This window comes from Elaeis guineensis, chromosome 11, assembly GCF_000442705.2.
Source record: "Elaeis guineensis isolate ETL-2024a chromosome 11, EG11, whole genome shotgun sequence".
In the NCBI taxonomy this organism is placed as follows: domain Eukaryota; kingdom Viridiplantae; phylum Streptophyta; class Magnoliopsida; order Arecales; family Arecaceae; genus Elaeis; species Elaeis guineensis.
In genome coordinates this window covers 25,589,277-25,652,917 of record NC_026003.2, presented here as the reverse complement: position 1 = coordinate 25,652,917, position 63,641 = coordinate 25,589,277, and the positions used below count along the sequence as shown (strand labels likewise).

Below are 63,641 nucleotides of genomic sequence, written 5' to 3'. Positions count from 1 at the left end.
TTAAGCTGAGATTTTGGTTCAATTATACTTGGACAAATGATGACATTTTGACAAAAGAAATGATCCTCCCTATGATACATTCCCGCAAAAGTGCTACAAAATAAAAGTTTTTAACAAAATTACAAATACAACCTTTCAAATTTAAGATGTTTATATTTACGATTAGTCATCAAAATTTTAAACCCACTGCAACGTTGCTCAGTCATGTATCTACATTTTTATAGGAAGATTATATGTAACTAAACTTTTATAAATTTCAGACTTATCTTTCCTACTGGTATGATAAAAGATTCTTATTTTGGTATGAATTAAAAGAAAAATTTTACTATCTGTACTCGTAGATGAATATAGAAATAAAATGCTTTATAGAATGGGTAGATAGAATGGAGATAAAGGATGAAATGTTTTGTGATTTATATAAGCTAATAGATGATAGAGAATGGAGTACTGTGAGATATATGTAATAAGAACAATGATAGAAGATAGTATGCTTTGAAATCTATGCAAACGGATGAATAATAGAAGATTGAGTGCTTTAAGATTTATACAAGTGATAGATGATTGAAAATAGAGTGCTTTGAGAGATGAGCAAGTGAATATATTAATAAAGGATAAAGTGTTTTGAAATCTATGTAGGTGGATGAATGGTAGAGAGTAGAGTCTTTGAGATCTGTACAAATACATAGATGATAGAAGATAGAGTCTTTGAAGTCTGAGTAGGTGAATTGATGATAGAGGATGGAGTACTTTAAGATTTATGCAGACAGATGAATAATAAAGATTGGAGTACTTTTGAGATCCGAGTAGATGAATGGATGATAGAGGATGAAGTACTTTGAGATTTATGCCAGACAGATGAATAATAAAAATTAGAGTACTTCGAGATCTGTGTAGATGGATGGATGATAAAGGATAAAATCCTTGAAATTTGTGTAGATGGATTGGATGATAGATTATGGAGTGCTTTAAGATATGTATAATTGGATGAATGATAAAGAACAATGTTGCTTTGAGACTTGTGTAGTTGGGTGGATGAGCCAAGATGGGGCACTTTGAAATTTATGCCAGTGGATGAATGATAGAGGACAAAACATTTTAATATCTATGCAGGTTGATGAATGATAGAGGATAGAATGTTTTAAGATCCATGCAATATGGTGCACTCTGAAGTTGTGTAGATAAATGGATGACAAATGGAATGCTCTGACTTATGTAGATGGATGAATCATAAAGAAACACTTTGATATTTATGCAAGAAAATGAATGATAGAAGATGGAGTGCTTTGAGATCTATACAGATGATAGATAATAAAGAACTTGATGCTTTGAGATCTGTGCAAGTAGAAGAATCACAAAGCATAGAGTATTCAAGATCTATGCAAGTGGATGAATTATAAAGGATGAAGTGCTTTGACATCACATGAAAATCATGACTTCTATGAATAAAGGATAATTTGGTCTTTTTTCACTCCATTGACAATGTCAGGATCCAGATAGTTGGCTCGGCTATATTGTAGCAAAAATAAAGTTTTAGGGGTTAATTGAAATTTTTTGAACTTCCGAATTTTAAATGTGACTGACCTAAACTTAAAATGGCTCCTGCAATTTTTTCAAGTTTTTATCTATACAATAAAAAAGGATGGCTATAATCTTATGAATGTTGAGGTTTGGTGGTGGTAGAGAGCACTGATCGATATCTTGTTCTCCTTGAAAATTGTTGATTGAGTTGTCATAAGTTTCTAGCCTACAACTTTATTTCAACTAGGGGTACAAATAAGCTAAGTAGCTCATAGGCTATGCGAGCTTGGTTCGAATTCAAGTTCGACTTGATTTGATTATTATCAAATTCAAGTCAAGCTCAAATAGCTTAAATAATTTTTCAAATTGAACTCAAATGGCAAACATAAAAACTCGTAAGTATAGGTGAAGATATATATTTTTAATAATATTATATTTTATTTACAACATATATTATTATTTTGATAACTTTAAAATATAATATCTATAGTTTTAATCTGATTTAACTACTAACTTTTAATTATATTTTTTAATTATGATCAAGGCTCGAATTCAAGGACGAGCTAGAGCTCAAGTACAACTCTTTTAATATTAAAATAGAGTAGATCTTTAGTATTACTAATTTTTTTAATCAAATCGAATTCAAATTTGAATATTATGACTCAGATGGATGGAGTGTCTTGAACCAAATAAAACTCAAGCCTTTAACAACTCGTTTCGGCTCATCTCAATTGCCGCATTTCTTCGATTGGTATCGCGAGTGGTAAGGCTTTGATGAGATCAAGGCCCTTTCCTTCCCAACACGAGGACTGGGACTACATGCGTTCTCGCCTGTGACGTCGACATTCTTGAAGAGAGACCATCCCGCATGGGGCTATCTTGATCTTGAGATGTGAAGGTTAATTTATCTTGTTTCTAGTGGGCCAAAGGTCACTTAATAAACGTACAGGGTACTATTAAGAGTGCAAGTAAATGATATATGTAAAAAAAAAAATTTATGCACCGTAAGTTGTGTAAAAAATTCGATATAAAGTATATCATCTTGTTCGATTGATTCATATAGTCATCACTTTTCAACACATATTTAATGCCTGCATATCGATTTTTTCGTTTAAAAATTTTATATAATGAAAATACCTCTATATTTTTGAAAAAATTATGACATCCTATGACGTATTATACCTCAGGATGTCATAAATGGCCCATGATATCATAATATAGAAGAGGTATTTTTGTCCAACTATGTTACAATGCGTATTTAATGTCTGCAGATCGACTTTTTCATTTGAAAATTTTGAATGACGAAAATACTTCTATTTTTAAAAAAAAATTATAACATCCTGTGCATATTATGATATTCTGTAGACAAAAAATATGATTTTCTGGATACAGAATGTCATAATATGGATATAGAATGTCATAATTTTATCAAAAAAACAGAAATATTTTCATCATATAAAATTTTTAAACGAAAAAAATCGATCTGTAGACATTAAATATATATTGAAAAGCAATGACTATGTAGATCAATCAAATAAGATAATACGCTCCACATTAAATTTTCTATACCGCTCATGATGCACAAAAAATTTATCTACATGTAAAAAATACGAAAAGCCTAACGCGATGGTTAAGCCTTGCCAAACCCATACACTCCCACCCCACCACAACCTCCCAAAACCACCACCCAACCGCGCCCTGCACACACACCCCCCCCCCCCCCCCCCCCCCCAACCTCAACCTCTTTTTTTTTTCCTTTTTTTTTCTTTATTTTTTTTTATTTTTTTTGGTGCCCCACCGGCCCCGCCCCCCAAACACCCACCAAAAAATAAAAAAATAAAAATAAAGGAAAAAAAAAAGTTGGGGGTGGGGGGGGGGGAGAGGGGAAGAAAAAAAAAAAGAAAAATGGTGTCAACATCAGTTTTCTGGTGTTTGACATGGTGGTGGCAGGCAGTCTTCCGCTAGGCAAGGATCAGCGGGCCTTCAAACTTTTCCAGAGACTTTTAGACACTGCTCAGCTACAGTGCATTTAGACTCCAAAAATTCAGCTAACTGAAGTTAATTTAAAGCTACGGCAAAGAAGATTGATGGATCAGAACATGACCATGCAGTGGAAATAAGCACCCAGGGACAATGATGAAGTAAACTGCAAGGAAAAAAAATGTGTTCTTCAACCGCCACTGCAGTGTTCACATGCAGAAGCTCGAAGCTGTTCAGCTTCCTCTCATTGCACAAAATTAAAAGAAACTCAAAGACAATAATTTCCACAGAAGTTAATCCATCTTCTTGGTTATAAACTCAAAATTAAAAGATGAGCAAGTTGATTAGCACAACCACATATATCTTACACAGGATTATGAACACCAAATGCATTTCTAGCATATGCTCGGATAGTAATTGAAAACGATACATAGTGCTGATTGCCACCTCTACCAGTGTAAGATTGTAGCAGAAACAGCTAAAACAATATACATCATTTTCATCTCAAGCATCATAATACATGCAAGACAATACCATTCCTCATAATGAAGGAAGACATGAAGGAAATAGTTTGTGATCGTGACAAAAACCTTCAGAATATTATGGACAACCGATAGAGGCTGGCTTGCTTGGTTTCTGCAACCCCACAAGTTCATGATTTGTTCCATTCTAAGACATTTATGGTAAATCCAGAACTAACATATAGAGATGCAACAGTGGCCTTTGGCTGATACAACTGCATTATGACAATAGACAACAATCATAACATATCAAAGAACAAAAGATTGCTGTGTCTACTGAAACTGAAGAAAAGAATGAATCTCACTCCATGGAAAAGACATTTAAAATTTTGTTTCCATTCTTAAATTACTTGCAAGAATAATGGATTCTTTTCACTAAATCTAGATTAAATTCTGCAATTAGGGACAGCATAAGTATCGTTTCTGAAAAGCAGGACTTTTGGATCGGACAGGAACGCAATAATAGAATGGTTAACAAAAGGCACAGGAAAATGCTCTGTTGAGTCCCACACTTCATAGTACCTATCTGTAAAAAGAACTTGCAACTGCAGTGGTCCTCACTAATTAGGTAAGCGTCTTAGTCGTGTTTCAGAACATGAGCAAAAGTATCTAGTTTTCTCAGTTAACGATATCATTATTATCATTATAGAGGACAAAAACCAGTATTACGGATGTCTGATCTCACATTCCATAAACTGTCTTCCTGATTCTATGGGTGAACCATAGAATCCAAGGATACAGACAATTGGTCAATAATTCAAGGATTAAAGCTTACATCTGAATTTACAAAAAAAAAAAAAAAGAAACTGCATTTTCCTGATAGTTATCGGACAAAACATGCAACCCCATTCAAGGAGAAAAAAAACAAGCTCACTGAAGTGAATTGCTTGCTGAAAACTCATTCATCAAGAATGGAAAAGGAAACCTCAAGGAACTTCTAGTGAAAAAGTAGCATTAGCATGCCTCAAAACTAAAGTTTTCAGACATCAGTGAGGCAAGAAGTTGATGCTCCAAGTCCACATAAAATAAGTGAGATCACTAACTGACTCAAGGTCCATGCCACCAACTTGAGATCCTTTAAAGGCCACAAGCAACTTGATGCAATAAAAAAGGAACAAGAGAACACTGAAAGAGGAAAAGATGAGGGAAGAAGGGGGGGAGGGGGTGGGGAATATGTGCAGGGCAGAATCAAGCAAGAAAGATGCGACACCATGGTTTCTCACATTTCTAATAGGATTCTGGCTCAGATCCTGGTCCATTAATGAACTTCAGATAACTCCAAAATTTAACTTCCAAAACTATAGTTTTGCTTGATATTATATATCTGAACACCTTCAATGTATAAAACTAAGCATTGGTTTCAAAGAAATAAAAATATGCTATTGTATCTATTGAATTTACAAGGCTTGCATGTACAGATTCTACCTTTTTCTTATAATGCCAAGCAGTTCACACCTCATACAAACTAGTTACCAGCATCATTTCTACAACTCTCACATTAATTTTCTTAACCTGATTCTTTCTATTTAAGAATGAATAAATGATATTTATACAAATACATTGAATGATAGATCTGGTCATTAGACAATTGAGTCTGGATATGATTATGTTCATACTCAAATCCATTTAAGAATCTCATCTTTTCTGACTTTCAATTCCAGATTTAGTTATATTTTAATGAGCCAGTTTAATATTAGTATAATTAGGTAAATATTACAGATCCACTAGCATACCAAGAATTTCAGACATCTGCCTCAATTTCACCTTACAATGCAACAGGGAGTCCAGCTGAAGTGGGCAAATGACTTGTGCATGCATTTCTCTATTAGTTCCTGCAAACTCTCCTCGTTTTGGTGCTTATCATCCACTCTCAGCTTGGCATACAATTTTATGAAGAAAATGTCGAAGATATGTTATGAGCCCACTTGATCAAACCAACAGTCAACTGCTATATGCTTTGCACACAAACCAGTGGATTGTTGTTCAGGTATTACAGTGCATCTTCACTGAACCATCAATCACAAAACCATCTCTTGAATCAAACTCTTGAACCGCATTTCTTCAAAAGCAACATGGGCTATACATGTCTTCTACAGCAGGTCTGGAAATAACCTATTGCGAGTTCATAACTCAGTCATATCTCTCTCATCCAACTTCTTTCAATCAACCATATCTCTCTCATCCAACTTCTTTTTGGGTGATTCGAGCTGTGCTGGAAAGCTTCTCAATGCCGGACATGTTGGAAGTGGTGTCATTTGAAAATCAGAATCATGCTGATACCAATGAAGGTTTCTTTTAGGCCGATGTGCAAAGCTGCTCTTTTCACTATTGCTTGATTAAATCTTCAAAATTTAGCTCCACCGGACACTTGTGAGTCAGGTATTACCTTGCATCTTTCCATAGGACTGCATTAAAAATCTGGTAGCCTGCCAGAAGATGTTTGATCCCACTGATTGATCTTCACGTGAGGCTTGATATATCATCTTTTGGGCCTTCCTCGCATATCTTTCAGTGCAACTATGCATTTGAGTTTTGCCAGTCTTCCATCATATGGATTACTCTGAAGAGATCTCTTTTATGATGCTTGTATCCCTGGTTCAGATAGTTGGTAGACATAAGGTCCTTCAACTACATCAATTATACACAGATTATAATAAAAATCATTATAATAAAATAATAATGAAATAAGTATATTACAATCATAAAAATAATAATTAAGTTTCAGTACAGGATTAGAGTAGAGTTAAACTAGGAAATGTTGTTCATGATTTAAGTTCAATTAAGAGTGTCATAGATTGTATATTTTCATTCAGATTTGCTTGACAAATCTTCTAATGGTTTGAGAGTTCTTTAAGTCGGTTTATGGATTATGAGTTTAATAACATATTTATGGTTTGAGAGTTCTTTAAGTGGGTTCACGCATTATGAGTTTAATAACATATCTAATAGATTTATGAACAAAATTGCTGTCATGGTGCTTTCAATGGAGCCCCTCATGCTCTGTCACTTCCATTAGAACTAATGTAGAAATTGAATGGGGTTTATGAGGAACTATACATTGATGCTAGCATTTCAAAGATCTATCGGTATACTTATTATCTCCAGTTTTAAATATTACTTTTGCAATTAGCGAAATTAACCAGCCTCTCAAACCACATCCTAACACAACATATGAATATTTGAATAGAGCTGGAAATGTTGTGCAGTCACCAGGATGGACAACAAAACAGGTGCAACTGTACAAGCAATTCTTGAAATTAATGTGCTCTTGAGGGAAAGAATAAGTTGAAATCAAGATCAGAAACATCACTTGGCACGGTACATACCCATCAATATGTACTATGTATGTTTCAGAACCCTTAGCAGTACAACAGAGCATAAGTTCAGGAAAACACCACCAGAGTTGCTCAAACTAACCCCAAAGGTAGATCATGGACAACTTGCCCCAAAAATAAGTTCAACTGGACCTAAACTGAGAGATACTACCAATACCATTTGGGATGACTAAAACAACCCCATTTCCAATTGTTCTCCATCATTTGAAGGTAGAAACATACTGAGGGAAAGGGAAGGCTACCTAAGGAAATTGGCTTGCAGGAAAGAAGCTTGATTTTTGATCTTTGAGGCTCAAAAATCATTCTAGCTAGGTAAACCTTCTCCCTCCTACATTCCCTTATTTTTTCAAAAATGCAACTGGAATTTCTTTTTAAAATTGAAAAGATCATGGGGAGATTTTGTCAAATGAGCACTAAACATTGTTTGAACATGGAATTCATGCATTAGAGCACGAATTCAAAATCATAATTGATGAATTTTAGGGTTAAAAACCCCATGTAAAAATTGTGCAAATCCAAAAATAACCCAAACAACATTGTACCAAAGGTACTCCATCCATATCTACTCATATCCATCGAAACTCTTTTTTGGCCCTTCCACAATATGATGGGTATCTCATCCATCCATCCCTCAGCAAGCCCCATACCTCAATATTTCAAACTTCAGTTGTAACTGAGAGAAACTAAAATAAGTTTAAGTGTTAAAACAATAGAACAATGTTCGCCGAATCAGTGTTAGGATCTGGACCAGTCGGCGATCGATTCCATACCATACCAATCCATGGTACGGCTTGGCATGCCAGTTTCAAACCAACACGCCAAATTTACTTTTTTCCACTTTTTTTGTTTTTTAGGATCTCTAATCAAATTGTTTTCGTTTTGTAAATGATTTTAATATTTTTTTTTATGCTATTTAATGTTTCAATCACTCCGATACACCCTTAATTACACGTGACGCTGATCTTTAAAAACAACCTCATAAGGACTAGGTATTGATGAACTCTAATATGCTCATAACTCGAAATGATACAATCAATTGCATGTATTTAAAATATATATATACCAAGGTCTAGAAGTTCGTTGAGCACCGATGTCACTCATAAATATCTCGATCATTTGTATAATTAGGAGGAACATTAGACCATCCCTCCATCCAAGCGGCATTATAGTCCTGTATGCCAATAAGGTATGCAGACTAGTTATAAAATTTACTTTTTTCCACTTTTTTTGTTTTTTAGGATCTCTAATCAAATTGTTTTCGTTTTGTAAATGATTTTAATATTTTCTTTTATGCTATTTAATGTTTCAATCACTCCGATACACCCTTAATTACACGTGACGCTGATCTTTAAAAACAACCTCATAAGGACTAGGTATTGATGAACTCTAATATGCTCATAACTCGAAATGATACAATCAATTGCATGTATTTAAAATATATATATACCAAGGTCTAGAAGTTCGTTGAGCACCGATGTCACTCATAAATATCTCGATCATTTGTATAATTAGGAGGAACATTAGACCATCCCTCCATCCAAGCGGCATTATAGTCCTGTATGCCAATAAGGTATGCAGACTAGATTATAACTAGTCTCAGATCTCTTGCTAAAGCTCTAGCTCTGAAAATTATCCTCGAATTGATAGTACGACTGTGGAGGGGCTTATCCAAATATGCCGATAACAAAATCCGACCCACAAGAAGATGCTCTGGACTGTATAGGATAGTAATCACTAAAAGACGATGCCTCGAACTCATCATACCCATATTCATATAGATCATAAGGTGCTTGTGGTTGTAGACTATAAGATCCAAAATATGATGATGAACTTGATACATCCATGGATCCTACTCTGTGTCAGGTCATCTGCAGCTGCATTGTGTCCTGAACGGCCTCGAAAGTCCCATCACTTATACGCAATCGTATCCTCACGGGCTCTGCAGCTTGTGCATCATGATCCTTATCCTATGTGGCATGCATAAAGTGGGACCCATCAGTGAATCGAAGACCATCTTATGGCTGCGTCTCATGTATGGTGGTTTCTTATTCCCCTTCCTGACCATCGGATCTAGTACCATCAGAAATGCCATCACTACTCTCCTTAGTGTCTGAATCTGAGTGAGCTCCATTCTCCATCGGGGCCGCAACTACCTTTGTTTTTACTGTCTCTATGCTAAACAGCTAACTACCCTCCTCTCTTGCCTCGCTCTAGCTGGCTATTCTAGGAGGATGGATGTTTTCCTGCTCTCTAAGATGACCAGATAGCATGCTGACCTCATCTAAGCATCTCTTGGTCAAATCTCTGCGAAGATATCTCGGATATGGAGTCACGCAATAAATAACTCCCTAGTGACCCCTCGGGCTATGGCTAATCAATTGGAAGCCTGCATAAAATGTTACCAATAGCCCATCGCTCAACATCTACCCTAACCTCACTAGCTACAAAATTAGTTGGTTGCAGAGGCGATCCTGACTCATCAAGCTCCGAATTCTGCTACTGGCCCACAAGCCATTCGATCATCGAGTCTTTGTCATCACAAACAAATGTATCCACAGTAAGATCTAAGTACTTTAGCTTAACTTCCTTCTAAATATATTTTAGCCTCAACCTCAGATTACAATGAACATATATAAGGTCTTTGAGATTCTCTTTGGCAGACGGTTCTTTTACTTACTGTGGATGAGGGCAAAGATCGACCAATTGTACTTACGGCCACTCGAGGAGACCGTCTGAAAGAGTATCTGGATGACAAATTGCTTCAGATTTATTGCTGATATACCAAAACAAATCCACCATTCAGCAGCAAAAGTATTGAATAAAATTACATATAAGAGTGCATCATAATGTATCATATTAATAGTTATGCAACATCAAATAAGAGTTGTCATCATTAATATTTAATCTACCTGAATTCATCTTGTGTTTGATTATGATAGTTGATTTGCCTCCAAAACTTTCAGTGCCCTACCTAAATATTTTTGTCTATGAAAGATATACTTGTTATAGTATGTTATTAATTGAAGATAGAGTTAAGTTAACAAAGACATACTACTTAGCCTAATTTACTTTTTTCAGACACATAATTGCGGTTTCTGGATCAGGCTCCATTTTATATATCACATTATATAGGGCAGTCAGAAGCTCCTCATCTATGTCTATCCTAGGTACGGTGTACTGAAACCTAGGGTTCAAATAGTAAGCGATGGATAAATTTCATAATTATTTAGGTACAAAATAATTTTCAAAGCATTGTTAATTTTTTCTTATTTGCTAAATGCAAATCCCTACCCATCTGATAGTCCTATCATCGCTTAATGATGTTAATGTACTTTTGGGCATGTTTCGAATCTGCCACCCTGATCTGATTCTTTCTGCTCTCTATCATGTGATATAAGAAGCCCATTTGCGAGTATCTCTTACTGTCTATGGCCTAAAGCATCTCATATAAAGGCCTGATAGCCTTCAGTATCCTCTCGACCCTCATCCAAAATGTCTGCCTAGTCACAAAGTTTTCAATATGACACTCTTCAGTGCTGACTCTGATATATATACTCTCCTGCCACTCGACACTAACAAACATCTGATGGAGGCCTATTTTCTTGTCAAGGCGATCAAGTGCTATATAGTTCATAGCGAATCATGTCATACTCATCTTAGGATCTCTCCTCCTATGTATCTCTGCATCAATGATTGGATCCATATGTGGTTGTAGATGAATCTAGTAATATTCTATACTACCTCCACTTTCTGCTGCACTTTACGATGCTTTTCAATATTCATCAATATAAGATCGATACAATATGCAACATAGGATCCAGTAAATCTGCGGTCGATGCTCCATCAGGATCTCTCCTGTGGTCTGGTATTGTGGTCCATTATCGATGACAACCTGCATGACATTTTGCTCTCCTCTCCAATCAATCATCTCCTCCATCAATCATAAAATGTACATGATATCGTGTATCTAATCAGAAGTATCAACTGACTTATGAAAAAATATTTTTCTATCATAATATATGAAAAAATTGATGATGCTCTATTTGATAGGACCAGTCCTACCGTCATATATCATCGTCGCTCAATATGTGGGCCACTTGTTTACATAAGATGCAATCCTTCTTTCTAGCTCCTTGTTGTCATCAAAAAGCTCACCATAGATGTCCTTCGATCCTACAGGATCTATATCTGGACCTGTATGGATGCAATGATAGAGCAATAGTATGTGCTTCCTAACACATTCGCTGAGATATGGTTAAAGTGAAATCAGGATCTAATAGCTCGTTACATATTTTGTCCTATCCTTCTTCAACATATTGTCAATCTTCTATTACTTTGAATCCTTGCTGAAAAAGGCATATGGATCCAAGTCATGGATAGTAGCTTATAGTGGAATATCTCTAGAGGACTTCTTTCTATTGTCAAAAATCTCCAAGATGCAATATAACTACCACCTCTATCGATGCTCTCCCTAACTAAGGAAGTCCTCCTGAACTCTGACATTCTCTCGATGGTTGCAGAGCTCGACCCCAACTTGTAGTGTAACAGCCCAAATCGAACCCTATGCTTTTGCCTACTCAAGCTGCCACCGATCTTTCAAGCTCGCATCAATGACAATCTAGATCTATACTTCCTCATCATCTGAAGCGGAGGTCTCCTCTGACTCCCTAAAGTGATAGGAAGATGCCTCTGCAAATTGACAATCCACCTCCATCTTGCCTTCTTCGAAGTCCCCTACTTCATTGTTTTAAAATTAGCGAAGTAATTCTTTATCAAATGTCGGACCTTTTAAAGATATTTTTGGCATATAACCACATCGAGATAACCACCAGTCAAGTATTACTTCAACCTACTTATCCCTTGAATTCTATGTTGCACTGGTTGCATTTTCAATGGTGTTGATCTGAAAGCATTTGCCTATGGTTCCAATCAATGTCACGCTTTGGATCCTTTTTCTTTGATGGATCTATTCCTACAAGATTAAGATGTTGGATGTATACCCTAGAAGCCAATCTTAGCTGACATATATTATATTTCTAGAATATATTTTTGTACTTTATGGGCATTTATATTACCATTCATGTTTTATGTATTCATGAATCATCCAAGAGATTAACAAAATGATGATACATATTCTCAAAGAGTTGAAAATTTAAGACACATGTCATTGATGGTTAATTCCTAAATTGCTCCTGATCATAGGATCATCATGGAGAATCACCAGATAGACCAGTGCACGGATCGCTTCCTCCAGACAGATGATCTCGAGTCTGCGGTGTAGTGACATTGGAGCGAAAGTGCAGGTAATTCTTAGAGAACAACTAGCACTGAGCGTGACCAACACGAGAAGTCACATGGATGTCTGCTCACTCGTTAGTGACTTTCTCGATGCTGCAGTTGTATGACTGATCTTTTGACCTACGATCTATAGCTGCTCACAGTGAGACTGCTGAAGTTTGACTAATACATAAACATGGATCTCAGTGAGCCCTTTTAGTGGATGTTGGTAACAGTTGGTTCACTATAGAAGTAGGATATACACATAGATGGGATCTATCGATCCTAACAGAAGAGAGTAGTCCTATGAGATTTATGAAGCTAAGTCTTTAAATCTATGGCCATAGCAGTGTGATTAATGAAAGAGTTTCCATAAGAATCACGCATGGACTTGAACTGATTAAATCTATCATATGACCGATGATGAGGTTTGACGATTCATTCATGACCTGCCATCTGATCGGAACTTACGATAGAGAGACTGTATTATACGTTAACTGCACCTAGAGGTTCACTTTTTATTCTGCTGGATTGTGAGACCCACGAGCATCATCTTGATGATCGATGATTCTTGATGGACAGAGTTGGAACGATTCCAATCCATTGAAAAGAGTTTCAATGATATTGTGATAGGGATCACAAATATATCTTACTACCAGATAAAATAAAACCTATGAAATCACACACAAAGAGGCTTTCGACTGATCAGATAGTTGAATTATAAATATGAATCGTGACCGGATTTGATTATCAATTTGATTGATGATTGATCCAATGCAAAAATTGTATTAACTCGCTAAAGAGTTAGTGAGTTATAGGAAGATTAATTAGCAATTGAATTGCTAGTTGGCTCAATTTGATTAAGCTATAGGGCTTGCATCAAGTCTAATTAAATTGAATTTAATTTGACTAGATATGGATTTGATTTGATTAAATCTAATTGGGTTATGAGATAACCAAATTGCAAGGGATAATAATTCCTAATTGAATTAGGATTTGGATTTGACTCAATTCTTAATTAGACTAAGATCTAAACAAGAATGTTTGAGTTCCTATTTGGATTAAAAATTCTCATTTTCATGGATGCATCAAATCTAATTGGATTAGGATTAAATTGAGTTTAACTCAAGCACCAAGAGAGAGTCCAAAAGGACTAGAACTCCTCTAATTAGGTGACATCTAATCTAAATTGTTAGAGCTCCAAACCAGATTTGATTTTCTATCTATTTGGATCTAATCAGTTCCTAATATGATTAGGATTGGTTGGGATTTAAATTGATTTAAATCAGCCATCTAAAAAAAGAGACTCATGAGATTAAAACTCCTTCCTTTCATGCGCCAACAAGATCCCACACCAACCAGATTTTGACACGAAAATACCCCACGCCCCACTCCTCTTTTCAGCGTGTAATAATCCATGAAAACTCTCTTATTCCGTGTGATATGGGGCACACAAAATTTAGGTGGTGGCCAGCATAAAAAATCAAGAATCCAAAGTTGTTTAGACTCTTATCTCCTACTCAAAATCTAACTCCTAATTGCCTATTTAAACGTGGGTCATGTGGGACGTTGGATAGCTGATAGAGATTAGATTTTGGATGCCCAAACCAGAGGAGAGTGCGTGGAGAAAAACAAGGGGAGAGGGCATGGTGAATTGCTCCATGGCATGAGGTAAGGTTGCACTTATCTTTTCTTTATTGCAAACAAGCAAAGGTTGGTTGTTAAGACACCTTCTCTCCCATCTTTTGTCTATGTTTGGATATGGGTTTCTCCTTTTCTCTTTGTCCAAAATTGGACAAAATTCTTACATCTCTAGTATAGAGATTTCGTGCATAGGTTTTAGGAAGAAAAGAGAAGAAATGGTTCTTCTCACGATCTTTAACATAGAGATCAACATCCTCCTACTTCTTCTCTAAGAGTGTCTTGAGAGAAATGAAGATACGATCTTTGCAAGGGAGCTAGCACCCCAGTGAGATTAAAAAGCTTCTGATCAGATCGAAGTCTTGTGTGGATACTCGTAGAGGCCGGACATTTGTGCGGCTTCAAGGGATCTTCGAAAGACATCCATGATCATCAGTTCGTGGTGAAGATCGATCCATGCCAAAGTATGTTCTCTATTTATTTTTCTCTATTTGATTTCTGTATCTGAATCCTATCTCACATATGATGATCCTGTTTATGATTTTAAGATTTGATCTTATGCATGTTTAGATTAAATTAGATTTAATCTGAATTTTTAAATTTTCGCTACATACTTGTTTTGAAAATTTTTACATGCATAAAACCATAAAACTCCAACAGTGATATCAGAACCACATCATATGTATGAGATTAGAATTTAGATCTAAAATCTGTAGAAAAAATTTCAGATCTAAAAATTTTTTATGTCGTTCTGACATAAAGTTGTCCTGGCATAACTTGTTATGCTGAATGATTGTCCTCAAATGATGTTAAAATTTCTAACTAAAATAAAATTTTAGATCTAATTTTTTCAGCATATATGTGATATATATTTTGTTGTTTAGATCTGAAAAGAGTTTCGAGATCTATTTTGATTCGTATATATGATATATGAAAGCATGTTTAAGGCTGAAATTGGTTTCTATGATCTGAACTTATTTATGTATATGATATATGTATGTATGTATGATCTGAAAATTGTTTCGAAACCAAAACATATTTTTTATGCAAAGAATTTAGATCTGAAAATTTTGATTTAAGATCTGAAATTAGTGTTTGTGCACGAAGGATTGATCATGTAATTGGATTACATCTAAGATTTCTGATTTGATCATATTGGGTCTAAATCGATTTAACAGTTGATCAAACCAAGTCAAGTATTGATTAGGATGAGGTCAATAGAGCTTAAGATCATACAATTGTTGTTGATCGAATCGATTGACACTCATATGTAGAATCGATTAACCTAAGGATCTAATTCGACTCTATGGCTTGAATCTGATTCACCTAAGCTAACCTATTTGGATCAATTAACCAATTGGTGTTTAAAACAAGTAATTGAAATGTGATTATTTAATTGGTTCTGTTCACTGACCTGATCAATTTATTGATGTCTAAGAAAAGCAATGGAGGGACCCCCACCAATCTCTACTTACCTGATCGATTTGAAAGATTGAGTCTCAAATATGATTGTTTAACGATTTGATTTAGCCCATGCCAATTAGATTAGTCATATGATGACTGATTGATGAGATCTAAATCCAAATCTCTCCATAAATATTAAGTCCAATGGTCTTCTACCATTGTAGATGTACGGACGTGCCACCGACGTTGATTGTTCTCGATTGGTCACAGTGGTTCAGTTGCATCGGGAACACACAACCACTCTATTAGCAAAAAATTGCTCTAGGGTAAAAGATAGGGTTGGATTCAATAACTGTTAGGTGAGGGACCCAATGATGACTTTGCACCTGCTTGTGAATGATAGGTCTAATTTAACTAAGGAGTGCGAGCAATAACTGTTAGGTGAGCCCACATAATTTAGAGATCAAGTCACTGCAACATGCTTAGAGAAGCATCTGGACAAACAGTTGTCCACGCATCGGTGTTTGTTCGTATTATCAATAACTGTTAGGTAAGGTGCATGACATCGGTGGAACCGTAGCACCCACTAAAAATTCAGTTGTCGCGTTAGGATTTTCGTTTTTCCATCCGAAGAGTGTAGGAGATCTGATAAAATAATGGGAGTCTCTTTTTACATCTAAAAGTCTCTAGAGCAAATTATGAAATAAGTACAAATATCTAAGTAGAATCTCTACTCTCTGCTGTTTATTGTGTCAGCTTCCAACCCGCTAGTTTAAATCCTAGATATCAATTGATTAACCGAAATCAATTACATAGACTGGCTCACAAACCTAAGAATCATTCTTAATTTTAGAAAATTAAGCAATGTTCTCTATCAGATTATTCTGATGTTAACAGCCTGTCCAACCCAAAATCAACGAGCTATACTTGATGAGTGGATAGACAATGTCAATAAAAATAGATGCTATATGTTGAAGTCTATATTAGATGAACTCCAACGTATGCATGAGTATATATATACTGCCAACGACACATTAATTCATTTATAAGTATTGTGAGATGATCAGAGTCACACAGTGCATGTAATGCGTGATGGATACTCAGTCTATGATCATTATCTGATAATGATCAAGGACATTAAGGAGCTTAAAAGGCTCGACATGACCATGCATAAGGAATTGTTTATGGATTTGATCCTGCGATCCCTATTTAGTTTATATGAATAATTTATGGTAAACTACCATATGAAAGACCATCTTAGCATCTTATCTGAATTGGTCAAATTGTTGCTAACAAAGGAACCTTGAAAGAGTTCAGAGACAAATACCTGGAAGCCTAAAGAAACAAAGATACGCCTAGAGTAGACATGTCGAAATTGCTCAATACTATTCTTACGATTTCTTCTCCTTCCAGTTGAGTTATAGACTCTAGTGATTTTATATAGAGTCTATGGGAAGGTAGAGGACTGAAGAAGTAATCTTTGAAATAGGCAATAGGACAAGAGTTATTGCTATAACCATGGGTATCTATTCTTTGCAATCATCGTTTGGATTTAATTCTTAGAGACAGTCTCTATCATTTGCATGGTGATGCATCTGTGAACTTACTTGAGCAAACAGTGAATACCATTGGATCTGAGAGATCCAAAATTGAAATAAACCTTAAGTATATATGAAACCTTAGGCTAAGTCATATTGGAGAAGAAATGATTAACAAATTGGAGAAATATGGGCCTTTGGGCTCATTGACTGTTGAGTCATATCTAGTTTGTGCATCATCTTTTTGAAAAAATATGACCAAGCTACTCTTGTGGGACAAGAGGAAAAGGACCATTAAGATACTTATCCTTATACATATTTGATGTGTAGCCCATGTGATGGGCTAACAAAGGAATTATCTCTACTTTGTTATCTTTACTGATGATCAGTCATGGTATGAATAAGTATATGAGATACAAATCTGAAATTTTTGAAAGATTCAAATAATTCAGATGTAAAGTAGAGAAGCAAATCGAAAAATTTTTAAAGATACTTCGATCGGATCGAAGATGCAATACCAATGAAAAAATTTTTCGATTATCTCATAAAATAATATAGTTACATATTGGACCTCTCTTAGTATATCTCAGCTCAACGAGATAAGAGAGTCATGGGACTATATGAGATATGGTCCAATCCATGATGAACTTCACTGATTTATTTTGTTTGTTTAAGGACATGCTTTATTTCTATGGAATTGGGTTCTCTCTAAACCTGTTCCTACCATACCGTATGAGATATGGCATGGTGAGAACTGAATCTTGGTTATTTCAAGATCCAAGGATATCCAGTCTGTGTCAATGACAGCAGGTAAATATATTAGAGGATAGATCTATAAAGCTCATCCTAAAAGAGTTTGAGATACTACTTTCTAATAGGATCACAATGTGATTGTGACCCGACATGCTATCTTCTTGAAAAATTGTTTAACTAAGATGAAATGGTGGGAGGAAAGTTAAGCTCAAAGAGAGTCTCTGAAAAGCAATGAGCCGTAGGACCTAAAGAACCTATTCTTAATGAGCCAATAGACGTATATTCCTCCTCTACCTCGTACACATAGTACGATCTTCAATCCTCTCGAAAGGTATTTGAGTATGCTTAACAAAGGATGTAGCGAAAATCATTTCTTATGAAAGATTGGGAACATAGAGATGATCCCAAAATCTACAACGAGGCGATGTTTTACATCGACTCCAAGAAAGGATGTGAATTAGCTTTCCTGACAGGATATCTTTTGAAGATTTCTGTATGGAATGGCTTATGGATTTCACTTCTCGTGATCGGAGATCACAAAATCTACAATAATCTTGGAGTTGGAACATTCATTTCGATGATATGATCAAACTGTTTGATTAGAAACGAGAAATTATGTGTTTTTAAAAGGATCAGTGGGAGTGTCTAATACTGACGTCAGTTAAAATATGGTTGAATATAAAATTCTCCATGAAAGACATAAAACAAGCATCCTATATTCTGTGAATATAAAGATCTATAGAGATAGATGCAATTGGATGCTTGTGTTTTCACAAACAAAATATAGAGATTAGATGCTGAAAGGGTTCGCATAGAAATCTTGAAGAGGAGTCTGCTACCCTCTTGGACATATATGTATGCCATATAATATACTTGAACTGATATAGTTAATACTGTGAATGTCATGAGTAGATATCAGTTGTATCCAGACTGAGAGCACTGGATTGCTGTGAAAACATCCTTAAGCTCTTGAAAAGAACTAAGAATTTGTTCTTATTTTTAGAGAAGGATCAAAGCTAGAAGTAGAAGGATACATCAATTCAGATTTTATATCTAATGTTGATAGTAAAATATCTACATCAAAGGTGTAATCATGTCGATATCTTGGAAGGATTCCAAATAATCGATTGATGGAAGCTGAGTACACTGTAGATGTGAAGATGCATTCTGGTTCAAATGTTAGTTGCAGAATTGGATGTCATACCGTCAGATACCATGACACTATACTGTAAAGACAATGACACCATAATCCTTGCTAAGGAGCCTAGGTCTCAGCAGATATCTAAGCACATAGAGCAGCAAAACATGTGACTACCTCAAGTAGAAATAAATAGAGATGCAGAGAGCAAACTCTACATGAGATGTGGATGACCCACTAGTAAGTCACTTGATTAGCCTAAGACTAAAACCTGTCTTGTGAAGATGAAGCCTAATACATGGCAGATTGACTTTAGTGCATGTGAGAGATTGTTGGATGTATGCCCTAGAAGCCAATCTTGACTGACACATTATATTTCTAAAATATGTTTTTATACTTTATGAGCATTTATATTACCATTCATGTTTTATGTGTCCATAAATCATCTGAGAGATTAACAAGATGATGACATGTGTTCTCAAAGAATTGAGAATTTGAGACGTGTCATTGATGGTTAATTTCTAAATTGCTCCTGATCATGGGATTATCATGGAGATGGTGATTGATCTAGATAGACCAGTGCACAGATCGCTTCCTTCGGACAGATGGATCTCGAGTCTGCGATGTAGTGACACTGAAGCGAGAGTGCAGGTAGTTGTTAGAGAATAACTAACATTGAGTGTGACCAATACGAGAAGTCACATGGATGTCTACTCACTCATTAGTGACTTTCTCGATATTGCAGTTGTATGACTGATCTTTTGACCTGCGATGCTACAACGGCTCACAGTAAGGCTGCTAGAGTTTGACTGACACATAAACATAGGTCTCAATGAGTCTTTGTAGTAGATATTGACGACAGTTGGTCCACTATAGGAGTAGGATGTACATCTAAATGAGATCTATCGATCCTAGTAGAAGAGAGTAGTCCTATAAAATTTATGAAGCTAAGTCTTTAAGTCTATGACCATAGCAGTGTGATTAATAGAAAGAGTTTCCATAAGAATCACGCATGGACTCGAACTGATTGAATCTATCATATGACCGATGATGAGGTTTGACGATTCATCCATGACCTGCCATCCGATCGGGACTCATGATAGAGGAACTGTATCATACGTTAACTGCATCTAGAGGTTCATCACTTTTTATTCTGCTAGGTTGCCACTACATACTGCTAGGTGTCACTGATGGATTGAGAGACCCACGAGCATCATCTTGATGATCAATGATCTTTGATGGGCAGAGTTAGAACGGTTCCAACCCATTGAAAAGAGTTTCAATGATATTGTGATAGGGATCACAATATATCTCACTACCAGACATAATAGAACCTATGAGATCACACACAAAGAAGCTTTCGACTGATCAGATAGTTGAATTACGAATATGAATCATGACAAAATTTGATTATCAATTTGATTGATGATTGATCTAATGCGAAAATTACATTAACTCGCTAAAGAGTTAATGAGTTATAGGAGGATTAATTAGCAATTGGATTATTAGTTGACTCAATTTAATTATGGGACTTGCATCAAGTCTAATTAAATTAGATTTAATTTGACTTGATATGGATTTGATTTGATCAAACCTAATTGAGTTATGAGATAATCAAATTGCATGGAAGAATGATTCCTAATTGAATTAGAATTTAGTTTGACTCAATTCCTAATTAGAATAGGATCCAAACAAAAATGTTTGAGTTTTTATTTGGATTAAGAATTCTCATTTTCATGGATGCATCAAATCCTAATTGGATTAGGATTAAATTGAGTTTGACTCAAGCACCAGAAGAGTCCAAAAGGACTAGGACTTCTTCTCTAATTAGATGACATCTAATCTAAATTGTTTGGCTCCAGATCAGATTTGATTTTTTATCTATTTGGGTCTAATCAGTTCATAATATGATTAGGATTGGTTGGATTTAAATTGGTTTAAATCAGCCACCTAAAAAAAGATCCATGAGATTAAAACTCCTTCCTTTCATGCCCAACAAGGTCCCACGCCAATCAAATTTTCACATCAAAATACCTCATGCCCCACTCCTCTTTTTAGAGTGTAATAATCCATGGAAACTCTCTTATTTCCGTGTGATATGGGGCGCACAAAATTCAGGTGGTGGGCAGCATAAAAAATCAAGAGTCCAAAATTGTTTGGACTCTTATCTCCTACTCAAAATCTAACTCCTATTTGCCTATTTAAACATGGTCATGTGGGACGTTGGATAGCTGATAGAGATCAGATTTTGGATGCCCAAACTAGAAGAGTGTGTGGAGAAAAACAAGGGGAGAGGGCTCCATGGCGTGAGGTAAGGTTGCACTTATCTCTTGTTTATTACAAACAACTAAAGGTTGGTTGTTAGGACACCTTCTCTCCCATCTTTTGTCTATGTTTGGACATAGGTTTCTTCTTTTCTCTTTGTCCAAAAGTTGGACAAAATTCTTACATCTCTAGTGTAAAGATTTGGTACATGGATTTTAAGAAGAAAAGAAAAAGTAATCTTCTCACAATCTCTAGTGTAGAGATCAACATCCTCCTACTTCTTCTCTACGAGTGTCTTGAGAGAAATGAAAATTTTCAACCATCAAGATGCGATCTCTGCAAGAGAGCTAGCATCTCGATGAGATCAAAAAATTTCTGATCAGATCGAAGTCTCGTGTGGATATTCGTAGAGATCAGACACTTGTGCGGCTTCAAGAGACCTTCAAAAGACATCCATGATCATCAGTTCGTGATGAAGATCGATCCATGCCAAGGTACGTTCTCTATTTATTTCTTCTCTATTTGATTTCTGTATCCGAATCCTATCTCACATATGATGATCCTATTTATGATTTTAAGATTTGATCTTATGCATGCTTAGATTAAATTAAATTTAATCTGAATTTTTAAATTTTCGCTGCATACTTGTTTTGAAAATTTTTACATACATGAAACCATGAAACTCCAACATAAAAAGCACATTGGTTTAATAATTTTATAAATATAATATAATTTTATAATCATAAAAAAATATATTTTCTACTTCAGAAATGCTTCTAAGTTATGTAATACATAATTATAATTTTCATAATTATTTTTATTTTTATTATTTTTTCAATTAAAAATAATTTTAAATATCATAAATTCTGAAAAATATGTTTTATACTTCATAAAATACTTCTAAATCAGCTAATATGTAGTACTAATTTTACAAAATTTTTTGAGTTAATTTCATATTTTTAATAATTATTTAAATTAAAAATATTTTTAAAAAATTTAGAAAATTAATCTGAGTATTGATTTATGCAGAACCCTATCACGGATTATACATATATTTCTCTAAGCCCTTGGACACGTATGAAGAACTACTTATTTATCATTTTTACTCAAATTTTGATCTAGACTACTATGACATAATATGTGAAAACTTTAATAAACAGACATGAAATTTATCTTGAGAATAGCTTGCATGACCTAAATAATATTCTGATTTTATAATTATTTATCAAATTTTATTTTTGAAAATATTTTTAATCCATATATTTTTAAATTTAAAAATTATATATTTAATAAAAAATAATGATTTTAGCATCATTATGTAGATCAATCATAGATCTACAACATATAATAAAATCATGCCAAAATCAAAAGATTTGGCATGGTCTTTTGTTTTTCTAGTTTCAAAGAATATCCGAGGCCCCAAAAAAAGAGGGGAGATAAGGGAGAAGGTTATGTACCTTCAATCTGACATTTCTTTCTTGTTTTTGGATTATTTTTTGATTTTTTTTTGGGGTGATGTGGAAAACCAGAAAAAAATGGCCTGAATCGGGTAGTTTGGTTGCATACTGAGCTGAACCAGACGGTTTGGACCAATTCAAGATGATTCGGACAATTTCTTGAAAATTGGGGCCGAACTGTGCCGTTCTCCACTAGTTTGGTTCGGTATGGGATGTACTATGATGCAAAATTGACCAAACTGGCTTGAGCATATGGAGCAAAGAGTCAAGGACACCTCAATTAAGGATATGGCTTGGATGTGTCTTAAAATTAAAAAAAAAAAGAGGACTAGGAAAGAGAAAGTTGAGTACAAATCTTTCAACAGCAAAAATTTGATAAAGTTTATCTTGTCTGGGTATTTAAATATAAACACAGGTATGTATATGTTTATTTATATGAATTAGAATTTGGGTAGGTAGTTAAAATGCACATGCATATATGCATGTAGAGCTAATAGCCAATAGAAGAAGATTTATATGATTCATACATCCATTTCAACTAAATCAGCATTATTTATTTGCATTTTATGTGAGGTTATTTCTTCTCAAGAACCATTTGAGATTTATCCACACAGAAACTGGATTTTCAAGCATTTTGCTCTTATACATTATATCTAACCAAAAACAGAACTGAAGTATTCATCTCTAAGGCCTCAAGTGGATTAGACTGGATCCAAGTCTAGCTTGACCTAAATTACATCTAGATTGGCTTTAGGTATAAGATGTAGGCATAGATTGAAACCATCAGTTAAATAGGTATAGATTGGTTCCACTCATCTTTCTGATCAGGTCAATCTCAAATCTAGGGCTGCACAAGTGGGTCAAGTTAGGTCAGAGATTTGCTTGATCTAGATTCAACCTCATTTAAATTTGATGCCAGTATTTAGATCCAACCCAATGTGCTTACAAATTGGGTTGGTCCAATCAGGTCAGGTCAACAATTCTACTCTTAAGATTCCATGCGAAAAAAGAGGTCAGGTTTGGTAGGTCTAGGTCCAGATTTAATCCCATATTTTCGGGGTTGCATCAATGTTGCTCCAAGTTAGGGTATTTTTTGAGGATAAAACTAGTAGATACTAGAAAAGCTAGTTACTTTATATGATTCTTCTATAGGTAAAAGAATGATATATTTATAGTATAATTATATAACATAGAAAAATTCATCATACAATTGTGGACATCTTAGCTCGTAGCACTCAATGGTGCCTCAACTATCAACTGAATATCTATGTACCTATAATTTATGCATGTATTCAAGCATGCTTCTATATCTAAATTTCAATTTATATATGGATATTTAGATTTTTGATTAATTTAGCTATTGTCCAGTTGGGCTGGGCCATAGAGTTACCTCACCCATTTTGGTTTATCATCACTTAATATTGGGATGGTTTGGGCTTGGATAAAGACAATGGAAGATGTTTCCCAAGACCACATATAACTAGGATCCAATTTAGATACAATCCACACCATTATTAAAATATTTGTAGAACAAGAGGAAAACAAGAGAGAAAGAGAGAGAGAGAGAGCAATAGAACTTTATATTTCTGTTTCATTATGTTCGATACATCTTAAAGATTATATATACTAGTGTACAAACTCCACATAAAGAATATAATATAGACTGATACAGGATCACACTAACCAAGAAAAATATTATGGTTTGATATAGGTGGTTACATGATCCCTAAATCACTCTAATAAGATCATGCTAACAAAGGAAAATAATACAAGTTGATACAAGATTGCGCTGACAAAAGAATATGACGATCTCTATTATATGATCTCTAAAATTATGCTAACACCCCCTTCAAACTCAAGATGGTACTGTAGGTGCCAATTGAGTTTGGAAACCAGATTACAAATATATTCAGAAGCTGATGTGGCAGATCAGAAGCTGACCTGATAGGCTAGGAGGAGCTAACATAGCAGCTTAGAAGCTAACATGATGATAAATCAAGAGCTAATGTGGCAGCTCAAAGGTTGAAGTGATAGATCAAGAATTGATGTAGTAGCATAGACACTGATGTGGCAAATTAGGAGCTATCATAGTATCTCAGAAGCTCAAAAGCCAATATAGCAGACTGATATATTATGCTGATGTGACAACATAAAATCTGGTATGATAAATCAAGAGCTGACATAGCAGCTCAAAAGTTGATGTAGTAAATCAGGAGCTGACTTAGTAGCCTAAAACTCAATATGGCAGACTAATGTACCAAGCTAATGTGACAATATTTGATGACATGGACTGTTGTATTTTATTAGTGGCAAACATAGCTCTCACATTATGATGACATGGCAAAAGTTGATGTGCCAAGCTTTGCAGCTGGGCAAACGATAATATGGTAGGATGTCATGACTAATCAATAATGATGTAGTTGGATGATGTCTTCTCTATGCTAACATAATAGAGTGACATGTCAATTATTGTGGCTGCTTTAGAAGACATGACTATAAGAAGACACACAAGATGGTAGTGGCAGTGAGAGCCGATGCTCAGAAAGAAGGCAGCCGAAGGCGGATGATCCTTATAGACGAAGGCACCATAAAAGAGAAGCAAGAGACCTCGAACAAGATGGAGTCGAAGGCAGCAAGTGAAACAGTGAAACTAGAAATGGAGAGAAAGGGGCCGAGTGATAGTAAGGAGAGACGATGGAAGATCTGAAGCTGAGGAGAAAAATGGAGAGCAATTGCAGATTCATTAGAAAATAAAGGATCTTTGGATGTTGATTCATCAGAAAATAAAGATTGATAGATCCGCAACGAGGATCTTCAAGACTTCTAGACATGGCAACAACAGCCATAGCAGAGATGGGAGAGATGGTGGCATCATATTAGACGATCGGTAGCACTAATACCATGTTAAAATATTTGCAGAAGAAGAAAACAAGAGATAGAGAGAGAGAACTTTATATTTCTGGATCATCACATTCGGTACATCTTAGGGGTTATATATACTAGTGTATAGACTCTACACAAGAAAAATAATATAGACTAAAACAAGATAATGCTAAAGAAGAAAAATATTATGGCTTGATACAGATTGTTACATGATCCCTAAAATCACTCTAATAAGATCATGCTAACAAAGCAAAATAATATAGACTGATACAGGATCACACTTACAAGGAAAGTATTTTTGACTTTGTTACCTGATACCTAAAAAACACTAACACCATGATTTAGTATGGAAGAGCTAGGATCAGTCTTATTGGGTACAGAATGAGTTCAAAAGTAACAAATCAAACAATAACTAGAACATATATATATACACACACATATACATACACATATGTACATATACATACACATATGTATACATATACATACATATACATTAACATATGTATACATACATACATACATATATATATACACACACACTTTCTAACCATCCTGTACCATCCATGGGCTTCTAGCCAGACCCCAAAGCAAGATTTTGACTATAGCATCTCAACATATTAGTGCCTATGACATGATCATTTGTATATATAAGCTATTGATATGTGTTATCACTATTGCAATGAATCTTTTGTATGGGAGTCATACTAGTATGCACATGAATTTTATGGCAAGTAAAAACATAAGGATGGAACAAGAAAAATTTAAGGCTAAATTGTCAATGTTTCTAAAGCCACCTCATGCTTCTAGCAACCTCATCCTTAATAGCAAGATTCGTCGAACTGTCCCGAACCAGATAATTCAGGATGTTCTGAGCCATACCGACAACAAACTGGGACGATTCGGACAGAAAAATCAAAATACCGGACGATGGAGAGGGAAAGAAAGGAAAAAAGAGGAAGAGGAAGATGGGACGATGCCGTCGGAGGCCCGCCAAGGCCGTTGGAGGGCCGCAGAGGCCTCCATGGCTCGGTATCATTTGATAGGATGTTTAAACAAAAGAGAAAGAGAGAGAGTGAGGGGAGGCGATGGTAATGGAGGGTCGTACAGCCGGCAGAGAGGCTGTTGGAGGGCGTCGGATGGTCGCCGTGGCCATCGGACAGCAGAAAATACGCGGGCCGAGCTGCAACCGCGGAACAAGGGCGACTGCCTTTGTTCCCTCATCGCTTTTTTTTAAAAAACACTGATGAATAGTGAAACCGCCAATAGGTTTGCCGGATTCACTGTTAAGAATTTTTAAAAAAAAAATAAAAACAATGAAGCCAACAATGGGTTTACTAGCTTCACCGTAATCTGGACTTTTAAAAAAAACTCATGAAACAGGGGCGATTGCCCCTATTTTCCACCTGCAGCGCCACAGGCATCAATTGCACCGTCTGGCGGCCAGCTGGAGACCCTCCAACAGCCTTTTCAATGACTTTTCCTCCCCCTTTTCTTTCTTCCCTCCCTCTCTCTATCTCTCATTTTCTTTCCGATTCCCTTCTCCTCTGTGTCGGTTCACGCCGATCCAGTATGGTACCAATCCGTACAGTTCATACCGCTGGCCGGCCAGCACAAGTCCTAATTCTGGTTCTGCCTTCCTTGCTTAATAGTAATAGTGATCTCATGCTTAAACAGCACATCCTACTTCTACCGACTCATATTTAGGTAGGTATTGACACCTCATGCTTGACTTGCCACTGAAGCTAGTACTTAGTTGGCACCTCATGTTACTTTACCCTGAGCAGCCACTTTATTCTTGTACATATCATGCTTAGAGCTCATAAAGTTGCCACCTTGTGCTTACATATCAGCCATCTAATTGAACCATAGCATGACACCTAGCTATTCTTATTCTGTGGATGTGCACCTCATGCTTCAAGACATCTATAAATAGGCGGGTGTTGCCTTCTTCCTGTTGTTTTGCAACTCTAGAAATCCTAGCCACTTACAGAAAGCAACTACATAAGTAAAGAAGATGAAGAATAGGGGAAAGCTAGAAGAAAGAAAGGACGGTGTGGTCAGAATCTTTGTGAATCATTTAGAGAGATAAGTGTCCTTGCATATTTGATACTTTATATTTTAGCAAGTAATAGACAGATTTTTTTTTTTTTACATGGATTTGAATTTTGTTTTCTACTCTTCACTGTTTATAAATCATCAAAAATCCTTCTTTCTAACTAAAGTTCAGGCAACTTATTGATTTTAATTTTAGCATTGTGCTTGTTACATGAATACTATTATATGTTATATAACCATGTTATATGAAAATGTTCAAAGGTTTCATAATTTTCTGATCTTTTCCCTAATGCTTTATAAAAGGTGAATTTTGAAAAAATGTTCCTTGGACTATTTGACATCCAAATTTACCAACATTAAGTCATCATGATTTAGATTCACGCTAATATATCAAAGAAATTTCCTTTGATTCTAGTAATGTGAAGTCTTCATTAATCAATTTATTGCCTAAAAGTGAAAAGTTTCATTTGCTATGAATTTAAATGAAAACTTTTGGTCAGTCATATTGTGTTAAATGACCCGCGCCAGCAGGTTGTAAGTTGTTGGCCTTCATGTTCTTAATAGAGACATGATGCAACAACCCTAGCCAGCAAGGGGTAAGTTGTTGTTGGCCTGTGTGTTCTTGGTAGAGACATGATGCAGTGACCCTGACCAGCAGGGGTAAGTTGTTAGGCTTTGTGATCATGGTAGAGACATGATGCAGTAAACACTTAACTACTGGGCCAATTGATCAGTGAACCCTGACCAGTGGGTGTAGTAGTTGGTTGCTTACCAATTGATATTGGAATGATCGCATGTGTTTCAAAGTTTCAGTATATTCTAATATTTATTTCAAGTACTTAGAGCATTTCAACTGTTTCTAAGTGTATTTTTGTGTTTTTCTAAAGCAAGTTTTTTAAATAATTTTGCATGAAAAGGCAACCATCTTGACGATACCAATTGCTTTCCAATATTTTAAAATAATGTTATATGAGTAAGCATAATTGGATATAATACTATAAGATAGTTATTGACAATTTGAAGTTTTGTAAGTATGTGTCTTTATCATTTCCACCATTCTATTTTCTTCATACTATATTGTTCACCATATTTGCATACTTGTGAGCTATGTAGCTTACTTAGATTATCTTCTATGTTTCAAAGTGAGAAGCCTATTGACTCAGACTGGTAAGAGATTGGAATTTGGAAGTATTTCGGTGTTCATAGTGAAGCTACTACCACAGAAGGAAGAGTTCGATTCTTTTTGTGTATCTTAAGGTAAAGCTAGTAGCTATAGAAGTGACAATATTAGTAAAAATAATGGTGGGTTTGTATTGTACCTATAATAAGGCATGTAATATTTCCTCTAAACTAAACTACTTTGTGCATTATGAGATACTGGAATGAAATAAGTCTTGATTTGATTTCAGGCTTTTGTGTTACAAAAGTTTAGCTTGGTGGAAAATTTAGCTGCTTTGTATGACCAAATGGCAATTTATTTTATAATTACACATCTCTAGGTTTAAAGAGGTATGTGCTTTCACAAAAATCAATTGAATTAAATTTGACCTTTCATTGAATGAGATTGTAGTCACATTCAGGGCTTGGTAAAGCCTAGTCCTGGGTCATTACACTGACGCTCATCTTAATGAGTGGCATGACATTGCCTCCTTCCTTTTTTTCCAATGACCACCTGACACTCCAACAATGTGTAACCTTTTGAAATGAATCAAGTTTCCTGAGGAGCCAAAGCATTGTTTCATGTTATAATAGATGCTGTATCTTAGGCAATAGTCCATAAGTTTTTTCTAACCAAACATTTGGGTCGTAGTAATATTTAGACATAATAAAATTTATGAAATCCTAAGACTTGAGAAATACTATTGCATTTAAAAGATGCAATTTCGACTCATAGCCCAAAATTAAGGTTTTGAACTAAAGTTGAGGAATCAACTTTTTATTCTCAAGAATTGGAAATTGTGAAGTATTTTTACTAAACTCAAATAGAGGATACTTTCTTATTTATATATAATGTCTTGAGGAACATTTGCTTAAATGAGTGTACATCTGAATAAATCCTGTTTAACTTAGCTTGTCTGTCCGTCTTTCACTGCAGCCTTTTGAGTCACCTAGTTGAGCCAACTTAACTGACCTAACTGCAAATGACCAACACGGGGAACTGACCTAAGCAAGTGATGGACTTAGTGAGCCCCACATATCTGAACAATCTCTTCCCACCTATAAATAAAGAAGAAGGAGAATAAGACGAAGATGATGATGATTATGTTAAGGACATGGATTCATCTGCATCATTAGGTAAGTAGGTTCTCCATGATCTTGAATGAGTTTTGAGCTTTTAAGTTTGAAGTCTTGAAATCAATCTCAAGCCAGCATATTTGATATCCCTATACACAAGCCTTCCTCCATGCCTTTGAATTTAAACTTTTATTTGCTTGTTATTTTGAATCTTGTAATTAGTTTTAAGCTTAAAATGTTTTTGAAATTTCAAAACTGTAGAGTCTAACTATGATATTGCATCTGAATTTTGAGATAAATTACATATTTTTGATCAAGTATTATTTTGATACAATTGACCACCAGCCACTTTTCAAACCTAGGTTTTTTCTGAATTTTGGACTCTATGATTGATTTAGTTTCTAAAGCTGCATTCTATTTTGATAATTTCAAATTGTTATGTGGTCCTGTGCTACCTTGAAATCATGTTCTAGTTTATACGTGAAATTATAAAATTGTATGAATCCCCTAATTGATATGTCAAACTCATGATTAACTTCAGACTCCCTTCCCAATAGGACCTCTTTTATATGTGTTTATTTTATTGAAGCTTTCTAATAAATGTTTAACATGATATTTCTAAGAATATTTTCCAGTACAAAATAAATATCATAATTGAAGAATATGAGTGGACCCACCCAGTTGGTATATCAGTGCCTCACTCAAGTTTCAAAAAGGAGCCCCTGTTTTAGTGGTAACTGTGGCCTTGTCTGGATTAACAATGAAGATCTACAAGGACCCATAGCTACATGGTACATGAGTGATCTTACTCAAATTAGCAATTAGGAACTTCTAATTATGTAGTATATGTGGACCCTTAGCCAAATGGCATGAGTCAAGCTCAAGAATAATGAATAGCCTCAATTACATCAGCAATGAGGATAATTAACGGGCAATATGAATAGTCACACTTGCATATGCAATGAGGATATGAGTAGCCTCAAGCAAATAAGTGAATCAAGAAAATGTGAATCGATATGAAATTCTTCCTTTTTGAAGTATTCAAGAATTTTCATTATGAGAGTGTTTTAGTGAACCTTTAATTGAACTTTTGAAAAAATACATGACAGTATTTAATGTTAATTATTTGAATTTTTCTCAACAATTGTTTATTTGATCTGTTCATAAAATTGAGTTTTTTATTGAAACCTTTGATTTTATTCCAAAGAATAACACTTGGATAAGTCAAATGTTTTTGGTGTAAACTTAAATTCTTGACCATTGTAGAAGTTTACTTGCTGAGCTCTCTAACTCACTTTATCTATTAAACGAGTTCTCAAAGAAAGAAGTGAGTGACTATAACAGGCTTTGCGTGAAGTGGGCTCGGTGACTTGAAGCTGCTGTTCGAATCTAGTGACTATTGAACCAACATCGAAAACATAGTTTTTTTTTTGCATATGGTATTGTTATTATCGAAGGCATAGTATTGTGTATTAGAGTATATGTTTAAGTTGTAAAGTGGATTTTGGCTTCAATGTTTTGGATTATAATATATATTTTTAGTCATATTATTGAATCACATGCTTTGAGGAGTTTAATTTTTTAATGATGTTTTGATCAATTATGATGGTCACACCTCAGGATTCGAGCAAGTTTGGATTTTGAGCTGTGGCATTGAGACTTAACGAGCCCCAATCAATTTGTAGCCTTATTAGATCACAGTTGTTAAAGATAGACATCAATTTTTAAATTAATTTTTATCAGATTAAGTTGTGACCATTCAGGTGTGATTAGCTCTATCCAAATCTCATGATATTATACCTTCCCTATTTGAAGGTCAGATTTGAATTTGGGACCAAGCCTAACCCATGGTTCTTTAACTTTTAACTTCAGGTATAAAGTAAGTCCACGCAATTATTGCTACTCCTCTTTGGACCTAGGACACTATTCCAAATCACATATGATGTCCGTATCAGACACATATTAGATTTCAATACTCAATGAATATTTCTGAGTCACATTTTTGATATTTATGTAAAATATGCTATTTTCCAAAAATTTAAAAAAAAATAATCTGGATATTTTTGGATACATTCAAGATACTACTCCAATACCTCCAAATATAAAAGGGAGGACACTATATTTCCTTTTTAAATATTAACCTTTCAATGATGAATGATCAATTTCATAGCATATGATGTTAATATTAAAATATGAAGTACATATTAGAGCCTATGGATTTGAATGATACCTAAACAATGAACTTGTAAAAGTTAATGCTATCATATGAAATATGGACTCCATTATTTTGATCATCTACCAGGCTTTATGGATGCTGTCCCATATGCATACATATGTATATACAAATATATATCTGTGTGTATATTATAAATGCATATATGTACAACATACATACGTACGTACATACGTATGTGTGTGTGTGTATCTATATATATATATATATATTCATATACACATTCTAGCTGTATCATATCCTACCCTTCAAGGTTTGATGATTAGCATATCTCTATAATGTTATATTTGTGTCATGTATCCATGTCCATGTTTCAAGGTATCCAGAAGTAGTGGACAACTCATTATTGTGAGATGCATTATCTTTGTTTAAATGACATCTGAGTGCCACAGTAAAAGAAAGAGAAGATGAATGAGAACTCCTTTGGGAGTTTTGCTTTCCCTTGATCAGGATTTCCAGCACATGCAGAGCACGTGCTGACTATTTTTTTTTTTTATTTTGGACCTGCTTTAAAAGCTGTAAAGCATCCTTTTGGGCCAAAGGGGCTGGACCGGTCAAATGGACTAAGCCCATTATTGGTCTGGGGTATCACACTATCACATCATATCCATGACTGTGCTTCATGGTAAATAGAAGTCATGGACCACTCATTATTATAAGATGCATTATCTTTGTTTAAAAGAGGTCTGAGTGCCAGAATAAAAGAAAGGGGGGTATGACTCCAATAGTAAAAAAATCATAAACCATCTATATCACCAACATAGAAAGTTGCAAGATGAAACAATTCTTAGCCTCTTGTAATAGCATGTGGATATGAATGTGCCTAATGTTAGCATAACAAACAACAATAAAACTAATAAATCTGAAATCATGGCATTGGAGGAAAAATTACACTGTGAAAATCATCCATGTTAAGTTCTTTGCACTGAGGACCTTGAATGATGTCTTCTTTGACAACCTTCCAAAAGTTTGGGTAAGAATTACTCATCTATCCAGTGATGGTGCCCTTATCAGTGGTGTGATAATAAAGTCAAACTCATCCTGGTCAATGATGCAGCTTTTTTCTAAGAAAGAGATAGCATCACCTATGTCTACTCCAGGCTATTTTCTTATTTCACATGATCATATAAATTTACTTTTTGGTTGATATCAGCAAACCATAACAGCAAGAGGCTAAGCTCAAGCTTGGCCTAAGAAGTTATAATTTGGGCAAACTCTTGGGGCTATTTCTTATTTCACATAACTATATAAATTTACTTTTTCAGTTTACGTCAGCAAATCATAACAACAAGGGGCCAAACTAAAGCTTGGCCAAAGAAGTTATAATTTTGGCTAACTGTTGCTTAGCTTATTCCAAAAGTCATTTAGTGTGCTTTGGTATGTAACCAGTGCAATTTAAAAGTCATTCTCTATTAGGGTATTTAGGCTTAAGAGATGCACACTTAAGGGTAGTGGTGTCGACCAATCTCAGACTATGATCCCTTACCAATTTACCAAATGCCTTATACCATGGTCCATCTTCGATGCTAACCAATTTGAATATCCCTCAAAATGGTTTTCTCTCATCCTTCATATTTCCCTCACCTTAACAGTCCAAGATTCTTGTATCACAAAAAATGGAAGCCCATGGAAGCTACTAAATCTGAAGTTTCAGGCTCATTAATGACATCCCAATCCACAATTTTCATTTGCCATGCCCTGCCAATGAGCAGTCCATTAAGATGTTTGTGGATGTAGTCTCGTTTGCCTAAATTGTGAAGGAATAAAAGTGATCATATTTCTCAAGCACATCCTACGTCAATCCAGAATCACACCATTCTTCATATGTTTCTGACTTACATATTTAACTTCACTTTTTTTTTCTTTTGTAATTTCAGTAAATCAAAAAGTCATTTACCTTTTCGCATAATAACCGAGAAATGAGCAAAAGAAAGAAGGAATCAGCAATTACCGACCGTGTAGAAGAAAATGTATCTGATCGAAGCTTTTTTTTTCTTCCATATCTGGCTGAGTACTCTCTATCCCAAATCTGAGCCCTTTCGCTGTAGAATCCAGTATTAGGAGAAAAATAGGTCAAATAGGAGCAATTAATGTGATGAGAAAAGAAAGAATGAAATCTCACACAGCTCCAGAGTCAGTGCATGGAGATGATGGTTGAAACGTACCGAGAAGAATTGAAGAAAAAGAGAAGTTGCTGCGGGCGGGCACTGGTGAGGGCTAGCCTTACCCGCAAATAATGGCAAACCTACCACAGCTGTCACACAGCTCGCCCAAAATCGCCCTGTACGATTGGATTGGATTGGATTGGATAAGGTGAGAGATTTTTCTCATCGGAAACTCCAAGCCGACCCAATTGTCACTGGATTGAGTTCACGTTCGCGATCTGGATTCGAATGGTTTGTGAGCAAGGGATCAATTTGGTTTAACAGATCGAAATTACAATCCTAAAGTACTTAATTAGCGAAAAACTCTTAAACACAAAATCACAGTCCGCATTAGAATGCATTTAGTTTTAAATTTCTTTTTGGTTGGTCGAGATGGTATATCAAATTTTGGATTGGTATGAGGCGGATGTATTGAGTCAAAAATGTTTTCATGATATTACATGATCAAAATGGTATTGAAAGTGGATCGAACCTAAATCTAAATCAGTCCATTGTCATTAGGGATGACAATGGGTTAAGTTTGATCAAATAGACTGTGATCCATACCTGCCCCATATTTGCCTCGGGACAGTGAGGCGGATCGAGTTAGATGGAATGAGTATTTTATCTATATCCATCCTAAATCCATTATAGATTGAGTAAAACCCACCTCATAAAGATCGAGTTGGATCGGATACCTGATAGGATAAAATAAATTACTACCCCTAATTTCATCCCTACATAATGCTACAAACTACATGACTAGAAATGCATGTAATTGTTCTCTCAAATGTAAATTAGTATGGTTACAAATCCTATTTTACCGTAAAATTGTTTGGTTATTCCATTTTTTATTTTTCCTTCTATGTTTAGTTAAAGATAAATACTTGATGCATTTTACATTGAGTTGCAAATATTTTTCTGCATTTTAAATTGCTGCAATATCAACTTTGCATTTTCTTCATTGCGTGCAAAATCTATCCAAGTGGAACTCACATGAATCTTTGTAAGCATACAATTGTTGCAATATATGCATTAAAATAATAGCTAGAGGTATACATGAGTTAGCATCATATGTAATCTCTGCAACAAATGATCGGAGTCTTATAGATTTTGAATCTATTTATGCAATGTAGGAAATATAAAGTTGATATTGTGATAATTCAAAATATAGGGAGTTATTTGCAACTCAATACAAGAAGTACTTGCATAAATGTTTTACAGGCCAAGAAACAAAAAAAGGGGTTGGATGGACTTGCATAGCAGTCTAACATATCTTGGCTCTAACTCCTATATTGGAGCTAGAAGCACCACATATCTTAGCTTTAGATTGTACAATCTTTTACCATCAAAAAAAAAAAAAGATTGTACAATCTTTGCCCCTTTGGCAAGAGGGGGGGATTCAATTTCATAGGGTGCCTTGCCTCTACTAACTTTGTGCCCTAGTACTGCAAGCACTAGGCTTAGTTTGCCCAGGAGCATAGTGATGTAGGAGCATCCAATAAGTACGTTTAATTAGTTACTTTGATATGTTCTTTTTTCTTCCTACTTTGTTTTAGTTTACGTTAATGGTTATATTTCTAGTCTATATCAAGTAGTCCTGTGAATAGCAAGTGATTTTTGATGAGTTTGGGCGGCTAAGATTAGATACAGTTTCTTTGTGATTAACAGCTTGGAGTAGAGAGCTACTGTAGCTTGGTATAAATTATCTTTTAGACTCAATATAAGCAGCCATCTTATTCTTGATTTATAAGTGCTTTTAAAACCCTAAAATTCAGTATTCTTATTCTTTCAATCTTACTGAATTTTAGTCCTATTCTATTGCTTACTTGTCATCTTTCACTTCTAGTACTTCTAGAGAATGTTTGGTATGCGGTGATCATCAAGATCAAAGATGATGTTCATAGAGATGATGAGATCACTACATTTGATTATACCATGATAATCCTGCATGGTAGTAATACCAAATTACCTCCTAAAATCATCATTCAACCTAGTGATGGAATACCCATCGCTAAGATCAAGTATCCATGATTACCCTAGGGTTGTGATCTTGGATTGAAATTAAAGGGCAAAAATGCCCCTGAGTTTAGTAGAAAATTTGATATATTAATGTATCTTGAACATTGTTTTTTAGAGGCGACAACCCAAGAGGGAGGGGGTTGGGTAAATTGGATTTCTTAAAAATTAATTTATAAACTTATGCCCAAAAACAAATTCAAGAGTGTCTATAGAGTGTTTAGCTGGAAATAAATATGCAGTAGAAAATAAGAGATATATACAACAACACAATCACAAAATATAAGATTTATATGAAGGGAAGGGAAACAATTTTCCTCCGGGATGTCCAGGTTGTATCTAAATTTTTTTAATATTTTACTTATTTAATGATCAAATTCTTATCTAAAATGCAGTGAAACCAGGGATCAAATCCCAAATTATCTGATATAAACCTTTGCAGAGGCCTGGATGTACAGACCCTCTACTTCGTATGCACGTCAGACGCCGCAGGAAAGTAGGATGAACTCCAATCCAATTGACTTAGCAACTCAATCAATCGAGGGATAGATATGCTAGTGTGACACTTCACACTAGTAGGTGGGACACCCAAAGAGACCCCACGCTCAAAGGAAGAGGGGTGGCAATAAAGGGAGAGGCCAAAGGAAAGATAGGACCTCTCTCTTCTCACGCCTCTCTTTCTCTCTTTTCTCTTCTTTCAATCTGATTTGTTTGCTATGCTATTGCTATGCATCCATAGGTAGAGACCCTCTCTATTTATAGATGATTCTCATGATCCAATGAGATTAGGACTCCTAATTCAAATCTGATTTAAATTGATCCAATTCTCATGAAAGAAGAATTCTATATGAGATATAATTGTCATCATATATGAAATCAACTTGCATCCAATCTCTCACCCACTTGGGATGCACCAAATAAGCACCAAACCAGATTTTGGTCATACTTCATGAGGGGGTATTCCCAGTGTAAGTAGGAATACTCATATCTCATCCAAAACAGATCCGATTCGAATCCGATTCGAAGATGGTTCGAAATAATTTCGAAAGGCTGTCAATCCCAAACTCTTTAGGACTTTTTACCAAATTAACTTGAATTTTAGACCTATTCAAGTCTAATTAATTTAGATCTAATCTAAAATTAATTAGTACTTAAATCCAATCTTTCATATGTTTCATGAATCATAGATCAGAAACTGTTCATCTCCGGGATCGAACTTGAACCTCATGTATAGTGCTAGCTAGACATAGTCAATTCTTCAATCCCATTTGACCTATAACTTAATTCTTAATTAAATTAGCTTATATGTTCAATCAAGTCAAGTACTTTCAAATTGGATATATAAACATAGGTCAATTCCTTCCTACTTTGTCTGACTTATGTGCGTGACTCCATAGGTTTAAACACTAAGCCGGTAGCACAGAATCAATTTCTGCATTAATCGAGATACATTTAGTAATGGTTTTCGACATTCAAATAGGTCGAATTATCATAAAAAAATATTTAGAACCCATATACATGGTTACCGCATAATTCATCCTTTTGACTCTGAATGCTTAGGATGGTCTCAGGTTAACTATCAACCGAGATTGCTTCATCCGCATTGTATTTCAACCTTTCAAATCCATCTCATGGATTATCTGGTCAAGATTTTACTAAATTAAAATACAGCGATACATCAATTTCAATAATCTGAAGGGATCAATCCATTTTGATCTACACACAGACTTCGCAAGTATTTGACTGTACCCAATAGCCTTCCATCGCTACATTAGAAATTCAGGTAGTCCGGTACCAAAGCACAGTGAGTTACTTGCAAGTCACTATGATGATCTCAGATCTGAAGATACTTATACCCATGTGTTTCGTGAGCAGCTCTTGACAGCAGAATGCTCAGCAGATGAGTCACTTGTTCAGTGACGATATACCCCTACATCTCACCTGTCTGCCATACCAGTGTCACCATACTCTTAGTTAAGAGGACAACCAATCCATATGGCACACAATGACCTCCACTTGATAAACTCATTGTCTCGTAATGATGTATCATTTGGTTGCAAACATATTTAAGAACTATATAATAAATCCTCTCTTTATCGTACACTAGCATAATTTTAGAAACTTCATCACAGTACAAGAGTTCAAGGAAGATGTCACTTTATGATAAAAAATATCAGAATAACTATTATTCAATAATCAATAATTTATATACAAAGATAAACTCAATCGTCACACGATTGATTTTAAGATACAATTTTCAATAATTCTCACTTAGACTAAAGCCAATCGGGGCAGTATCTTATACCCATCTTTCATTTAAAGTTATCGAACTCTTTGATCTCGAGAGCTTTAGTGAAGGGTTCGGCTAGGTTCTCCTTTCTGTTGATCTTCTGAAGTTCGACGTCATCTCGATTCACGATCTCTGCACCAGATAATAGTGATACAGAACATGCAGCATCCAATACAGCATTGTATTCTACTTCGCATACAGAATCGACCACAGTATATTGCTTGAAAATTTTTCAGCAAATAGCTCCTCCATTCAAGGTAAATACGTAGCCTGACATGCTTTTGCTGTCATCACAATCTGACTGAAAACTAAAATCAGTATATCCCACAAGTTTCAGATCAGAGTCTCCATAGATAAGCTATTGGTCTTTAGTATTTCTCAAATACTTAAGAATTGCTTTCATAATCTTCTAATGCTTCTCATCCGGATCTGACTGGTACCTACTCACTACTCCTAGTGAATAAGCCACATCCGATCTCGTACATATCACAGCATACATGATAGATCCCACTATCGAAGTATATGGTATTCTACTCATGCGCTCTCTCTCCTCAGGAGTTGTTGGACAATCCTTCTTGGAAAAAATAATTTCATGACCTATCGAAAGATAGCCTTTCTTGAAATTATCCATGTTGAACCGTTTCAACAAGACGCAATGTACGTGGATTGGGACAATCCAAGCAACCTTCTGGATCTATCCCTATAGATCTTCATCCCTAGGATGTAGGATATTTCTTCCAAATCTTTTATGGAGAACTGTGATGATAACCACAGCTTCACACTCTGTAAAGTCGGGATATCATTTCTTAGTAACAGTATGTCTTCCACATACAGCACAAAAAAATGACTACAGAATCAGAAGCTCACTTGTAGATACAAGGCTCTTTTTCATTCCTAACAAAGCCATACATTTTAATCACTTTATCAAAGTGCATGTTCCAACTCCTCGATGCCTGCTTAAGCCATAAATAGATCTTTTAGCTCATATACTTTCAACTCGTCTGTGGATGTGAATCCTTCAAGTTGTATCATATACACCTCTTCTTCTAGCTCTCCATTAAGGAAAGTGGTTTTAATATTCATCTGTCGGATCTCATAATCTAAGTGTGCAGCAATAACAAGCATAATTCAGATGAACTTGAGCATTGCCACAGAAGAGAATGTCTCATCATAATCAATACCATAATGCTGATGGTAACCTTTGAAAACTAGACGGACTTTATAGGTTTCTACCTTTCCGTCCGCTCCTCTTTTCTCTTAAAAATTTATTTACACCCTATGGATTTTATTCCTTTAGGTAGATCAACTAGTATCCATACATTATTGATCTCCATAGACTCCATCTCGAATTCATGACCTCAAGCCATTTCTGAGAGTCAGCCTTTGCATGGCCTCTATATAGGTGATCGGATTCTCATTATTCTCATCAAGTTTAATAGTATCACCGTTTCGAACCAAAAAATTGTAGTATCCGTCCGGCTGATGCAGTACTCTATCAGATCTCCTTAATGGTGCCTCTACTGGTTCCAGATTCGATTCACCAATCGAATCTAATTCTATATGTGTCAGTCTTTCCACCTCATGAACTTCATCAAGTTTAATTTTACAGGTATTAGCTCCTTCACCAAGGAACTCTTTTTTCAAAAAAATTACCCGATTGCTAACAAACACCTTTTATTCTGCAGTGAGGTAGTAGTACCCTTTAGTTTTCTTTAGGTACCCTACAAACAAGCATTTATCGAATTTCGATCCAAACTTATCTGTCTTTAAATGCTTGACATAAGCTAGACACCCTCAGACCCTAAGGTATGAGAGCACTGGCTTACGCCCAGTCTATATCTCATATGAAATTTTATTGACAGACTTATAGGGCACTTATTCAAAATATAGCAAGCATCTCTAAAGCATATCCCCAAAAAGAGATTAGCAGACTGAAAAAGCTCATCATGGATCAGACCATATCTAACAAGATTCGATTCCTCCTCTCAGACACACTATTATGTTGTAGTGTTCTAAGAGGGATCTATTGTGAGATAATCCCATTCTCTTCCAGATATATCAAGAACTCACTAGTGAGGTATTCACCTCCTCGATCTGACCGAAAGATCTTAATACTCTTTCCAGTTTATTTCTCTATTTCAGTACAAAATCATTTGAACATTTTAAATGATTCTGACTTATGCTTCATAAGATAGACATATCCATATCTCGATAGATTGTTGTAAACGTAATGAAGTAGTAGTATCCTCCTCTGGTACTTATGTTCATAGGCCCGCATACATCAGTATGTATTAGACCTAGGACATCACTGGCTTTCTCATCTTTTCCTTTAAAAGGTGACTTAGTCATCTTACCAAGTAGATAGGACTCATAGGTAGGCAATAATTCATAATTATTTATCTCAAAGATACGTTCCTTGATCAACCTGTCAATCTTATTCTTGTTCACATGACCAAGCTTACAATGCCAAAGGTAGGATTCACTGACATTATCTATTTTGGATATTTACTGGGTGTGTACATTACACTAACTGACCATGATATTGTGTATATGTCATATTTCAATTATCGATGCATAATTGTAGTATTATTCATAATAATATCACAAAAATCATCTTTTATTATAAACTTATAACCAAGTTTGGCCAAAAGGCCTACAGAGATGACATTCATCATAAAAGAGGGACAATAATGATAATTATCCAATATGACACTACTGGACTCGAAGACAAGCTACAAAGTTCTCAAGACCAGAACTGGAACAAGACTTCCATCTCCAACGTTAAGGAACTGCTTGTCCTCTCAAAATTTTCTACTTACCTGTAGTTCCTGCAATATATTACATATATTAATAGGACTTCCAGTATCCAATACCCAGATAATAGTATCACAAATAAAGAAATTACAAGGTGTTATCATATAAATACCTTGTGAAGCAACCACTTGCCTCTTTCTCTTGTTCTTAGGTCTGTTTGGGTCAATAGTGGCTATATAAGTAGGACAATTTCTTTTTCAATGATCCAGCTTTTTATAGAAGAAGCACTCTGCCTGGCTTTTATCAACTTTTGATGTTTTACTCTACTTGAGATCTATGGCATGGGATTTTTGCACTTTTTTTTTCTTTTCTCTTCTAGAGGATCGATACCCTGCAGATGAACCTCTCACTAAATTCACTGGCTCTTTCTGAAGTTGGTGATTCTTCTCAAAGTCTACAGTAATCCTAGCAAACCATGGTAGTTTACTGTAGGCTTCGTCATTCTATAATGACTGAGAAAGGATAAGTAGGATTTTGATAGCGAATTGAGGATAGCATCTTCGTCTAACTGTTCATGCAACGGAAAGCCAAGTTTGCTAAGGCGTTTAATCTGCTCAATATATATAATACATGATCAGTGACTGAAGTTCCCTCTTACATACGGGCATTGAGCACTGCGCAGGAGATTTTATGTCTCTCTACATCCTCAGAGGTATCGAAGGACTCATTCAACATTTGAATCATCTCCTCAGGTTATGCATCCTCGAACTTATGACTAAATTCATCGTTCATAGCTGTCCTCATCATGCAACACACAGTCGTCGGTCATTGAGCCACTTCATGTAAGTGTCTCTTGCAGCACGAGGAGCATTGGCTGCAGGTTCTTTAAATGTCTGATCCGTAAGGACATATAAAATTCTTTCATGCTCCAACACGATCTTCAACTTTCGATACCAGCTATCGAAGTTGGGTCTGGTGAGATTGTCGCTATCCAATAGCATATGGAGGGATAGTGTATTCGCTATAATTGAAAGGAGAAAATACTAGCCTATTAGATATGAATTATTTTTAATTCTGAAGACATAGACTTTAGTCTAAAGATTCTTTCACTATTTTTAACAAATTGGTAGTCTCTACCTCCAACTCGAAAATTATATTAATTTTTAGTGGATACTAGAATCCACACGGACTGCATTCGGACCCGAGTGTGGCTCGACCAACCCTAGTGCATCTATGGATAGGTTCATAATCAATTATTTCTCCAAACAACTTCTAGCAATAGATTCTACCCGAGGTGTCCCTTCAGTAGGCGTGTGGCACCTCTACTAAAATTTTGATTAGGTCTAACCATTAACATAACACACCAAGTGCATCCAACAAATAGATATCCAGGTCTGAGTGTGGCTCGACCAACCTGAGCATTGATCTGAAGGTACATCTGACGGTCATATGATGAATGACAATTTCAATATGTAATAGACACCAGGCATGTGGCACCTCCAATACCTATTTGAAATATTAGACTCATTATTACACACCTTAACGGGAGGCAATGATCAAGTTATCTCATAACTTATCACTTTATGGACCTAATAATTTAGAGGATTTGATTTAATTGATCTGAGAATAAGAGAAGAAGTCGACCTGCAAGCTGTAAATCCTCTCACTAACTTCATCAAGTCATGTAAAGGATTAAGTACAAGCTGGTCTAAAGACACCTAAATTAGTCACACTGATTCATCTTAATGGCATGGGTCTACACGAATGGATTAGTGATCTAATCAAAATATAATCTATCATGTTGGTCAGATAAGTGAGATCAGTGGGAGGGATCTGCCTTAACTCACTGTAGACACATCAGGTGAATAGCTCTCAATTAAAAATCACTTGATCGAATTTGCCAAACTTATCTTAGACACAACTGGTTAATTAGTTTTGATTGGGCACACCAGAAGATTCGGACTCAACTACGGAGCCACGATCATAATCCATTTATTAGGATCAAACATATGGACTTGATCAAACTTCAACTATTGAAATTGATTTAGAGAAATACTGATCTAATCTAATTCAACACTTAATAGATTTAATCAATTTCTCTACTTGATTCATATGTGTTTCTAACCCTAGATCTAACTCATTAGAAGATTTGATTCATGCTAACCCATTGCTCATCATATGTTTAATTATGCGGTGTCTTAATGATCTTCAATTCTTAAATCTAGATCATTCAAACTTAATTTAAAATTAAGTGTGTGAAACGTGTGTTTCAGTTTGTAGAACTATTCTACAAGGATTTCAAGTGAAGCATACCATATGTTTCAACATATGAAAATAATTTTCATAATATATTTAATAATTAAACATATATAGGTATGATCTAAATTTCATTCATACATCTCATGTATCATGATAAATTTTAGATCAATATCAATTATATCATATACAACATGTAATTTAGATCTAAAATAATTTTATATCTAAATTTTATCCTATTGTAATGAATCATAAATTATTTTAGATCTAATATAAACATATTTATGATCAAAATAATACATAAAAATCTATTTACTTTTCTTCTTCATAAAATTGGATCACAATGACACCCCTATACGTCATAAGAGAACTCATCGAATAGGCAAAAGAGAGATTAATCTCTTCAATCTCTTATGACCGGACGATCTAGTGATCTCATCAATCCAAGTACTAAGCTACTAGAATTTAAAATCTAATTTCATATATAATTACATCAACATGCAATTATTGATAAAACTATTTTGTATTATGAACATATCCTTGATCTTATCAATTATGTTCTTCATGTAATCCAATTAGATTTGATGCATCATATACATCATATCAAATCTAAAATATATCTTATACTGATTATAAAATATCAGTTTCAAATTTGATATCAAATAAAAAATTAATTAGATATAAATATGAATGCATAAAGAATTAGTTTCAGATCTAAATATTCATCGAAACGGATCCAATTTAAATCTAAAATAAACCTCACTTCATAAAAAAATAATAATAATAAAATTTTATTAAAATAAATTTAAAATAAATTTTAATTTATATTATTTTTTCATAAAAAATTTAACAACAGTAAAATTCTATTATAACATATTTATAATAACCTCAATCAACCATTGATTAGGCACCTCTAATCCAATCAAAATCAGATAAAAAAATTTATATAAATAGATTTAAATGAGAATTAATTTTTTATTAAAAACTTTAATTATATCTCATATAAATAGTCTCAAAAAATTTTATTTTACATACATATATTTCAACTTGGCTCTGATACCAGTTGAAAGAAAGAAAAACAGTTTTTCTTCGGGATGCCCAGGTTGTATCTAAAATTTTTTTAATATTCAACTTATTTAATGATCAAATTCTTATCTGAAACATAGTAGAATCAGAGATCAAATCTCAAATTATCTGATATAAGCCTTCACGGAGGTCTGGATGTGCAGACCCTCTATTTCGCATGCACGTCAGATGCCGCAAGAAAGCAGGATGAACTTCAATCTAATTGGCTTAGCAACTCAATCAATCGATGGATGAGATATGCTAGTGTGACACCTCACACTAGTAGGTGAGATACCCAAAGAGACCCCACGCTCAAAGAAAGAGGGGCGGCAACAAGAGGAGAGGCCAAAGGGAAGATAGGACCTCTCTCTCTCTTTTCTCTTCTCTTAATCTGATTTGTTTGTTATGCTATTGCTATGCATCCATAGGTAGAGACCCTCTCTATTATAAATGATTCTCATGATCCAATGAGATTAGGACTCCTAATTCAATCCAATTCTCATGAAAGAAAGATTCCTATATGAGATATAATTGTCATCACATATGATAATCAACTTGCACCCAATCTCTCACCCACTTGGGATACCTCAAATAAGCACCAAACTAGATTTTGGTCATGCTTCATAAAGGGGTATTCTCAGTGCAAGTAGGAATACTCATATCTTATCCAAAATAGGTTCGATTCGAATCCGATTCGAAGCGGTTCGAAATAATTTCGAAAGATCGTCAATCCCAAACTCTTTAAAATTTTTATGCCAAGTCTAACTTGAATTTTGGATCTATTTAAGTTTAATTAATTTAGATCTAATATGAAATTAATTAGTACTTAAATTCAATCTTTCATATATTTCATGAATCATAGATCAGAAACTATTCATCCCTGGGATCGAACCTGAATCTCATGTGTAGTGTTAGCTAGATATAGTCAATCCTTCAATCCTATTTGATCCATAACTTAATTCTCAATCAAGTTAGCTTATATGTTCTGTTGGTGTAAAAATCCACTTGCGCCGGAGAAGCTGGAGTCGAGGGAGTCGCGATCGCCGTCGGGACCTGCAAAAGAAGTCTAAACCAGAGGTGGAGTTGCTCCGACAAGACCCTTCGACGCTCAAGTCAGTTCTCTACCTCAACAAGAATGGAGTGCTCGAACAAAAATTTTTAACAGAGTTTTTGGGATAAAAAATAGAGCTTATAGAATAACGTATCTGGGGTCCCCTTTTATAAGCGAAAAGGGGGCAGTAGAATGATAGTGACATCTGTAACCGTCTGGCAATGGACTGCCCGGAGTCAGGCGGAGTTTATTGTAAAGAGTAGTGGAGTGGGATCGTGGCCACCGCCGAAATGTGACACGTGGAGTCTGTTGCGGGTAGTGGAACGGCGCCCATTGTTGCGACTTGCCAGGAGGTGGGAGGAATCGCGCGGTATCCATCGTAGGGAGTGGAGCAGAATCGTGGTCATTATAGCGATCTGTCAGGGAGTGATGGAGCCACGCGGAATCCGTCGCAGGAGGTGGAGCAGTATCGTGGCCGTTGCTGCGGCCCACCAGTGGGCCCAGGCCTGTCGGTCGAAGTTCGGTTGGAGTGTCTGACGGAGAGAGATGGCTGGCCACCCGTCTGAGAGGAGCTCGGAGTTCAGCTCTCGTAGGAGTTCGGATGAAGTCTTCTTTCAATCAGAGTTGGGGACGAAGTCCGGCTCCCGTAGAAATCCGAGTGGAGTCCACCTACAATTGGCGTCGGGGGCGAAGTCCGGCTTTCGTGGGAGTCCGGATGAAGTCCCCCTGTGGCTGGAGTCGGAGGTGAGGTCTGGCTCCCATAGGAGTCTGGACGAAGTCTTCCTGTAGCTGAAGTTGGAGACGAGATCCAGCTCCCGTAGGAGTTCGGTCGAAGTCTATTTGCAATTAAAGTCAGGGGCGAAGTCCGGCTCCTTTAGGAGTCTGGACGAAGCTTACCAGTAGTCGAGGTTGAGGATGAAGCCCGACTCCCGTGGGAGTCCGGGCGAAGCCTTCCAGCCGTTGAGGTTGGGGATGAAGTCCGGCTCCCGTAGGAGTCCGGGCGAAGCCTTCCAGCCGTTGAGGTTGGAGATGAAGTCCGGCTCCCGTAAGAGTTTGGGCGGAGTCTATTTGCAATCAAAGTCAGGGATGAAGTCCGGCTCCCTTAGGAGTCCGGACAAAATTTACCAGTAGTCAAAGTCGGGGATGAAGTCCGGCTCCCGTAGGAGTCCGGACGGAGTTTCCCCGTGGCTGGAGTCGGAGGTGAGATCCGGCTCCCGTAGGAGTCCGATTGAAGTCTTCCTGTAGCTGGAGTTGGGGACGAGATCCGGCTCCCGTAGGAGTTTGGTCGAAGTCTACCTGCAATTAAAGTCAGGGGCGAAGTCCGGGTCCCTTAGGAGTCCAGACGAAGCTTACCAGCAGTCGAGGTTGAGGACGAAGCCCGACTCCCGTGGGAGTCCGAGCGAAGCCTTCCAGCCGTTGAGGTTGGGGACGAAGTCCGGCTCCCATAGGAGTCTGGACAAAGCCTTCCAGCCATTGAGGTTGGGGACGAAGTCTGGCTCCCGTAGGAGTCCGGGCGAAGCCTTCCAGCCGTTGAGGTTGGGGATGAAGTTTGACTCCCGTAGGAGTCCGGACGGAGTCTATCTGCAATCAAAGTCAGGGATGAAGTCCGGCTCCCTTAGGAGTCCGGACAAAATTTATCAGTAGTCAAAGTCGGGGATGAAGTCCGGCTCCCGTAGGAGTCCGGTTGAAGTCTTCCTGTAGCTGGAGTTGGGGATGAGATCTGGCTCCCGTAGGAGTTCAGTCGAAGTCTACCTGCAATTAAAGTCAGGGGTGAAGTCCAGCTCCCTTAGGAGTCTGGACGAAGCTTACCAGCAGTCGAGGTTGAGGATGAAGCCCGGCTCCCGTGGGAGTCCGGGTGAAGCCTTCTAGCCATTGAGGTTGGGGACGAAGTCCGGCTCCCGTAGGAGTCCGGGCGAAGCCTTCCAGCCGTTGAGGTTGGGGACGAAGTCCGACTCCCGTAGGAGTCCGGACGGAGTCTATCTGCAATCAAAGTCAGGGATGAAGTCCGGCTCCTTTAGGAGTCCGGACGAAATTTACCAGTAGTCAAAGTCGGGGATGAAGTCCAGCTCCCGAAGGAGTCCGGACGGAGTTTCCCCGTGGCCGGAGTCGGAGGCGAGATCCGGCTCCTGTAGGAGTCCGATTGAAGTCTTCCTGTAGCTAGAGTTGGGGACGAGATCCGGCTCCCGTAGGAATTCGGGCGAAGCCTTCCAGCCGTTGAGGTTGGGGACGAAGTCCGGCTCACGTAGGAGTCCGGACGGAGTCTATCTGCAATCAAAGTCAGGGATGAAGTCCAGCTCCCTTAAGAGTCCGGACGAAATGTACCAGTAGTCAAAGTCGGGGATGAAGTCTGACTCCCATAGGAGTCCGGACGGAGTTTCCCCATGGCTGGAGTCGGAAGCGAGATTCGGCTCCCGTAGGAGTCCGGTTGAAGTCTTCCTGTAGCTGGAGTTGGGGATGAGATCTGACTCCCGTAGGAGTTCGGTCGAAGTCTACCTGCAATTAAAGTCAGGGGCAAAGTTCGGCTCCCTTAAGAGTCCGGACGAAGCTTACCAGCAGTCAAGGTTGAGGATGAAGCCCGGCTCCCGTGGGAGTCCGGGCGAAGCCTTCCAGCCGTTGAGGTTGGGGACGAAGTCCGACTCCCGTAGGAGTCCGGACGGAGTCTATCTGCAATCAAAGTCAGGGATGAAGTCTGGCTCCCTTAGGAGTTCGAACGAAATTTATCAGTAGTCAAAGTCGGAGATGAGGTCTGACTCCTGTAGGAGTCCGGACGGAGTTTCCCCGTGGTCGGAGTCAGAGGCGAGATCTGACTCCCGTAGGAGTCTGGTTGAAGTCTTCCTGTAGCTGGAGTTGGGGATGAGATCCGGCTCCCGTAGGAGTCCGGGTGAATCCTTCCAGCCGTTGAGGTTGGGGACGAAGTCTGGCTTCTGTAGGAGTCCGGACGGAGTCTATCTGCAATCAAAGTCAGGGATGAAGTCCGGCTCCCTTAGGAGTCCAGACGAAATTTACCAGTAGTCAAAGTCGGGGACGAAGTCCAGCTCCCGTAGGAGTCCGGACGGAGTTTTCCCGTGGCCGGAGTCGGAGGTGAGATCCGGCTCCTGTAGGAGTTCGGTTGAAGTCTTCCTGTAGCTGGAGTTGGGGATGAGATCTGGCTCCCGTAGGAGTTCGGTCGAAGTCTACCTGCAATTAAAGTCAGGGGCGAAGTCTGGCTTCCTTAGGAGTACGGACGAAGCTTACCAGCAGTCGAGGTTGAGGACGAAGCCCGCTCCCGTGGGAGTCCGGGCGAAGCCTTCCAGCTGTTGAGGTTGGGGATGAAGTCCGACTCCCGTAAGAGTCCGGACGGAGTCTATCTGCAATCAAAGTCAGGGATGAAGTCTGGCTGCCTTAGGAGTCCGGACGAAATTTACCAGTAGTCAAAGTCGGGAACGAAGTCCAGCTCCCGTAGGAGTCCGGATGGAGTTTCTCCGTGGCCGAAGTCGGAGGCAAGATCCGGCTCCCGTAGGAGTCCGGTTGAAGTCTTCCTGTAGCTGGAGTTGGGACGAGATCCGGCTCTCGTAGGGTCGGGCGAAGCCTTCCAGCCGTTGAGGTTGGGGACGAAGTCCGGCTCCCGTAGGAGTCCGGTTGAAGTCTTCCTGTAGCTGGAGTTGGGACGAGATCCGGCTCTCGTAGGGGTCCGGGCGAAGCCTTCCAGCCGTTGAGGTTGGGGACGAAGTCCGGCTCCCGTAGGAGTCCGGATGGAGTGTATCTGCAATCAAAGTCAGGGATGAAGTCCGGCTCCCTTAGGAGTCCGGACGAAATTTACCAGTAGTCAAAGTTGGGGATGAAGTCTGGCTCCCGTAGGAGTCCGGATGGAGTTTTCCCGTGGCCGGAGTCGGAGGTGAGATCCGGCTCCCGTAGGAGTCCGGTTGAAGTCTTCCTGTAGCTGGAGTTGAGGATGAGATCCGGCTCCCGTAGGAGTTCGGTCGAAGTCTACCTGCAATTAAAGTCAGGGGCGAAGTCCGGCTCCCTTAGGAGTCCGAACGAAGCTTACTAGCAGTCGAGGTTGAGGATGAAGCCCGGCTCTCGTGGGAGTCCGGGCGAAGCCTTCCAGCCGTTGAGGTTGGGGACGAAGTTCGGCTCCCGTAAGAGTCCGGATGGAACCTGCCTGTAGCTGGAGTTGGAGATGAGATCCGACTCCCGTAGGAGTCCGGATGGAGCCTTCCCGCAGTCGAGGTTGGGGACAAAGTCCGACTCCCACAGGAGTTCGGACTAAGTCTGCTAGTAGTTGGAGTCGGAGACGAGATCCGGCTCCCGTAGGAGTCCGGACGAAGTCTACCTGCAATCGAAGTCGGAGATGAGATCCGGCTCCCGTAGGAGTCCGGACGAAGTCTGGTAGGTGAAGTTCGGTTGTTGGCGAGGTTTGAGGCAGTTTGGGTTGGAGTTGAACCTGGCTGGAAGAAGTCTGAAAGGGATTCGGGGAGCAGCCGATGGTCGTAGAGGTCGGCTGGCGGCAGAGCTTAGTGAGTGCTTGGGGCGGCTTGATAGACGACTGGGGGAACTCATGTTGAAGGAGTTTGGGGTGGTGCAGTGGGAGTTCGTCCGTCGGGGGAGTTCAGTCAATACCGTGGAAATCCGGCTGCTGGAGAAGTCGAAGAGGTACCATCTGCAGTCGAAAGCCGGATGAGTCTTGGGAGGATCAATCCTGCTGTGAACTTCGGCTGAGGGTATTTTATACCCAACATGTTCAATCAAGTCAAGTACTTTCAAATTGGACATATAAACATAGGTCAATTTCTTCCTACTTTGTCTGACTTGTGTGCATGACTCTATAGGTTAAAACATTAAGTCGATAGTAAAGAAATCAATTTTTGCACTAATCAAGATACCATCTAACAATGATTTTCGATGTCCAGATAGATAGAATTATCATAAAAAAGTATTTCAAAATCCATACACATAGTTACCACGTAATTCATCCTTTTGACCCTGGATGCTCTAAGATGGTCTTAGGTTAACTGCCAACCGGGATTGCTTCATCCACATTGTATTTCAACCTTTCAAATCCATCTCATAGATTACCCTGGCCAAGGCTTTACTAAATTAAAATATAGTGATACATCAACTCCAATAATTTAGAGGGATCAATTCCATCTTGATCTACACACAGACTTCGCAAGTACTTGACTGTACCCAGTAGCCTTCCGTTACTGCATTAAAAATTCAGGTAGTCCAGCATAAATGCACAGTGAGTTGTTTGTAAGTCACTATGATGTTCTCAGGTCTGAAGAATACTTATACTCATGTATTCCATGAGCAGCTCTTGATAGCAGAATGCTTAACAGGTGAGTCATTTATTCAGTGATAATATACCCTTACATCTCATCTGTATGCCATATCAGTGTCAACATACTTTTTAGTTAAGAGGACAACCAACCCATATGGCACACAATGACCTCCACTCGATAAATGTCATTATCCCGTAATAATGTATCATTTAGTCATGAACATGTTTAAGAACTATACGATAAATCTTTTCTTTATTGCACACTAGCATAGTTCTAAGACTTCATCACAGTACAAGAGTTCAAGAAAGATATCACTTTATGATAAAAAATATCAGAATAACTATTATTCAATAATCAATAATTCATATATAAGGATAAACTCAATCATCACACGATTGATTTTAGGACATAATTCTCAATATTATAATAGTTCGATGCTAAACTCAATACCTACGTCCTCTCTCCAAATTAACCTATTTGAGAATTCTAACTATAAACCCTTAAAATTACAATATGATTATTTTTTCGAGTTTACAATCTAACTCAGTTAATTTTCATGAGATCACCAACCATAATCTTACAATCGATTGCTTTTCGAGTTTGCCATCAATCCAATTGATTTTTATAGAGTTACCAACTGAAATCTTATAACATTCAACTTAAGACTTAGACCAACCTCAAGTTTCTTCACCCAAAAAGCTTGTCACAATAAATAAAACAAGATATACAAGAATTTAAAGTTTAGAAAAATAAAATTTTTTAAACTCTTAAAGAAGTCCCGATAATTGAGCTATTAATTACTTTGACTTCTTCTTTGAATGCTTGAGAGAGGATTGATGAATGCTTCAATACTTTTACTTGGAAGTAATTGGCTCAAATCAATGCACTCTTCCTCTCAAATGAGTTGAATAAATATGGAAAGGACTGAATTAAATACAATCATAATTTTCTTCTACTTTCTCTCTCGAGTACCATTAAATAGCTTCAAGAGAATGTCAATAAAACTTCTAAAGCTTTTTTACATATATTCTCATTTGAAATTTTTTTATTTATGACCTCAAAAAATGTCTACAATTAACGCTCTAACCATTGGAAGCTTAAAAATAGCCGTTAAACATAAGTTTTTGTCATTTAAAAATTTAACAAACTAGCTATTATTCTATCAGAATTCTATGAGTTGGCTCATTTAGGCTCTTAGTCAGCAAATAACCTGCAAGTTTATGTCGACTAAGTAAAATTTTGAGACGTCTTAGTAGCAAATATAGATTTTTTAACTTTTTGTTTGTTCTGTCTATTTGAGACTGAATCGGCTCAAATTTTTTTTAATCAATTAATTTTGTGACTTGATTGGCTAACTGACTTTTGGATTGACTCAAAAAATTTGTTGATTTATATACTTTCTATATTCTTCTATTTTTGAGATTGAGTCGGCTATCTTTTTTAATAAATCGGTTAAGCATCAGTCTTGGTCAGTTATGTTGATTGCTAGGTCGACTCAAAATTTTTTTTTGAATCTTCACCTTTCTATCTTCATCCTGAGTTTGAGGGTTAGCTATCCAAATACTTGAGTCAGCTAAAATCCTATCATAGTTGGCTAAGATGGAAACTTGATCAGCTATGGGAGTTCTTTTGAGATTCAACTCTTTCTATCTTTTTCTCAAACCAAGACTGGATCAGCTAAGCTCTTTACTTGATCGACTCAAAGACGTGCTGAGCATGCTAAAATTGATTTTAGGTAACTTTTTTTAAAAATTATTCTAGACTAAACTTGCCTTCTCAAACTTAATTTATATATATTTGAGTTTGTTGAGAGATTCTTTTAGACTAGGCTTTCCATTGTAAACTTAATTTTTTTACTTCCAAACATAAGTCTTTGACATAAGAATATGAATTTACTTGAGAGGATTTCTTCTTGAATAAATCATCTGAGTATATTGAAAAATTCTATAATCACTCTGAAAAATATTCATCAGTAAATATAATTTATACTCAAATATTTTTGACAACATCAAAATCAATTCTAGGACTAGCAATCTCTTCTCTACATTAATCTAGCAAATTCTTCACATAAAAGCTTATTAGTAGCATCGAATATTATATCATCAACATAGATTTGGATAATTAAAAGATCATTTAATTTTTTTTAATGAAAAGAGTTGTGTCAATATTTTCTCTTCTAAAATTATTTTTAAGTAAAAATTTACTTAATCTATCATACCATGCTCTTAGAGTTTATTTTAAACCATATAAAGCTTTATTTAATTTGAAAACATGATTTGAAAGTTCATATTTTTAAAATTTGGAGATTGTTCTACATAAGCTTCTTCCATAATATGTCCATTCAAAAATATATTTTTACATCCATTTAAAAAAGTTTAAAGTCCATAAAACATGCAAAAGTCAAGAGCAATCTAATATCTTCAAATGTAACAATTGGTGCAATGATTTTATCAAAATCAATTCTTTCTTCTTGATTATAATCTTGTGTAATTAATCTAGCCTTATTTTTAATTATATTATCTTGCTCCATCAATTTATTTTGAAAAACTTATTTTGTACCTATTATTGGATGATTTGTAGATCTTTCAACTAAGTTCCAAACATTATGCTTTTCAAATTGACTTAATTCTTCTTGTATAGCCATAATCCAATTTATATGCTTTTCAGCTTCAAGAATAGTCTTAGGTTCAATATGTAAAATAAATATAAAATAATTTAATGCACCCTTAATTAATCTCTAGTTCTAATGCCTTGAGATGCATCATCTATAATGAGTTCTTTAGGATGACTATGAGTATACCTCTGTTCCTTTGATAGATCATGTGTATCTTGTTGAGAGGAGGATGGAAACTCATGCATTTTTTCAATCTCATCTTCCTGTTCTTGTTCCTTATCTTTTTGATTTTGAGAAGGAGAGTCTTCCAGTGACATTTCTTTCATCTCTTTTTCAAAAATACCTATATCATCATCTACTTTTACTTCTCTTGATTTGAAAATATGAGTTTTATTAAATACAATATAAATTGACTCTTCTATAACTAAAGTTCTTCTATTAAATACTTTATATGCTTTAGTAGATGATGAGTAGTCCAGAAAAATACCTTCATCAGATTTAGCATTCAATTGATCTAATTTTTCTTTATCATTTATTAAAATAAAATAATGACAACCAAAAATTTTGAAATAAGAAATATCTAGTTTCTTTTTTTCATAAAGTTCATAGGAAGTTTTCTTTAAGGTCTAATTAATGCTCGATTAAGCACATAACATGCAGTATTTATAGCTTTCATCTAAAAATATTTTGGGAGGTTGCTTTCATAAAGTATGGTTTGTGCCATTTCAGGCAAAGGCCTATTCTTCCTTTCTATCATCCTATTTTGCTGAGGTATCTTAGAAGTTGAAAAATTATGATCAATCATATTATCAGTGCAAAAGTTTTCAAAAGCTTGATTTTCAAATTCAATATCATAGTCACTTCTTATTTTCAAAGTATTATAGTCCTTTTCACTTGTGATTTTCTTAAATAATTTTACAAACATTTCAAATACCTCATCTTATGTGCAAGAAATAAAACCCAAGTATATCGAGAGAAATTATCAATAATAATTAAACCAAGGTGCTTGCCACTAAGACTAGTAGTCTTAATTAGTCCAAACAAATCTATATACAGAAGTTTCAAAGGCCTAATAGTTGAAACAATATTTTTAGGTTTAAAAGATGATCTAATTTGCTTACTAAATTGACATGTATTGCAATCTATATTCTTTTTAAAATCATATTTTAGCAAACCCCTAACCAAATCATTTTTGATAAATCTAGCAATAGAATCCATACTTACATGTCCTAGTTTACTATGCCAAATCCAACTAGCTTCATTGATCTTGGCATTCATAGCAACTAGATATTTTATGTCATCCTTACAAAGATCATTAAGATCCATAAAGTAAATATTTTCATGACTCTTTCCTATGAAATTAACACTATTATCAGTGAAACTAGTTACAATGAAATATGATGATTTAAATAAAACATCAAAATCTTCATCAATAATTGACTTATACTAAAAAGATTATATATCAAACCATCAACAAGCAATACATTTTTAATAAAAATGGTAGGAGTGATATTTATATTATCAAGACCAATAATTTTATCTTTATCATTATTTTCAAAAATAACTACTCCTTCATCCTTCACTTTAAGAAAGATAAATTAAGTTTTATCTCCCATCATGTGTTTTGAGCATCCACTATCTAGATACCACTTTCTCTATCTCAAAGGATGCTAAGCAAGTAGCATCCCATCCTTGATACCGAATGTGGGTACCATAAAACAATAGCTAAGCAGAGCTTTGTTAACATTCTAGGCTGATCCATTCAATCAATCTTTCAATCTGCTAACATAAACATCTCAATTTAACTCAACAATGTTCAAAGATCAAACACAAGGTATCATTCATCATATCATTTCGTACATATAATTTTTAAGCAAAAATATATTAAATATTTTTTGATTTTCAACACAACATATAATACATCACAAAAAGTACTCTTCTCACACTCAGACTTAACAAGTTCAAACATATAAAACATCTCCAAATATATATACATATTTTCGTCATTAGCTAACACAGCTAACCCATTTCCAGAATGAGTACCGAAGAAAATGTTGCTCTTTATCTCTATTTCTGACTATCACGCTCCTAAACTGCAATGAAATGAAGTAAGGGGAGTGAGACCTAAATCTCAATGAGTGAATAGACCATCTAACAATGAAAAAATAGGAATACTTAACTTACATACTCAATATAACACATAGAGCTTAGTATAACACATAAAGCTGGATATAGTATATAGAGCTGAAACTACTGATACACTTTCAAACTTTAATATGCTGAACAAGAGTAAACTAGATAATGAATTATATTGTTGCTGAAACTTTGAAACTTCTAATACACTTTCAAACTTTAATATGTCAAACAAGAATAAACCAAATAATGAGTTATATTGTTGTTGAGCTACCGTCAACTATCCCATAGCACACCCCTACCATGGACAGTTGGAATGGAGCATCTGATGCTGTTGAGCCCTCACGGGCATACTATTTCGCAAGGAAGTGCCGGTTGTTTATATGCTGTATGAAATGCTAATGCTGATGTTGATGCTAAGGTACACTTGATGGGTTGATCACTTTCATGGATAGCCTTTTCACTGAATGCTGAATAAAGTTTCAAATATTGGAAAGCTGAATTTCAAATACTGAAAAATTACTTCAAATCATTATCAAATCAAAATGTTATGCTATCCAAACTGGTTACATATAATCATATATATTCTGAACAACTTTGCTATATAAGATCATTTTCTATTGCCATAATTGCATATATATATATATATATATATATATATATATATATATATATATATATATAAGCTGAAGAACAACAGAAATTAAATTTATTCTTTTTAAAATTAGTTGCTTCCATAGCAAATACCATAAGAAAAATATCAAAGTTAGATAGGAACACCCACTCAATTTCCTAACTTATCCTAAATTCACCTGATACAACCATATCATTTAATTGCTAAAACTATTCATACAGTTTTAATAAAATCAGCAACCACATTAATTTTTCAATTTAAGCTCACAAACTATATATTTCAATTCATTTAGAACATCAGGTCTCGTAATTATCATTTAGTATTTTATTTAAGTTTGATCTAGAGGTTGAAGCTCTTATCTTAATTAGCTGGAACACTACAACCATTAATACAACTTCAACTAATTCCTAAGATCATTTAAGCAATTTCCAGCAAATTAATCGCAATTCACCCTCAAACTTAAGTTTAAATGCATACTTTGATTCCTCAAGACATCAAGTATGATAGTAATGACTCAAGATTTAGTTTGTATCCACTTTAGAGATTAAAATTCTTACCTCAAATGATTAAAATGTTGCTGCCATTAAAATAGATTTAGCAACCTTTACTTCATCAAACCAGTCTTCCACTAATTCATCCTTTTTCAGCTGAATTTTTCTTGATTTCCAACTGAGCACATCACCTTTTCCAGTCCTCTTCTCTCTTCTATCCTTTTCGTTTAACTAAGAAACCCAAACAATAGAAAAAAATCCTACAAAGAAAGAACCAATGGATAATCCTTTGAAATTGAATAAATAAAGAAAGCTGCTTGCTAGGTGTCAATTCATGAAAATCCTACAAAATTTAGACATGCTGAGGTGTTGCCAAGCTGAATTTTTAGTTCTTTCTTCATTTAACTAAGTTGCTAGCTCACCCCATTGAAATTACTTTTAAAATTTTAACTTAAAATATCCAGATTCAAATCCATCTCTCTACTGTTTCCACACCGACTCACCTAAGATTGAGCCAGCTCAATCCAAAACTTAGCCAACTTACCATGAAACTAGATTGACTAACCTACATGTCGCCATAGTTCTTTCTGATATGCTTACGGTTTTTTGTGACTTAGTCGATCCTTCTTAAAATTGAGTCGATCTAGTCCCCTGGGTTTTAGAACTTACTATTGATCATTGATTTATATACTTAAAAATTATCACTCACACACATATTACCTTAATTATCCTTCAAAATATCACTCATTTTATGCTCAATAATCACTAAAATTAAACTCTAGCACCACTATCATTGATCTCATTCTTCAATCATTTTTCTTGTTGATTAATAACTAAATTTATACTTCATTACCACTACCTAATTAACATTTAAATGCTCAAATATATGGTGAAGTGCTATACTACACATACATGAATATTAAATACAATTGCAAATCTCTTATGTTACCACTTTGCTAATTTGGGGTGTTACATTTTTTCCTTCGTAAATAAATTTCATCCTCGAAATTTGCACCTTTAAACTTGAATTTACTTTAGATCTCAAATTCTAACACCACTAAATCCATGTTACCAATTCACAAAATCCATTGACAATTTCTTTCATCATTACTCACAAAAGTACTTTCAAGATCTCTAAGCTTTAAACTTATTACACTCCCTATAAGTGCTCAAATATGCTTGGATATAGTTAGTTCTACTAAATTTCACAGCTACTCTTAAGGAGCAAAAGTCATCAAATGTTTAGTACTTAACATCAATAATCAAGGTCACTTACTGTATCACAGAAATCCTGCTATTACTCAATCTTGGGCATTCTTCCAAGCCATTTTAATTATTTTAGCCGTTATCTCATTATTTTAGCTATATCATCATAATTTTTTTTTCTTCTGATATCAAATTTTCTAATACCTGCTGATCCTTTCCTCCCTTTTCTTGAGCAAGTTATATCAATCTTGATTCCTCTAAATTCTAGAACATCTCTTTACCTGACATGCTTATGATCTTTACTTGAATCTTTACTTTTGTTTCCATTGTTGGATTTTCTATAGATGCAAGTGTATGTGGATTTCAAAATTTTTTTAAATTCAAAATATAGTGAAAAAATTAGATTAAAATATTTTAATCTAAGTATAAATTCATCATATGAAAGCACCTATAGATTTAGTTCATATGTTGAAATTAACATAAATTGATTTAAAGAAGAATAAACGAAAGCCTGAAATCAATTCACATATCTAAATCATTATTTTTTTGCTTCGAACCTGTAACTGGAGTTGAATCTGATTCAATCCCTAGATCTGGACCTGGATAGATTCTGAATCAGCAGCATAAGCATCCTATCTCTATGGATATCCACAAGACCGATCTTAATTATTTTTTCTTGAATCCTACTTACCAGAACCAAAGTCTAAATAGGCTTGAACCAAATTAGGATCAAAATAAAAACTCTTTGATGACCCTTTTAATTTTTCTTTTTTGATTCTTGAAGAAATCAAGAACTTTTCTTGATCCTTCAACTAATCAGGAAGAACAACAACCAAAAATAGTTGTAACTAACTCTTAACAAACTTGAGAGTAAAGAAATCAAGAAACAAAACAAATGGCGCCAACAATTAGAACCACTCTCTTAGATGCCGCCCACCCTCTCTATGGCACCAATAGAAGATGCCTAGAGAGAGATGAGATGTGGGCTAGAGCAAGAAAGAGGAGGGAGGCGTGGCCCAGTGAAGGGTGGTGGCAAGGTAGGAGGAAAGATTAATTCACAACTAAAGGGTTAGGGTCCTTTATATAGACAACTTAAGGATGTCCTAATCAAATTAAGATTCATCATTCTAATTATATTAGAATTTCTAACCATAATATAGTTAGACCAAATAAATGGGGTGCCACCCATTACACACCCAAAGCCACACCCTACTCTAGGCATCCCATCATATGAGACCTTATTAAATGCACAAATCAGCCCACATGGTTCCATAAATTCTCTTAAGGATTCTTAACCAAGAAACTCTTTTTTGACTAAATCCAAGCTATAAATTAATTATCTAGCAATTGGATCTCATTGAATCAAATTTGATTAGATTCAAATCAAGTGTAGGAATTAGTTAAAACTCATCATATAAATAAACCAACCATAAGAGAAATTGGGTTCACCCAAGTGCTTGCAAGTTAACATGAATTCAATAGGATTTCTCTAAATCCATATAAATTGATGCTTCATAAGTCTAATTATAATCAATTCAATCTTCTTCCTTTATGTGTAATCTCATAAGTTTAATTCTATCTGATAGTAAAAAAAATATCATAATCTTTATTATAGGTATCACTAAAATTTTTTTCAGTGGGTCAGAACAGTTTCACTCTAACTCGATAAGGACCATTGATCCAAAATAATCCTATTGAGCTCTCACAATTCACTAGTGACATCTAGCAATATGTAGTGACAATCCAGCAGAACCAAAATAGAATCTCTAGGTGTAGTTAATGTATGATACAGTCTCTCTATCGTGAGTCCCAACTAGATGGCAGGTCATGGATAAATCATCAAACCTCATCATCAGTCATATGATAAATCCAATCAGCTTAAATCTAATAGTGATTCTAAATAAAAATTTTTTTTATTAATCAACTGCTATGGTTATAGATTTGTGAACTCAGCTTCTCGAATCTCATAGGACTACTCCTCTCTATCAAAATCAATAGATCCCATCTAGATGCACATGTTGCTCGTACAGCTCAACCAATTGAAGCCAACATCTATTACAAAAACTCAAAATCGAGTTAATATTTATGTGTAGTCAAACTACAGTAGTCTTACTGTGAGCAACTGTGACATCGTAGATCAAAGATCAGTCACATAACTACAGCATCGTGATGATCACTGATGATTGAATAGAACTTTATGTGATCTTTCATATGGTCACACTCAGTACTAGTTGTTCTCTAACAACTATCCGTACTTTCTGCTCAGTGTCTCTACATCATAGATTAGAGACTCATCTATCCCAAAGAATGTGAATCGTGCGACGATCTATCTGGACAAATCACCGTCCCCATGAATGTCCTATAATCGAGAGTAGTTTAGGAATCGATCATACATATCTCTAATTTTCAATATTTAAGAATATGTATCGTAACATCAATTGCAAAGATGATTCAAAGATATATAACACTTGAATGGAAATAGAAAACTTATCCTTTATTGATTAAATCAATAGTTTAAGTATAAATTTATATGATAAAATAAAAAATATATCAGCCAACAATTGACTTCTTAGACATACATCTAACATCCATAATATTGCCATAATCAAAAAGCATCAAATTCCTTTCAAAAAATTATAGTTTGATTCTTACTCTCCACATACTATTTTCATAATCTAATAATTCATAGCTTTCAATATCTAAACCATTAATAATTCATAGCATCATGATCTATTCGACTTTTAGGAATTGCCACCAAATATGCTAATACTCGAAAAATCTTTCATTTTATTACTTGTATCTATGATGATCGATCCAAGTATAACTTATTATTCCATCAACATGCCCATATTTTATAACAACATACACAATTATACTATTTCAAAATTCATAAATGCATGAATAACACTTTGAGTCTTCCAATTTAGGCTAGCACTCAAATAAACTCGATCATTAAGTATGCATAAACTTATTCTGAATAATAATAAATCATACCTTATTTTTTATCTCCTCCTTTCCTCCCAACCTTAATTTTCTTCGAAGGATGATTCAGTATCGGGAGGGAGTCCCTCTCTTAATCTTCTTACCTACCATCCTAGGGTAGAACATTCATCAACATGCCTTCTATTTAGGTCACTCTATCTTTAATATTCCCATCTTAGCTGTTGAAGTTCCGCATTTGCAACATTATATTTTGCTCTTACTCTTCAAAAGGAATATTTGTACTCCTCCAAATCCTCAAAGTTGACATCCCACACTTCCAAATGAAAGCGATGCTTCAAATTATTACGAGCATAAATTACTGCCTGCTCTTCCAATCCTAATGGCTCTACATCTGGAGGACCCATTGACCTAAAAATCTCATATGGTTCTCTCCTCTATTGATGGTTACTTTCACATAAGATCTAACATATTGTTCTTCATTTACCTCCACTCCATAAACTAGATCAGAAAGTCCCAACTTCCTTATGATTTCAATTAAGATAATCTTTTGGAGATATGTCGATTATTTTCATGATCTGCAATTAACATCCCAAATTAGCCATCTCTATAAAATCATTTCTAGCAAAAATAAGATTCACTAAATGATTTGATACTCATATAATTAATTGTTCTATTTTAGAATTGCTCTTCATACCATTTTATACAAAAGCTCTTCGCAACCATAACTTATAAATTACAATTTGCTACTCACCAATTGAGTCAACATTCAATATAGTTAGTGAATATATAAATTCACTTATTTCACTTATCCCAAGAACTATTAGCAATATAGATATACTTACTCAACTTATACTCACTAGCCATAATACCAAATAAATCAAGATGTAGGATTACTAACAATTCATATTATCACAAGAGATTGTATCTTGATTTCTAATAACCATCCAGCTTACGTTCAAGATATATCATCTTTTGGGATCTAAAAAAATACTTGTAATTGAACCACCACTGTTCAATATTACTTGCACCCCAATTTTTATAATTATAAAACTCAAGTTCTCATACCACTTAAATCATAATCCCAAATGATCACAAACCTAGGCTCAATTTGTAATTAATTATGCCATGCTTATGCCCCTACAATCTATTAACCTAGGCTCTGATACCAAACAAGTAGCACTCCACCCCTGATACTGGGTGCAGGTACTACAAAACAATAGCTAAGCATAGCTTTATTAACAATCTAGGCTGATCAATTTGATCAATCTTTCAATCTGCTAACACAAACACCTCAATTTAACTCAACATTGTTCAAAGATCAAACACAAGGTTTCATTCATCATATCATACTTTGTACATATAATTCTTAAATAAAAATATATTTAATATTTTTTGATTTGCAACACAACATATAAAACATCATAAAAAGTACTCTTCTCGCACTCGACTTAACCAGCTCAAACCTATAAAACATCTCCAAATATATTACATATTCCCATCATTAGCTAACATAGCTAACCCTTTTTTGGTATGAGTATTGAAGAATATGATACTCCTTTATCTCTATTTCTGACTATATGCTCCAAAACTGCAATGAAATGAAGTGAGAGGGAGTGAGATCTAAGTCCCAGTGAGTGAATAGACCATTTAACAATGGAAAAATAGGAATGCTTAATTTACATACTTAATATAAAACATAGAGCTAAGTATAACATATAAAGCTGGATATAGCACATAGAGCTGAAACTATTGATACACTTTCAAATTTTAATATGCTGAACAAGAGTAAATCAGATATTGAATTATGTTGTCGTTGAAACTTTGAAACTTTTAATGCGCTTTCAAACTTTAATATACCAAACAAGAATAAACCAAATAATGAGTTATACTATTGTTGGACTACTGTCGACTATCTCACAACACACCCCTATCATAGGCAGTCGATAAGGAGCATCTGATACTGTTGAGTCTCCACGGATATACTGTTTCGCATGAAAGTGCCGGCTGTTTAAATGCTGTATGAAATACTAATGCTGATGCTAAGGCACACTCGATGGGTTGATCACTCTCATAGATAGTCTTTTCACTGAATGCTAAATAAAATTCCAAATATTGAAAAACTGAATTTCAAATACTGAAAAACTATTTCAAATCATTATCAAATCAAAATGTTATGTTGTCCAAACTGGTTACATATAAGCATATATATTCTAAACAACTTTGCTATATAAGATCATTTTCTATTTTCATGCTTGTATATACATATATAAGCCAAAGAACAACAAAATTAAGTTCACTCATTTTCAAATTAGCTGCTTTCATAGCAACTACCATAAGAAAAAGACCAAGGTTAGATAAGAATACCCACTCATCTCTTAATAGCTATTGAACTCCTTTGATGCTTGACTCTCCCAAAGCTCTTCTTAAGCTCTCTTTCTTGTCCTATAAGGTTGATACATACTGATTAATACAATACTTACATAGTACATGAATATAGAATTGATTGTTTTACTTCTTAGGTTTACTTTTAGCATTCCAAATTCT

The 63,641-nt window shown here is 35.7% G+C and overlaps 1 long non-coding RNA gene across 3 annotated transcripts; it reads right to left on the bottom strand.

Annotated features, from left to right (window-relative positions):
• Positions 1-3,858: 3,858 nt before the first annotated feature.
• On the bottom strand, positions 3,859-34,574 carry LOC105034315 (uncharacterized). 3 transcript variants are annotated; one of them, XR_012135435.1, is made up of 4 exons: positions 34,402-34,574; positions 34,192-34,278; positions 5,784-6,611; positions 3,859-4,234 (listed from the first exon to the last, which is right to left on the bottom strand). It is a non-coding gene; the product is annotated as an uncharacterized lncRNA (long non-coding RNA). The 3 variants fall into 3 exon arrangements; XR_012135434.1 differs by having other exon boundaries at positions 5,753-6,611; positions 34,402-34,571; XR_830129.4 differs by lacking the exon at positions 3,859-4,234 and having other exon boundaries at positions 5,645-6,611; positions 34,402-34,558.
• Positions 34,575-63,641: the final 29,067 nt, after the last annotated feature.